We start from the raw sequence: 72,089 nt of genomic DNA, 5'->3' as shown, positions 1-72,089 counted from the left end.
AGTCTTAAAGTGACACCAACAACAGTTCATAGTACCCTCCTAGATTATCTCTGTCAATAAGAGCAAGTTCCGCAGCCATCTCACTCAACCTCCAATCATTGTAGTCAAAATTAATTAGGTCAGGAGCATCTATTTCCCTACTCACATCCAATTTCCAGTACCTTTCTAATAACATCGACATTCAGATTTCACCAGACTATAATATGTAAATAATTTTAATTATGCATTAAAAAGTTTCAAGTTGTGATTAACAAAGATTTTATTGTTTAACCTATGTACCCTAGTCTACTCTCACTTCTAGTAGTGATTTTAGCAACATAAGTACTAAGAGCATCTCCAACCAGAGTCTTTATTTTTCACTAACTAAAGTACAAAAAAAACACTTTTTATTTTACCTAATTAGTTTAGCTATTGTGTGTTCCAATCATACTCTATATTTTAACTAGTCATTCAAACTAACTTAACCAATTTTCAAAACAAAAAATGCTATATATATTACTGTATTTTTCATAGAATGCCACATACGCACCAAACGCTAATATGGTTGCCAATGTGACATTTGCGATGTGACATTTGCGATAATATTTTTAAAAATAATATTTTTTAATATTAGTTTTAAAAATATTATAAAAAATAATGGAGAAATGACTAAGATTTCCAGTTGGAAGCAAATTAATTAATAAATGGAGATCATTTAAATTTAAACACTCCTCGTTTTGTTGAAAATGATTCAATGATAATTTTAGATAAATAAATGGAGATCATGTAAATTCAATAAAAAATGATTCAATGATAGTTGCAACAAACTCTCTAATGATATATAACAAGAGCTAACATTCTGCTTCCAATGAAGAATTTTGCTACGATTAAAGCTAGAATCCCAAGTCTACAATCAACTCTGTAATGATATATAACAAGAGCTCTAATTCTGCTAACATTTTATCAAGCCTATATATTATAAAACTAAGAATTCTGGTAAAATTAAAACTAGTTTTGGATTTTCAAGTGAACATGAATAAAAGTAATTTGGTGGGGATTAACCTTTCACAGACAAGATTGCAGAGGTTAGCTGGGATATCAGGTTGTCCATAAACTAATTTTGTTGGCGTGTTCCTGTTTGGAGTTTGAAGTGAACAAGGAGGCACATAGACACCAACCTTGTCACAATTTGACATAGCTCAACCATGTCTTCAATGCCTATCTCCTATCTCCTATCCTCACGTACAAAATAATGGGTTTGCTTTGTTTTGTTCTAATAACTAAATTAATTGAAATGGGAAGGAAACTGTTATGCTTGATTGAAGTGTTTGATCCATTTTAATTAAACATTTCACCAACCAGACTCCAAACAGGAACACACCAGCAAAAACTAAGAACAACAACCAACACACAGCATCAGTAACATACAGGGACAACAGACACACACAGATCAGAAACAGATCAGCCAAGAATCAGCAACAGAGCAGACAAAAAACCACGACCAGAGCAGACAAAAACCAGTAACATAGCAGACAAAAACCAGCAACATAGCAGACAAAAACCAGCAACAGAGCACCCAAAAACTAACAACAGATCAGTAACACACACGAACAGATCAGCAACAGAGCCACATATTTCCTCTGTTTTATAAACCAGTACCCACTCAATGATTCTATCAAAGAAAGATTTACAAGAAAAAGACCCAAAGAAGGGATATTCTTCACTCTCCTATTAACACAATAGTCCTCTAGGAAACACCATCAAGTAAAGGCAACAAAGAAGTCAACTCATTAACCTTCTGATCATTAGGATTTGTGAAAAGATGAAACTTCTAAAAAATAGGAACACATCAAAAACTAACATTGATCATTGAAAGTAAAATTCACCAATCAGGATAGCCTCTTCAACTAGACAATCAGGACAACCTCTTCAACTAGACAATTGTTACATTAATTTTATTTAAGGAAATTGCTGGCCAATGATTTGCAGGTTACATGGCCAACATTAGTTTATGAAATTCAGGACATAAACATTGAAAGTTAATGACATAAACTAAAAACTAAAAACTAATAATATTATCTGACCTATTTCATAAACTAAAAACATTGAAATTGCTAACCAATTAATGGACTTGAATGTGGAAAGCCACAGAACCTTCCTGTAACGATCATCACAATAAATAAAAAAAAATATCAAACCCATGTCCATCATCACTATTCTCTTGGCTCCAAGGTTTGGATATTGCAATTTGCATTACGATTCTTCAATTTCTCTCAGTATACAAGGCAAGGATATGAGACATTTATCGAAGAAAAAAATGCTCACATCTATTAAGGTTTAACCTAATATTTCTAATTTATCAAATGAATGAGATATATAAATTCCATATTTTCTTTAAATTCCATTAATTGGAAGTGTATTTCTAACGAATATACAATATTTTATCTCAAAATATTATACAACACGTAATATATATATATATATATATATATATATATGAGTATTCTCATACTTATAAGCAACTTATTTGATGCATATTCCAATATACAAAGATTCATGATTAGGAAGATCTAACTCCCAAACAAGCATCCACACTAGATGATGTTTATGATGATGTTTATGGAGCTGATATGGGATCACCTTCAAGCCAAGCCCCCAAGCTAGACCTCTTGTCCAAAAAACATTTAGAAAAAACAATTGGGATTGTGTTCTTTCTGGATAGGTGATTCTGCTCTTCAATGTTCTTAAAGATTGAAGAGTTGCTGCCTTGAGTCAATGCTTAAGGCTCCAACCAGGTCAAAACTATGGGTACTCTGCTCTCACATATGGAGAAAGGCATATGTATGAATTAGAATATGACAGACTTCCACATTTCGTTCTATCAGACCAACTCAGTGGAGATCCTAGCCACTACGAGGAATTCCACCAGAAGTACAACATAAGATTATCTTCTTTTTTTTTCATTGAAGCAAACTTAACAATCAGTGCATTGTATTAACCTATAAGTACCCAGAGAGGATTACCTCGTTTTGAGAGTATCATCTGTTCATATTTTCAATGTTGACTTTGTTTTGAGTATCTTTTTTCATTTTCTTCTACCTCTCATATTGCATTATTAAAAAGATTTTAAAATTTTGAAATATAGATTACTTTTTTTCCCATAACAAACTAAATTACTGGAATCCAGGTTTCATTTCAATTATCAACCTGATCTAGCAAATTTCATTGAAACAAGAAGAATCAAATTACTAGGCCCTCTAGCCCAACCCAACCATGAAAACATTTTAAGTACGGATTAGATTAAATGAAATTACGTATTTCAACAGAAATTTCGAAACAGGTAGAGAAAATTCCATCTTAAGACTAAATATTATTCCACAATGTAGCAGTCACAATAAAAACTTCACCATTGACCACTAAAATCTTCCTCAAACACTTGCTATTGCAAAGGTATGAGGACCTTGGAAATACCAATGCTGGAGGCAAGATAATAAACTCTGCTGTTGAATAGAAACAGTTTTGAGTTGTATGCTCAAATTGTTTGGGTTACAAATCATTTTAAAGGGGAATAACAGCCAAAGTAGTAGGAATATTGGCCTGGGGTGCTCTCATATAGCACATATGGAAAAAGTAGAATAACTGGAAATTCAAAAGACAAAAAAAAGGGTGGTAGTAGTCTTAAAGGAAAATAATTGGGATCTTTGAGTATATCATGCATGCAAGCTTCAAAAAGCTTACAAGTGATGGTGATAAATTCATAAACTAATTTTATCTCCTGATTGCTAATCATTGAAAGTAAAATTCATAAACTAAACATCATCTATATTCAGGAAATAGGGTAACACCACATCAAAATGTCACAGAAATTTTTTCTCAAAACCCAAATAAAACACATAAACAAAACCTGAAAATCAAAGAACTAGATAAAAGGAAAACAAACCCAATTTGATCTTTCCCAAAACCCATCAAATTGCTGGCTTAGAAGTAAGAACTTGCCCTCTCTCTGAAGCATAACATGTTTACAAGGCTTCATTAATCTATCACTAACATCCATCATGTCATGCTTTAGGAGGTTCATGTTAAAAATAGTAAATGCTATGTTTCTTTGTTTCTCATGTCACAAGCTAAAAACAATTGAATGAATTTCATTTATCATTTAATTTCAAGTCAGAAATTCTCAGCAGATCTACATATGAATGTGAGAATTATCTTAAATTTCTATAAATAGTCCCTTTGATCATAAACAATATCCAACATGTGCAGAGTTCCATTATAATTCATGTATGATTTTTGTTTTTAATGCAACTTTACTGACACTTTGACTAATATGTTGTCCTAGATCCTTGCAATACCAGTTATCCCATTAACCATGTCAGCTGGTCTGTTATTTGGTTCTATTATTGGCACTATCATTGTCTCTATTAGTGGAACGGTAAGTTGGAAGTTTTGCCAATATGAAAGAACAAATTTTAAGGAAATGGGGTGTACTTGAACTTGTATCTTCTTACCCTTTCAGGTGGATGCAAGTGTTGCCTTTCAAATTGCCAGATATTTTGCCTGTGATCATATTCTTAAATTGGTGGAAGGAAACAAGAAATTTCTTGCGATTGACAAGGCAATTGGAGAAAATGGTTTTAAAGTTGTTACGCTTCTCCTTTGGAGCCCTTTGCTTCCTTTCTCTCTTGGAAATTATTTATATGGACTTACATCAGTGAAGTTTGTTCCATGTGTTGGGAAGGTTTGCTTCTTGTTTATTCAATAAATTTACATAGATAGTGTTATATTGGTTTATGCATTGCTATTATCCGTTGGATTGCCTTTTGATTGGTGTATCCTATTTAAGTGATTGATTGTTGTGTATTTTACTAGCTGGTATCCTAAAGAAACATATAAATCATGGAATGGGTACAGAACAACACATTATTCAGTTATTTATTTTTATTTTTAAATTATTCAATCATTCCATCTTCTCATTCTAGAAAATAGATCTCTTTTAATCTTTTCTCTGTTCATCCTTACATACAACTTGCCAATTAAGCTCCATTCCAGAAAACGTAATATGTAATGGGTACTGAACTATATTAGCAATTTGAAGAAAAAAAAATACATAATCTGAAAAAAAATAAAAAAATAAAGAGAAGATGCCCACAGCCAACTAAAACAAAGGCAAGAAATAATTGCAATAGCAGAGCATCAGGCATGTACAAGGATCCTCAAATAACCAGGCATGGTATCTGTCCACAGCCACGTCCATAGCTTAGGCTCAACTCCACCTAAGCACCTACTGTGTTTCAGCGCCAAAAATTAAAAAAACTACAAAAATGTTACAGCAACTCAAATGAATTCCTAAATTCTGGCCATTTCATAGAGATGGCAATGAACATGACACTAAAAATCCTATCCAGTAGAAACAAGCTCTCCATAAGATAACAGAGCCATCATTGTGAGAGAAGGTAAAGAGAGCATCAATTCATGCAAACACTATTTTCTTTTCTACAAAAAATTAAAAACCTTCCGGGAATAACAGTCAACCTCTGAACCCCATACAAGAAAGTCACTTTTTTCCAAAATCTAATAGAGCCAATCTTTTACCACAACATTAATTTTTAGTACAACGGTAAGTAAACCTTATTATTATTATTATCAAAGAACCTATGTTGGCATACTCACACATTAGGGGAAACCAAACCAGGTTTGCCACTACTTCCAGTTTCAAACACTATTAATAACTTCACATAGGACATAGTAGAAAATGATATCAAAAAGCAAGTCCACCAGGCAGCAACTAATTCCCCCCAATTCGTAGAAAACAAGCGACTACTTGCACATAGGGTGCAGATGCACACTGCCACAGTAAATTATATATATATATATATATATATATATATATATAAATAGAATTCACAATAAGGTTCACCTTCAGAATAATCAAGTGATTCACAGCGATGTAAAGTTATGATATGTTTAATCAAAAAAGAAATATTTACTTATAAAAAACATGTATTTGATAAAACCATAAGCCAATGAGCAGGCAACTAAATACTAGCCACTAGACACTTAAAGAACCTAAAATAAGAAGAAAACTTTATTGATGGAAAAGATTACAACAAAAACAAGAGAGGGTGCACAAGCATCATAGCGAACAAATGGATCCCAACTAGGTTGGCACCCAAACGCAAGCCCAATCATATGCTAGGCACAAAATTCTGCTAAAGCTATAAAGGTTAGGATCAGTTGATACCAAAAAATTAAAATAATCCTGTGTAAGGGAGATATTACTGACATGATAGAATGGTGACGAACTGTTCAGTCCCCCTCCTTTAGAACAGCAGCAGCAACAGCCTCCCATTTCTATTCAGTTATCTCCATTGTCCACTAGAAGCTATCAGCAATTTAGTCATCATGGTCCTTCTGTTTGGCATAAGAAAAGGAATTCTATTAGATGAAAAATGCTTGGCATAACACAAGGGCATTCTATAGATCAAAGGTAAAAAAATGTCATAGTTAAAGCCCAAAAGAAAACTGCTTTTAAAATTAGGACCGACTCAAAAATCATCAATAAATATCAAATAACATGTGAAAGGGCATCTGAGACAAGTATAAGATTGAATCAGCACAGATATACACACAAACAACTGAAGTACATCAGTACTAAGACACTAACTTGATGGGTGAGTGAATGCTTAATTGTGTGGTGTATACCCATTTCGATTCAGTGGATATGGGTTTTGATACACAGTTCTTGTACCAAAAGTTTGTTCTCTTTGTCGGCATTTTCTGCTTCTCTGTTTCCACCTACTTTTTTCCTCTTTTCGATTTCTTCAAGAGATAACTTATCAGGTATTTCAAAACTCTTGTCTTCAATTTTCTTTTTCTATTTTTATGGTAATTAAAAAAATCTTACTTGTTTTAAAATCTTATGTTGTTTCTGATTATTTTGTTTGTTGCAGATTCAAAAGAAATGACAGGTCATCAGAGGACAACTCAAACCAATCGGAGGTTTCTTCTGCAGAAAACAGTCTTAAAGATTCGATTCCTATTGAGCCAAAAACAGAGTTACAACCGTGGATATACAGGGGTCGAATCCAAACAAGAAGACAAATGAATTTTCAGATGGGTTTGACCAAAAACAGACACCCGAGTTCTCTTTCAAATTCAAGTTTCCAACTTTTTTAGAATTCAATCAGAACAGGAAAAAAAATGGGGGTTTTACCAGCTTTGAAGCAGCCCCAGATACGAGCATCGCTAAGTACGAGTTCATGCCTGTTGTCAAGTGTTCAACTCTATATATATAACAACAGCAACAACAACCTCTCACAGCGAAAGGAAGAGAAGAGAGATGAGATGAGTGCCTTACCGTCGAACTAGTCTCGCCGCCGAAGATATAAGTGCACCATCCGCCTCTCACAGTAATTGATTTTGATCCTCCCTCTATTTTGAGTGCATCGTTCGGCTGCGATCCTCTCTCTGTTTTGGGACACTGCAGTAAAGCTTTGAAGAACCTCGAAAGGGTATCAGGACCGCCGTGTTCGCCTTCGATCACCACAGCTATTCGATTAATTAGCAGTCAATCAGAACGGTTTGAAGAACCCCTTTCCCCTTCAAACGAATTTTGGAACCCTATTTCTTGTCCCTCTCTTTCCTCTATGTTACTTTATCATTATAACCCACTAGAACCAGAGAGGTAAGAGTCAGTGTATCTTTTTAATTAAACAACAATAAAGGAGTGGAAGAAATTAGATAAGAATTCAAATAAGCACTGAAAAGAACAAAAAATCCATATTCATGGCTTCAATAATTATTGGCAATCCCTAATGGAGGTACATAAAATGCATTTTAACATATTGACAATCCCTAATCGAGGTACGTAAAATACATTTATCTAGAATTTATATGTGCCCTTAATCTTTATTTTTTTAGTAAATCTATTACATTTAATATTTTCTGTTAATTGCATATAAAGCAAATAACATGAACGAGTTATTAACTTAACAAGTCTATATTCAAGTACTCATTTTTTCATAGCTAGTCTGAAAAAATAATATATGGGACACTATGTGTCTGAGTAGTTTTCAAAATTAGGGAAAACAATGAAATTAGTTTTGAAAATTAAGAAAAATAAAGATTGAAAAATAGAGAAATTGAGTGAGGGAGAGAGAGAGAGAGAGAGGATCTATACCTGAAAAGAGAAAAATAGAGAAATAATCGAATAAGCAACGCCGACGGCACTGATGATTGCTCGGAAGAGAACGCGGGTGACATCAGTGGCGGCACTGAAGGAGGAGAACGGGTGACGTTGGTGGCAGCGCTGAAGGAGAAGAAGGGGGGCTGAAGACAGAGAACGTATGTTTTGCAAGAGACGGATGAGAGGAAAACTGAAGCACCAAAAAAAAAAAAAAAGAGAGAGGGAACTAGTAGGATTTTTTTTTTTTTTTTCATCACCGCCAATATCACAAAGTTCTCCCTCCAAAATTGGTGATAAAATCATGTTCTCCCTAAAAATTTTAAAATGTTAAAATAATTGACGACAAAAATATATTCTTCATCAAATAGTTTCAAAATATTTAAAATCAATTTTTTCAAAAAAAAATATTTAAAATTATTGGTGACAAATATATTTCTCACTAAAAGGATTAGAGGAAAAACCTTTGGTGACGAAATTTAATTTTTCCTCACCTAAAAAGAAGTATTTATTGACGAAAATAAATTTCGTCACCTATTATTTTTACTTTTTTTATTATATATGACAAAATTTTTATAATTCGTCACGGATTATTCTTATTTAGTGACGAAATTTACTTTCTTCACTATTTTCATTACCATAGGTTACTTAAAGAACTAATTGACTTGTGTTTTGTTTTGAGAGTGAGAGAGAGAGAAAAAAGGGGAAAGGAAAATTGATAAACAATAAAAAGGGGAGGGGGGAGTTAGTAGTCTATTTTTTTTATTACCGCCCAATATGTCAAAATTTTCCTTCCAAAATTAGTGACAAAATAATTTCCTCACTAAAAAGCCTCAAAATATTAAAAATTATCAGTGATAAAAATATATTTATCATCAAATGGTCTTAAAATATTTAAAATCAAGTTTCTCAAAATATATATATATATATATATATATAATTATTGGTGACGAAAATATATTCCTCACTAATAATTTTATAATTGATGACAAATTTTTTTCTCACCAAAAGTCTCAAAATTTTGGCGCCACCAAAAAAAAATTAGTGGAAAACTTTCGATGACGAAACTTATTTTTTCCTCACCTAAAAATAAGTATTTGTTGACGAAAATAAATTTCGTCACCTATTATTTTTATTTTTCTATTATATGTGACAAAATTTTGTAATTCGTCACGAATTATTCTTATTTAGTGACGAAATTTATTTTCTTCACTACTTTTCGTCACCATAGATTACTTTTGTTGTAGTGTGCCTTTTACGTTCACATGACCGTGTCCATCGAGACCCAGCAGAATTAACCCCTACAATTCCACAACTCACATAAACAACAAATACAACTTCACCACAAACTGCCAAATTTTAGAAATTCACATAGACATACATTACCCAACCCACTCACAACAACACAATCTGAAAAAAAAAATAATGTCACTAAACAAAATTACTTATAACTCCAACAAAAAAATGTTCACACCACATTCACATAATGCTCGCGTACACCACACACATCAACAAACCCTTTGACCAACAATGTCAATTACAAAGCAACAAAATAAAAAACATTAGACATTTGCATACACATGCCGCGTCTACACAACTTCCACACACACAATAAATTATTCCATCCCCACAACCAGGTGCATGCGGTCCCCTCACACAAAGCACTTTTCCCTCGACAGTAAAAAACCCCACACCATAACTAGTCCTTTTCACAAAAAACTTCAAACACATACCCCACACTGGCACTACAAGTACAACTTTGCCTACGTTCCAAAACCAACCAAAACCTTATTCAAACAACACAACAAACACATACTTAGAAACACGTCATTACTGAACAAATTACAACGAAAATCATACATACATATAATATTTCACTGTGCGTAGTCACACATACCGCGATCGCCCCAAACAAAAAACCCTAACCACGTCAATATATAATGCTAAAAGTAAAATAATAACCCAATCCATTACCAACTTACCTGTGTCAGGCATTTGAATTAATGTTCGCAGAGCGACAACCACTTCCACGGAATGTATTAGGGTTCTTGTCCACCACGAATAAACGATTTCAAACCCTAAGGACTCTTTTATGCATAAAACGAATGCGTCAAATATTTCCAAAATCAGTGTCGTTGGTGCCGCAATCAACGAAATTTGAATTTCAAACGACACAAGGGGATGATCGTATCAGATTCTGCGTTTCACGTCGACACCCATAAACAAAATCTTACAAACCCCCAAATACATTGAACAAACAATTTAGAACGGTTTCGCGGGTCGGGTTACACAATATCAATTCACCTGAGAACTGACCCACATCACTGGCACCAACTACACAAAAGTTTTATAATATTTTCTTTTGTTACGAGACACACAATCACACCCACGTTGCAACAAACCCACGCGTGTCCCAAATACCCACCCCTAAATTTAAGGCGTCAATGGCAAATTGGTCAACATACACTCAACGGGACTAAACGGTTACAAAAAAAACAATTAGGATCATATGGTCTATAAGATGGGAATGTGGGATTTATTGGTCAATTCCCCAATAATTAATGATATTTTTTATCAAACACTATTAAAAAACGTCAGTAATTGTTAATTTTCACCAATAATTTAAAAATTTTATTATAAAAAATGTCATTAATTATAAATTTTAATGATAGTTTAAAAAATTGTTATAACAAAAAGTCACTAATTTTTAATTTTTAGTGACAATTTAAAAAATTCGTCACAAAAAAATATCACTAATTATAAATTTTAACAACAATTTATGAGTTATTCTTTGATGTGATTGTTATGGGTTATCATTCACTGTGATTGTTAGACTTGTAGATATGAATTCTATTGACAACAAAAAAATTATAGATAGTAAGGTAAATTACCAATAAGTTTTATTTTTTAGGCTTTATACATTTAAGTCTTATTAATACAAGTCTAATTAATATGATTGATTAGCAAGTGTCCTAAAATATTATGCACCTATAAAAAAAATAATATATAAACTTACTTTTTAAATTAATTTTTTAGACCAAATGACATGCAAATGAGATGATTGACTAATGATTAAAAAAATAGAAGTGAGAGCGTTACCTTATTCTAATTAGTTGTCAGGTTTAAAAAGTAGATCTAATTTTTTATTTAAATAAAAATGATATATAAATCTACTTTCTAGACTCATTTTGTAGACCCAATTATGTATAATTGATATGATTGGTTGATGATTAAGAAAAATATAAAAAGAAATGTTACCATAAATATTATAATTAATTATAACGTCATTAAATTTGAAAATTAAGTATAATTTTTTATCTTAAATAACAATACTCATCTTTGAATAACCATGTCCACTATCTAATAGGAGCACAATGTAACATTGTCATTTTAAGAGCGTGCATTTTGATTGTCACAAATCTTCAACGATATTAATATGATTTACTACTAAAATTTTGTTACAATGTTTCCAAATCATATGCGAAAGCTCATCTTCAACTAACCTTCCGACTTTGGTTCAAAAAACTAACCTTCTGACTTCTTGTTAGATTTCTCTCTCTCTCTACACTTCTCTTTCATTATTTTTGTAAGGAAATTTTTTTCATAAATCCCGTTTCTAATACTTTTATATCATAAAATTTAAATCATTTTTAATTATCTCATTAGGTTACCTTCAGTGTAGTAAGACCAAAGTATCCTCCCTCCATTTTAAAAACAAAACCATTCTTATTCCCTATATCTTCACTCCAAAAAAATACATTAACTATGCACCACTATTTGATATTGATATATATTACACACAAAAAATTAAACATGATTCTTTAAATGTCGTTTGATAACATTTACGTTTTCAGTTTTCTGTTTATATTTACAAAAATTTTAAAAACTCAAATAAAACTTGTTTGGTAAAAATTTTTATTTATAAATCAATGGTATCAGTTTATAAATTTGGCCAAAAAATAAAAATACAAAAAATGTGTTTCCGTTTTGAGTTTTCAAATTTTTTTTTTTACCACCCAACACTAGCCACCACCCGCTATCATTTTCCACCACCGTCTTCCGCCACCTGCCACCACCACTCACCATCCACCTGCCACCACCATCCATCACCCACCACTACCTCCCGCCACCACCACCCACCAGCCACTACCCACCTGCCACCCACTTGCCGCCGCCACCCACCCATCGCTGCCGCCATTACCACCCACCACCCATCTGCCATCCACCTGCCACCACCCACCACCCGCCACTATCATCCACCTGCCACCACCCACCACCTACCACGCGCCACTTACTTGCTACCACTACTCACCAACCACCTGCCACCACCATTTACCACCTGCCACCACCAGCCACCCACCCACCACCACCATCACCCACCACTCACCCGCCACCCACCTGCCACTACCACCACCCACTCGCTACCATCTACCACCCGTCACCGTCACCCACCCACCCACCACCACCCGTTACCTACCCGCCACCACCCACCACCACCACCCGCCATCCGCCATCCGCCACCCACCTGCCACCACCACCCACCCGTTACCACCCACCCGCCATCCGCCACCCACCTGCCACCACCACCCACCACCCGCCACCGCCACCGCCACCACCCACTCGCTACCACCTACCACCTGCCACCGTCACCCACTCACCCACCACCACCACCCGCCACTACCACCCACCCACCACCATTCGCCACTTGCCACCCACCTGCCACCACCACCCACCACCCGCCACCATCACCCACCCACCCACCACCACCACCACCACCAACCCACCCACCACCACCACCACCAACCACCACCAGCTACCCCCCACCCATCGTCACCACTTTCCACCACCGTCTTCCGCCGCCACTTGCCAACACTTGTCATTTCTCACTCTTTTTTATATTTTAAAATTTTTTTTAAATATTTTGTCAATTACCAAACGCGTTTGTAGTTTATGTTTTTCTAAAAATAAACAAAAACCAGTTTATAAAATTTTTATAAATATAAACTGAAAACGTAAACGTTACCAAACACACCCTTTAATTGTCATTATGTTTTGATAGTTCTCATCATCCAAATGTTAATTGTACGTGATGACGTGAATGTTCACATCATATGACATTGTAATAAAGGTGATTTTAAAGTTTGCATCAGTATTGCATCAAATTATAGAACCACAAGCCTCAACTTTTACTTAAATATAAACATGACGTGAATATTCACAATAAAACATATGAATGTGAATGTTCACATAAATTCAGGAATATAGATATTAACATTATGAACATTAACATTTGTATTCACATTCATATGCTTTAGTGTGAACATTCACGTCATCTGATATTAACATTATGAACATTAACATTTGTATTCACATTTATATATTTTAGTGTGAACATTCATGTCATCTGATGTGAACATTTATGTCATCACGTGCAGTCAACATTTTGATATACAAGAACTATCAAAACATAATGACAACCAATAAAGAATCATGTTTAATTTTTTTTGTGTAATGTATATCAACATTAAACAGTGGTGTATAGTTAATATATATCAACATTAAATATAAGGGTATAAGAGTTTAAGAAAATAGTGTAAATTAAGAAAGATGATCTTATGGAACAAAGGTATAAATACATGAGACTAAGTGAGTTATAAATTTCTTTCATAGACTTATTGGATTAGAACACACCTAAATAAGATTTATCAACAAAAATTTTTTGGAATAAAAAAAAAATATATTTTAAGGTTGTTTTTTCAGTAAATAGTAATGGGGTACACCAACTAGAATGCAGCCTTCATCTATCATAACCGTCTCCACTCAAATTGATGTTCTTTAGGGTTTCTTCCGAAAGTGAGTTGATTTTTTAGTTTTTTGATTTTTTTAATATGAGGTTGAAAGTTATCGTTTGAGATTATTTTTTTAATTTTTTTGACTTTTATGAGAAAAAGAATGTAATGATTATAGGTTGAATGTGATATTTTGTCTTATTAAGTTAAAAAACTTATTTTATTTTTTGTGGTTATTTTAACCAAAAAAATCACAAACCTAACTTCCCAAATGAGCCCGTAATAATTCAAATACAATTGCTATACATGGGCAACAAGGTAAAAAAAAAAAAAAAATCACCAAATTAATGTTATACAAATTAACAAAATATTTTTTTTATTTTTATAAATTGATGTAACTTTTGCTATTTTATTGCGTCTTATTAAAAAAATTATAATTTTATTACTACATTCCATGCGAATTTATTTATAATTTTTTTTTTTTTACTAATATATCATTTTCCTTCTAGTAATCTTTGATATATAAAGGGGCACAATAAATACAATTGACATTGTAATAAGATACGAAATTAAATTACCTTTCAACGCCCTCCAACTTATTTAAATTGAACATCACTACATTTGGTCATACTTTTTTTTTTATTTTATTTTAAATCTTTTGTTGATAATTGATGTATTAGAAGTGCATGCATGGTTGTTCATTTTTATCAGCTCTTTCAAATTATGTGCTGCAAATTTATTCTTATAAAAAGGTAATAAAATAAATTTCATGTTCGAAAGAAAAATGGTTGAGAGCACTAAAAGTGGTACTTTAATAATACCACTAATGATGTGGCAGAGGCGATGCCTTGTTTTTTTTTTTTTTTTTTTGACATTCCCAATACATTAATACTATTAGTGATATTTTTTTTAATGGTATGAATCATTGTTATGTTTGAAAACAACTATTTCATTTACGCTGTGTTGGGTTGGGAAATTTGGGGAGAGATTTGGAAAAAGAAAAGGAAAATGTGTGTGAAACTAGGTGAAATGTAAGCATGTTTTATTCACATTTCACCTACCTTTTCCATTTCCTTTTCCAAATCCCTCTCCAAATCCCTTAACCAAACACAACATTAGAGTTTGATTCCAATGAAAAAAGTATCCTATAAAGTGAAAGCACAAGAGAAAAAACAAATTAAGAAGAGGAAACAAATCGTTGAATATTTGGCTTGTGTGTATGAACCTCACTGATGTTGATGGAAAACTTATTTCTCTAAGTTTGGGAAATGACCAAGACGATGTGGAGTACTTTTGAGCTTTACGTTTGTAAAATTAAGATAAGCATCTGTTCATTAATCGGAAGGTTTTTTGAAATTAAAGTCAATTATGTTTCAAAAACACAAGACAGCACACAACTACCCTAATATTAAACCGTTAGACTCCATTCAGTTGTTAAGAATTTTGTGTGAGAAAATTGTTTTTAAAAAAAGTGTAATAAAGTAATGAAACGAAAAATTGTTTTCCTATGTGTGTTTATTTTTCAGGAAGAGGAAAGTGTATTATTGAAATTCTTGCAAAATCTCTTATATTTTTTACTAGACATGTTTTGAGAAAAAACGTTTCCTAATGGGAAAATAAAAAATATGATTGTCACAACTTTCTTCGTAAATGAACTAGGAAAAAATTATGAAAAAGTTAATTTTTTGGATTTTAGAATGTGTCTTTGCCATGATATCTAAGTTCAGGACTTATCTAAGTAATACAATTTTTCCTTCTCTTATATTCATCTCTACAATTTTCTGAAGAAAAAAACTAAAGAAAATTCTCTCTACTCCGTTTTTTTTTTATTTTTTTTATTTTTTCTGATCTTTAAAATTTTATTTTATTTTGGTCTTCCAAGGCCTTAATGCTTTAGTCTCATTGGGAGTATAGTCAAAGGAACTAGCTAGTATCTTTCCCAAAAAAATTTTAAAAATAAAAAAGAAACCATTGGATGAGACCAAACAGAAGCATAAAAATGGAGAAAAACAATTGAGGGGGCCACCCATGGTTTCTTCAAATTGCCTATTCTTTGGTGGGTTGACAACAACCCATGGTTTTGTATTTCCCCAACCCCATTCCTCATCTTATCCAAAAATACTTAGCCTTCGTTTGGGAAATGGGTTAATTTTTTGACTTTTTGACTTTTTTGACTATTTTACCCTGGGTTAAAAAATTTAATTTGGGAAGGACTTTTTGACTTTTTAACTTTTTTGACTTTTTGGCTTTTTGGTGAGGTGTCCATATGTAATATTACTAAACTGCCCCTGGTATTAAATTTTGTTTTTATTTCGACGGCTGTCCATTGTACTGTGACGTCACCAACCCAGGCTAAGTTTTTTTTTTTTCTTTTTTTTACAAATGGTTTTTTCATGTGGTTTTTATTTTTATTCTAATTTTAATTTTAATTTGTTTACATTTTCTGTAAAATGATAAAAAGTGAGGTTTTATTTTATTGTCCTGTGTATTTTAAATAATTCAATTTTAATTTTATTTTATTTTATTTTAAATATTTAAATAATATTTAATTTTATTTAAATAATCTAAAATTTTAAATCGTAAAAATTTAAATAATTTAAATATTCAAAAAATTTAAAAATTTTAAAATGTTAGTATATTAATTTAAAAACAACTCTACACTAATCGTAACTAAACACATAAAACAAAACTTAATTAAGAAATTATTTTAAAACTCATAACCAAATACATAATTCGAAATTCAATAGTACTTTCACAACTCTACACTCAAATCATAACCAAATACATAACAAAAAAAATTAAAATATTTAAAAATATTTGTGTAAAATAGAGTTTGAATTTTTTTTTATAAAACATTTTAAAATTTAAAAAATTTAAATCGTAATATTTTAAATTTAAATTGTAATATTTTAAAATTTAAATCGTAATATTTTAAATTTAAATCGTAACAATAATATCATTGCCTTATTTATTTATTTTTTTGCCATATTTATTTTTATTTATTTTTTTATACATTAATTATTTATTTTTTGCCTTATTTATTTTTATATTTATTGCCTTATTGAGGTAACTCATAACCAAACACATAAATCGAAATTTAAATAATTTAAAATGTTAATATTTTAAATTTAAAAATAACTCTACATTCAAGTCGTAACCAAACACATAAAATGAAACTCAATTAATAAATTATTGAGGTAACTCATAACCAAACACATAACTCGAAATTCCATACTACTTTCACAACTCTACACTCAAAGTATAACCAACTACATAACAAAAAAAAAAATTTATTTAAAAATATTTTTATCAAATATAGTTTAAATTTATTTTCATAAAATATTTTAACAAAAAACAAAAAAAATGTTTTTATTTTTTTTTTCCAACTTTCTTTGTCTTTCCTAGTAAAAAGCCTGATTTGATTTTTTTTTTTTACTTTGCCGCCCCTCTTTCATGTGGGGGTAGTATGGTAAATTTACTTGTCAAATTGTTGCAGCCATGCTCCTAACTTTCTTTTGTCCGTTTGTAACTAAATTAGCTACTTTTGTCATTTAGTGGCTAATTTAACCCAAACCCAACTTCCAAACGCAGCCTTAATAAATTAATAACTATTGAGACAGATTCACGAGCCCTTCTTCACCCAAAAAAAAATCTTTAAAATAAAAGAAAAAAACGTTAGATCATCACATTGCACGAGGTAGTATTCCAATTTCTCCATCATGGATCTGTTTAATAGAGCTGTAGATAAGTGATTATATATTTCATAACTGTGAATATAAGTTGATTTTTAACTTATAAATTAAGTTTTTCCTCCGCCACTCAAAGAATAAGTTAATTTTTGACTTACAAAAAATTATAAATTGTATTGTTAAATTGAACCAAATACATCAAAATAGCCTAAATTAAACTAAAAATTAAAATAAACTGAAAATAAATCCTACTAAACCGGGCCAATATTCCCTTCCGTATTACTGTATGGGCATGTATGATTGTATTCAGGGCGGAGGTATAGAGGGTTCAGGGATTTTGGAATTATTTTTTATTTTTATTTCTTTATAAATATAAACAAAATAGTTTAAATAAAAAAAATTATAAAAAAATTATTTAGAGTGAAATGCCAATAATATTTTTTGAATTATAATAATAATAATAGTTGTTTTGATTGAATATAAAGAGACTATGATAAGTTATATTATTATTTATGAAAATTTTAATATAATAGTGATATCTATTATTATTGACACCACTAGAGGGTTGGTTCAGTGAATAAGACATTCGAATTCCTCACTTGGGTTCAAGTCTCCATAGCTCCTTGTTGGAATTAAACATACTCTTTAGCGTCTAGAGTATGCAAGGGCCCTAAGCTTCAACCCCGATATAGGTGCGGTGGGGTTTTTACAGATATGCTGTAAGTGCTAAAGAGCAATACTTTCTGGCGGATATGTTGGAATAGCCTATCTGCATATCCATTTTTTTTTATCAAAAGATGTCTATTATTATTGACATGAAAACATAATTAATCTCAATAAATATATAAAATTTATTAAATTGTTAGTTACATTTTGACATGTGGGGTTCATTATCCATGTATTTCTTTATTATTGATTAGTGATATCACATGTCAATAATGACGTCGTAATAAATTTTTACTCATATTTTGTATAAAAAAATTACTTTATCATTATACAATTTAATTTAAAACTTATATCCATAACTTTTTTTTTATATTGTCTATGATACACTAGTTACAAATAATATTTTTTTTTAATTTTTCTTGACGTCAATCGTAAAAATTTATGTGAAATATTTTTGTAAAATTTTTTAATGTTGTAATTAATAAGTACACCTTTTAATTTAATTTCTTAACTCCACCACTATATATATATATATATTTTTATTTAAGGACAAATTACATATACCTCCCTCTAGGTTTGGCTAAATTACAAATACTTCCTGAGGTTTGAGAAATTACAAATTCCCCCATGAATGCTATATTTGCAAAACAAATTAGGGGGTAATTTGTTATGAAATATAAACTTCAGGAGAAATTGTTATGAAAATACAAACCTCAGGAGGCGAGATGTAATTTCTGAAATCTCAGGAGGTATTTATAATTTAGCTAAATCTCGAGAGAGGTATTTGTAATTTGTCCTTTATTTAATGGTTAGACTGTTGATTTATGTCTTCAAACAATTAAAGATTGTTATAATTAATTAATTATAAACCATTTTATATACCAATAAGTGCCGCGCATGGTATTTGTGTGCACATGACATGGCATGGCATGCACATATATATTTATAATTTTATATACTTATAATGATAATTATTTATCTTATTATATAATAATATATAACTAAGACACCATAATCCCATAGAAAGCTACCTATACTTTGCATGGAGACAAAGGAAAACCAAGAGAAAGCGATAATAATTTTTTTTTCCCCTTCTACATATTAAAATATATATATATATATATATAAATTTTAAAAAAAAATTATGAAAAAGAGAAAGATGATATTTGAAGATTGGCCTTGTAAGCACAAACACACAAAAAGGATTCATTACACTAAAATTTTCTCAATTATGAATGATTATGACATTACCCTTTTCTTATTTATAATTTCATATATTTTGACCCATCCCAATTATAAAATACATCACTTTCACTCTTGAAAATAACTTCATTTAGTTTTTATAGTTGAGAGAAATTAAAATATACAAACTCATAGAGGGGTGTGAGTAAGATAATATTTACTAATAATTAAAAAGATCTTGATGTAATATAATTAACTTTAAAAAAAAAAACAGCAAATTTCTGTCTAATAAAATACAAATTTTGATTGAATTAAAATAATAGAATTGACAATTTTAAAATACATTTTTTAAATGAGAGGTTTACAATTTTAGACCAATCAAATTGTAAATTTTGTGCAGTGTGGGGATAAATTTAAATCCATAACTATCAACAAAAGGGAGTTCTCCGTCTGTGTTGAGGAAATGATTTGAGACTGAACGGAAAGGCAAGAAAACACAGCCTTCGTGGTTAGCTTTTTGACTGTTTGGGATTAAAAAGTCTCGTTTGAAATAAGATTTTTGACTTTTATGAGAGAAAAAATATAATAATTATGATTTAGATGTGATGTGATGTGATGTTTTGTTTTATTGAGTTAAAAAACTTATTTTATCTTTTTGTATCTATTTTAACCCAAACCCTATAGGCCAAACAAAGCCAATACAGGAAATGTCTAAGAAGGAAAAAATTATGTGGTGCGCGCCCTATGGCTACAAAAGAATGTATCAATCCTAAATCTTAAATTCTAAAAAAATAAAAATAAATAGAATAAAATGTGTCTACGAACAACCTTACATCATAATTATGGTATGTTACACACAATATGATCAACAATCATAATATGTTGTAATTATACCACTTTTAACCCCATTAAGTGGTAGTTATCTAACCCTAAAAAGATACAAGTCTTGTTAATGAGTGCTTTTTTTATATATTAGTTAATAAAATTAAAAATTGTTATACATTTTTTAGTACACGCATTTTAATAAATCTAGTGTCTTTTAGAAGATACGTTAAATATATATATATATATATATATATATATATATATATATATATATATATTTAACTTAGAAATTATTGGGTTTGTTTGGTGTAAGTTGTTGTAAATTAAAAGTTAATAATAAAAAAAAAGAGTAAAAATTAAAAGCACCCATTTCTAATTTTTAAATAATCAAATTTTTTCAATTTATTTAAGATATTTTCGCCTAATAACCGTAAGTAGAAGTTGCACTAAATAATCTAACACAAACTCTTAAATCAAAATAAACTATAAACAACTTATTCTACACCAAACACCCTATTGGTTGAAAAGATAAGAACACAAAAGCAAGAGAAAATCAAAATATACACAATCATCCGGGATTGAAGATTCCTTTAGTAAGCTTCTAAATTTTGACATTGTCGTCAAATGCAACCTCGTAAAGTGTTTGATAAGAGTTAATTAAGATTCTTGTAATGTTCTAGACTCAAGTGGCAAATAAATAGGACTTGTCCTTATGTTGTCGCTTTGTTACTGATTTTTTTTTAGCTTTGCCTTGCAATGCATTTGTCTACCACACAGATATATATATATATATATATATATATATGAATTAATATCCAAAAATTAAATAAAAAAGAAAGAAAAATAAGATAAGATATGGATTACCCTTTACACATGGAAGAGAGATGGAATATGCTTAGCTCGTTGAGCAATAGAGATTGATAAGTCTACAATTTTTAATAACATGATTCATAATTCTAATGTTTGAATTTTGAATTTCTATATAAAAAAAAATTATAAAATAAAATAAAAGTTAGTTCTTTACCCTTTTTCTTTTTTAGGTGTGTCATCGGTTATTTATCATTATATTGTTGATCAGTTGAAATCATATTATGAATCGATTATTTCTTGAGAGAGAGAGAGCCGTGTATCTTGTGGAATTCCCACATTTTCTAAACCTCTTTTGTTTGACAATCTAGCGTATAAGGGCTCCTATGATCTTACCTACAGAGTGAAGTTATGTGTTAGTGGTCCCTTCCTATCCTTTTCATCCAATAAAATTATAAATAAAATAAAAAAACATAATTTGAAAAAAAAAAAAAAAACTCTTGGCTTGTCAAAACCACTAATTCCTAATCTTAAAGGCATTCCAATTAAACTTCATAATTAACCACATTGTCAAGAGAAAAAAATAGCACCACATCATCCATACCAAACACAACCCTCCCTCTCCCTTCTCCTTGGCTGGTCTTACTTCAAGCTCAAGAAGGATAGTGTTCAACTTGTTTAATTTGAGTTTTCTGAGGTTACTTTTAAAAAATTCAAATTTTTTGTTTTTTGCATTTTTTTTTATTTATATTTTCATTGATCTTTTTAATATTTTAAGTATTTTTTTTTAATTTTTAAAAACACCTAACATAATATACTTAAAAAATATAATATTTGTGAAAAAATCTTTTAAAAATTCACTAAATATCAAAAATATTTTTTTAAAAAATACAAAAATTAATTACATTTTTTATATTATTGTGCATTTATTTATTTTTTAAAATATTTTTTATAAATATTTTACTTTTTGAATGCATCTAAGTAAGGTGCATTTAAAAAAATAAAAAATTATTTAAAATTTTAAAAATATTTACTAAAAATAAAAAAATACGAAAAACAAAAAAACTCAATTTTTAAAAAATTGAATCTAGAAAATTAAAACAAAACATAGTGATTACTGTTCATAACTGTTTACCTACCCTCAACAACACTTCATTATTACTATTTGGTACAATTAAATGCATCACACGTGTCACCTATAAAAAATATGAAAAATGGTTGAGAGTGGTGCTCTAGTAACACCACTAATGATGTGACAGTGGAGGTGGGACCCACTGCCTATGCCTTGCTTTTTTTTTTTTGTTGGTATTCTCAATACATTAGTGTTATTAGTGATCTTTTTTTTAATGATATAAATCATTGTTGTAAAAAGTATGGCGTTGTCGTAGGGAAGGGGAACCACTTACAGTTTTACCTTTTTTAAAATAATTGCATCATCTCTAATAATTTTGTCATTTTAAAATGTTACATTATCCCCCCCCCTCAAAAAAAATGCTATAATCTGAAAATATTATCCAATCTTGTAATTTGTTTTTTCTAACACAATGTCAAATAAAATTGAGAAATAATCTTTATTAATTTTGACTATTGCCAATTTCTTGTACTAATTTTGTCAATCACAGATAAATTGAATGAATTTTTTTGAAACCACATTGTTAAGAAGAAGAAAAAAAAACTATTGAACAATTCTTTTACCTCACCATTCATTCCAGAGCAAGGTTCTCAATCTTCCTTTCGCCCTGTTAATGTAAATGTAAATTTACCATCACCTACCACACACTTACCATCACCTACCACACACTCACCTACTACACTCACCTACCACCACCTACTCCCTACACCTACATCTATATAAGGAATCAATAGAACAATCTTGTAACACACAATCAATACATCAATAAATAATACAATTCTCTATTTCTTTTTATACATTGTATTTTAACTTGGTATCAGAGCAAGGTTGAGAAGCTACTAATTCTGCTTCACCGGCGGGCGGCAGCCTCCCCTTAGCCGCCCGCCGGACCTCTACACATACCTTGAAATTTCTTCGAGTCCACCATCTCCAATAAACCCAACCGAGACTACTCTGGCCTCAAGAGGAGCTGTCACCAGATGCTCTCTCTCTCCTCTTCCGGCTACAGAAACACCGTGGAAGCTGAACGTCAACTCAAAAAAAAAAAAAAAAAAAAAAAAAAAAAACCGTGGCCAATCCGCTGCTTGAGACGATGGGAGCAGGAACCGCCATTGAAAGAAGCAGTGCATGTAGTCATGATGATGATGATGGCGTTGTCGGAGGAGCTGTGGCAGAGCGATACGAACACGACAGAACGCATCTACTCCCCCGATCTCGGCGGCTACGGAGACACCGATGCTTCTCCTTCCGCCACCAGCTACACCGTCCTCCACATCATCAGCGATCTCGTCTCTCTCCTCTTCTATTTGATGAGCTCAACGGCAACCTCACCATGATCCACATGGGCTTCTGCTCAACCCTAGCCTTCATCATCATCCGCATCTTCAAGCTCGTCGAACCAGTCTCCATGTCCAGAGACCTCTATCTCTTCTCCTCTCTCGGTCTCCGATCACACTACAACACACATACAGCTTTCTCTCACACACGGTTTAGAGAGAGAGGGGACACCCACTCAAGAGACCCACACTACACTGCTACACCATTCACACACACGCCATACACATGCACGACATCCAGTTTTGGAAGAATAAATCAATAACTAAATAAATAAATAAAAAAAAAACAAAAAAAAAAAAACAAAGAAGAAGATAACACCCACACATGCATGTGGTCATTGGGTCTCTCGGAAGTTTTGGGTTAGGGAACAGTGTCATTATCATCATGATCATCATGTTTCCCACTCTACTTTTTTTTTTTTTTTTAATCCATCTTTTACAAAGCAAACGAAAGTTTACATACCCATCGTCATTCTATTTTATTTATTTCCACCACCTTTTTTATTCTACTGTTTTGCCCCATGCACCACGCAGAATATAGAAATTTTTTTCTTATTATTCAAAAGTGGTCTAATCAATACCCTCATGTTTTCCACTGGCAGTGTCCACCTTTTGCGCTCCACTTTCTTTCTTTTATTTTATTTTATTTTTTTATTTTTTTATTTTTTTTTTTCATTAAAAAAAAAAAAAAAAAAACAAACCAAAAAAAAAAAAAAAAAAAAAAACACCATTGCAGATTTTCACTCTCTCGAATTTCATGCATCTTCTTTTTGATTTCACACGCAGATGAACTGCCAACCAAACTCAACCTCATTTTATTCCTGTCGGGGCTCACCCCGATCACCATACAACCAAAAAAAAAAAAAAAAAAAAAAAAAAAAAAAAAAAAAAAAAACAAACAAACAAACAAAACCCCACCAAAACAACCACATCCACAGGCGGGATTTTTCTCTATTCTGCCGCCGGTTTTTTCTTCTTGCCTCCGTCCTGGGCGGCCCTTGCCGGTGTTGCCTCCGTGTTTCCCACTCCACTGGGCACGATCACTACTCCCTGCTCCTCCACTGCAGCATATGGCGGCCCTCCAAATCGGAACATCACGGTGGCCTTCCGCTTCAGCTCCTTGTTTTCTGCCCTTAGCACGCTTATCTCTGCTCGCGCATCCTTATACATGCGTTGGAGCAGAGCCAGCTGGGAGTTTAACTGCTGCACCTCATTTGTCCTACTCTGCAGCCGGTTCGACAAGTTTGTGACCGCCGTCATGGACTCCACACATGCCTTCAAAGTATACTGATTGGCCTCCACATCCGACTGCACTGCCATTTTTTGCTCCACAGACCGCATCGGAAAGTTCAACGGAGCAAAACTGGAAGCGCTTGGTTGAGTTTCACTGGCCGCCGCACCAGCTCTCTCTCCTGTGGACTCGTTGAGGTCGGGAAAGAGAGTCAGCAGCCCACGGGAAGACGAGGCCATTTTCTGGGCAACAGAGTGTTACAGAATATCTCTCGCAACAGAGTGTTACAGACTCTCTCTCTCAGCACCGAAGTTTTTTTTTTCAGAGGTTTTTCGCAGCTTTTCTCTGCCTCAGCCTCAGCCTCCGTCTTATAGCCGAGGCAGCCACGCGCATCGCGCGCCTCTTGACGCCCGACAAACTGGCACGCCTTTTCATGGCACATCTTTTGATAAAGTGGGCACGCCTTTTTATGGCACGCCTTTTGAAAAATTGAGCGCACCTTTTGAGGGCACGACTTTTGAGGGCTCGATATCTACATCCATGTATATCTTTTGGGCAGCCTATATACACACTCATACAGTGTCTTCTACACCGGTCAGCTTTATCAATCCCTTTGTTTCAACCTCAAATAGGTTTCTATCTTCACACCTATTTGAGTTTGAGGGGGGGTTATACACAGTATCATGTTCAAGCCACCTCATGGCGCACTCCCTAAGTCGCCCCCTTGGTGCACCACCACAATCTTCTACAACGGTCCGACATGACCCCATAAACTGTCTTCTACATCGGTCCGACATGACCCCGTAAACTGTCTTCTACATCGGTCTGACACGACCACACAGTGTCTGCTACAACGGTCCGACATGACCCCGTAAACTGTCTGCTACAACGGTCCGACATGACCCCGTAAACTGTCTGCTACATCGGTCTGACACGACCATACCGTGTCTCCTATCCTGTTTTATTTTATTTATCAGTTTATTTTTCTGTTTTGTTACTCTCTCCAAACTCAAGTTGGCTAGTACCTATCCTCCTTGAGTTTGAGGGGGGCTGTTAATGTAAATGTAAATTTACCATCACCTACCACACACTTACCATCACCTACCACACACTCACCTACTACACTCACCTACCACCACCTACTCCCTACACCTACATCTATATAAGGAATCAATAGAACAATCTTGTAACACACAATCAATACATCAATAAATAATACAATTCTCTATTTCTTTTTATACATTGTATTTTAACTCACCCATTAGCTGGTCTTACTTCACCCTCATCATAGGTGAAGTGAAGGTTAGCTTTGACATTGTACCTACCAAGACACACATTATTAGGGTACCATTCTACAAGCACACTCCATCCAACAATGGGGAGGAGGCCACCTTGAATATATCATACACATGCTACCTATAAGTTTGATGTTCCAGTATGGAAGGGACCCCTCACTCACAGTCATACAAATTTTGTGGGTTTTTTAAAAAAATAAAAATAAAAATTCCCCTATAAGCATCTCTAGTAGTTTTGTCAATTTGCCATTCTGCAACATTTTAGAAAAAAGAAAAAAAAATTATAATTTGACAATCTTAATTACCTCAATAATACTAAATTTTGACAATCACTAATTATTGTGCCAAATTTGATAATGCTATAATTTGCATAAACTTGGTGCAGAGTTTAGAGTAAAGTTTTTGAGAAGTCTTGTTATAGTTTGGTTTTGACAATGGTTGTAGCATGCCACTAAAATTGCTCTAAGAAATTCATTATAGCATAGATTAATCTATGGAATATACTCTATGTTATATTTTCTTAATATTATTTTAGATTTTGGATTTGTCAAAGAACAAAAAATGAAATAAAAATGATCAAATCGCCTGTGTATATTCCTTTTTCTGTTGTTAATCAAACAAAACCAATGGATTTTTTATTTTTATTTTTTGAAAAAATGCCTTTTCATTTTCATTTTTTATTTTTTCTAATCCAACCAAACAAAGCAAAGGAATTTAGTTATTTTTTCACTTCATTTTTTTTTCTTTCTTTTTCCTTTCACTACAGAAATCTAACATTCAAATGTAGAGCAAAAAAACTTTGCATAAAACATGAGATTTGTATTTTATACTCTCTCTAGAGACCACATATGCCAAGCACCCTACAACATATTTAAGCAAACAAGTAAAGACCTTCAAGTAGGACAAGGAAAAGGGAGTTCGGAAACTCACATGGTTTGATTTTCAAACATAATTTGAATCGAACACTTACATTTTGAAATGTTGATCCCTGCAACCCATTCCAAAAAATATAAATAAAAATATTCAGTGTGTTTAATTTTAATTTTTTGAAATTTGAGGTTTTTTTTTTTTGTGTGTGCTTTTTTTAATTGTTTTTAGTGAATATTTTTAAAATTTTATGCAATTTTTTTTTAGATACACCTTACTTAGATATATCAAAATAATAAAATATTTCTGAAAAAATATGTTAAAAAATTGCTAAATATACAAAAATATGAAAAATATACTGAATTTTCGTAATTTTTTTTTATACTTTTAATATTTAGTGAATTTTTTTTAAAATTTTTTTTACAAATATTATACTTTTTAAATATATATATGTGAATTGTATCTAAATATTTAAAAAACTACTTAAAATAGTAAAAAAAATAAGTGAATAAAAAAATACGAAAAACGAAAGGTACAAATTTTTTGAAAAGTAAATTTAAAAAATAGAAACTAAACAAAGTGATTGATTTTGTTTTTGGGTTTTTCTGGTATGAGGAAATAGAAAAATCCAAACTTGCAAGGGGTCAGAGTACCGTGCAATGGGTTTGTGGGCCCCAAATTTGGATTGATTGTGAGCAAGAAAATTAGGTAGGACTTCGGCATCTCGCTAAAGGAAAATGATTGGTGGCCCTAAAAAATTTGCCCCTAATGCCCCTAATTTCCATTTTTGGAAATTGTTTTCTTTTTTTCTTTCTTTTTTCCTTTTTTTTTTTTACCAAAAGTGAAATTTCGGGGCATTCGAGCCCCGAAATTTAGGGCCCTCAAGCAGCGCTGCTCACTAAAAGTGCGAAAAATGATTGAGGGCCCGAAATGGCTTGGCTCGAATGTGGCTCGAATTTTTTTTTTTTTTTTTTTCTGCCATTTTCGACGTAGAGGAAGCGGAGGAAGAGAGAGAGGGAGAGGGAGAGAAAGAGGGAGAGGGAGAGGGAGAGGGGTCGCCGCCGTCTCCGATCCGTCGCCGATCGCCGCGCCTCCGCCTCCGTCGCCTCCGCCATGCCTCTGCTCGCCATGCCTCTGCTCGTCGCCTCAGCCATCGCCGATCGCCGCCTCTGCCATCGCCGATCGCCGCGCCCCCCGCCTCCGCCTCCAGCCCATTTTTTAGGCCCCCTCCAGTCCCCCTCCTCCCCCTCCCCCTCCCCCTCCTCCGTCTTCGTCTCCCCCTCCCCCTCTCCGTCTTCGTCTCCTTCTTCTGCTGGAAAAAAAAAAAAAAAAAAAATTAAAACCACGAAACGACGTCGTTTCGTGGTTTAGGGGCATTCGGGGCGGAGGAATTCGGGCCCTGTAGCATTGTTGCTAAAAGTGCTATCCAGGGTGGCACATACCAACTGAATATAACATGGATGAATTGAGTTGAGTAGTACTACTCATGATTCACGAGTCATGATGACCTTCGTTTCAGTCAGATATATGAGTTGCTGCTGTCCGTTGAGAATTTTTAACGAGTTTTTTGCCCACAAATCCTACGGCACTGTGTCTTGCAATAAGGACCACAAGTATTTTGTCAGTTTTTAAACTCCCTTAATGTACGATTCTCCTTGACACCAAATTAATAATTCAAGGACTATAATCAATTATTGAGGGAAAAAGATAAATAATTAATATTATTTATATTCTCAATATGCCGCAACACATGTATTTTAATTATCAAATAGGCCGTAAAGTTAGAACACATAATTTATTTTCTGCTTTGATTGCATGTTTGAAATCAAAACATTCATACACACAAGTGAAGAGCAAGCAATTTAACATGTGAACAAGAATGAGCACTCGTAAGAATGAGCACTCGTATATCAGTACCTAGGAAGCACGGATACGGATATGGGATACGGGTACGGCGGGAATATGTTCGTAAAAAATATTATTTTAACAATTTTTAGTAATGCAGTATGCATAAAAATAAAACTTAAAGCAAAAGATAACTTGATAAAGAAGAAAGATTCCTATAAAACTAAGAATCTTCAAGGTCAATAGCTTCAACTTGTTCCCCTTCATCATTGAATATCACAAGACCTTAGCTAAAGCCAAAAAACCATTCTTAAATAAAAATTTCAGCAAATATACTTTTTAAGACATCAATGATAGCCTAGGAAGCACGGATACGAATATGGTGATATGGGGATGTGGATATGGCGATATGTCAAAATTTGAAAAAGTACGATACGGGTACAGCGGAGATACATTCATAATTTTTTTTTTATATATAATTTTAATAATGTAATATGCATGAAAATAAAACTTAAAGTAAATTAATAAATAAGGAGAGAGATTCCTATTAACCTAAAAGTGCTCAAACATTCATAAAACATCCAAAACTAAAAGCAAAAGCAAAAGCAAATGCAAATGCAAATTAAACATCATCCTTACATGCCAACACCAAAAAAAGAATGAGAGCAGAGAGAAGAAACGTGAGAGAGTGAAAAAGCGAGAGAGAAGTGAAAGAGACAACAAGGATACATCAATTTGACAAATTCTATTACTTTAACTCTCACTATATTCCTCTTATCAAAGAACTAAACAAAATATTATAAGTAATATATAACTTTGAGTATCCGATACTTCAAAATTAAGTATTCGATACTTCAAAATTAATAAAAAATTAATTAAGAAGTATCTAATACTTTTAAGAAGTATCCGATACGTATCCGCGAGTATTCGAGGAGTATCGGTATCTGATAAGTATCTGATACGGATACGTCACCCTTTTTGAAGTATCTGTGCTTCATAAATCAGTACAAGACAGACCAGAGATTGCGGATCAAAGATTACAATCAACATCTCACGACTTTAGCACCATGTAACACATTCAAATCTCATTCCTTCTCACCAACATAATCCAATTACCAAAAGGCATTAGAATTACCTCCTTGGATTGAATTTAATTTATACTCCCAGTGGAACGTCAAAACCAGTCGGCAATCTGCACAACATGGTCACCATCTTCTTTTGAAAATTAGCCACCCCCCATGAAGCCAAGGTTAGATTTCTGCTGACAGTGATTACCGATCCGAATGTGTCCATATTTCAACCATTTGCATGCCTAATTCTAAAATAACCCTAGAATGTATATTTGTCCGGAGGTGCTTCTTCCGGAATCTGAAAGTAGAAAAAAAAATAAACAAGTAATGCATAATGTACGAGTTTCCAAAACATTAATAGTAATGATTCAAAATGGATCTTGAATAAAACAATGTGCAAACACTTATTATTGCCATGAAGGTCTTTTGACTTTTGATAGGATCCATGGGAAAAACTCAAAAAAAGAATTTTTCAAATAATAATAATAATAATGCTAAAGGAAAATTAAGAATGAACACTCAATATAAATGTCAAATGATATTCCATTCCTCTTTCAACCAGATGGCATCATCCACTGCACCATTCTTCCTTGTCATATTATCACTGCAGGATGGGAAAATAACCAAAGTTAATAACAAGCATATAATAAATTGTTCACAGTTTTGAAGAAAAAAATCCTACAAATTATAGATCAGATCTAGGATCGTATCCAAAGAACACAAATACAAAAAATGACAAGAATAGAGACACCAGAATAAAAAATACAGAGTCAAGGCGGTAAGAAATGAATCAATGGCGCCTGATTATGACGGGATCTGGTCCTAAATGAATCTAAATAGTGAAAAACTAACTCGAAGCTGACCAACCAGTGTAATTCGGGATCCCCAAGTTTTCCCATAGAAAGGGTTCACATCATCTTTTATCATAAAATACAAAAAGATATAACAAGCTCCTTTTCATGATCTTACACTACATGAGCAAAAGGTAGGTTTACATCAATTAAGCTTTATGATGGGATCATTTTCAGCCACATCAAAATTTTGAACCCAATTTAAGGTTGGGTCCAGGATGATAATAGTTAGTAAAACAATTTTAATATAAATGGATCTTTAAGTCAGTAAAGCCAAACCCAAATAGAGGGAACTAGGGATTGCTGGCCTTCTTCTGGTTTAGTTCTTTAAATAGAATACGGATTTTAATTGTTATTGTAAATCAAAACACAAAACATGCAGCGGAATAAAATCATCAGATCATACCTTTTGATGATAGAACCTCGTGGATAAATCACGTGCTTCCAGAATCAGATCAATCAATCCCAGCAGTGGGGTGATATTACAATGGTGAATATCACCCACACAAACCACAGTGCAACTGACTTGATCGTTGTTTCTTGGGAGAGAGTCAGTATATGGGTAGAAAACAGACTCAACGTTGTTTTCTCTCTTCGTTACCCATAACCATATATCAGATATAAAATATATTTATCTCATTTATCCATTGGTTAAATGAGATAATATCTGATATCTATATCATCTATCCATATCATGATATGATAGATATATATCCTGAGTGGCTCATCCAAATAGGTTTGAATTCAAATTCAAAACCCATTTGGATGAGGTTCAAAAGGTTCTAAGGGTCATGCCACATGGGCGCCCAATTTCTAACATCTCCCACTCGGACATGAGTTGGCATGACACTGCCACGTCTCAATCTCAATCTCCCCAAAAATAAACAATCTCATACTAGCCACTGCACCGTGCGACTGCTGAGAACACCTGCATGTGGGAGCTCTATACTAGAAACTCAAAATGAGCCAGCATAGAGACATCAACCCAAAAAGAATAGAAATAGTGTCTCATATACCCCAGACCCATCTAATTACACCGGTCCAAAAAACATCTCTAATCCCTCAAAAAGAGCATGTTTGACCCTCTTAATTCTTGCAATATATTCACACTCAATTCGCCTCTCATACAGAGCGATGTGAGTTGCCGGCAGTGAATATACAACAGTGGTGTAATACTAGATGATCTTCCCTTTGCACTCATGCCATTTAGTTTAGGATTGACCGCTTTCCAGTGATGTCCCTTAAGGCCGAATCATGCATGACCGCAGGCAACATACCAAAGTAGCAGAACATCAACCCCTTACCTTATGACATAGTCAAAAGTCACAAAAGGGTACATAAATGAAAGTCATATCAATAATGACTCGTAAGACTCACACGGTGAGGAAGCAGGGATCCATTCTCTCACCTCATTACTCGGTCGCCAAGCACATATAGTATGAATACATGCTACGGTGGAGTAACTCTTCCATAAAGAGTGACGTCATACTCGATACACCGTACAGATATTAGTCTAGTCGCTTTCTAGCGCCTAACCCGAATTCTCTATTTGCTCGCCTTCTAGGCGCCAAATGAGATCTCGAATCTGGCTAATCATAACAGGCACAACATGGAAAGTGGGTACTAACATCCATGTTTGGTCCTTAACACGACCTCATCTTGGTTATAACCAAGGCGACATACATAGTGGATGATTTAAGCCTCTCTTGGCTCCGAATAAAAATAAACCACCAGTCTCATCCTTGCTCGCTCCCAAGCGCCAAGGGCGATTGCTCGTGTGAGTGAGCCAATCTTGCCTGCTGACATCATCATTTGCTAATCATTATGACACAAACCATAATAGTGTCAACATCCCATCATCTCAAAATAAGTGATCGATTTAAAAAAAAATTGACCACAGCTTGCGCAATTATAGACTCCAAACATAAGCCTTATCAGCACCTCTTGCGATAAGTATATACAACGGAATCCACCATGTGCGCCTCATATGAAATGATTTAAGATCACTACCTCTTGCACTATAACCTCTCTAAAGATATTTTTGGTGACCAATTTGCGTTCATTCTTAATGCGCCCAACTAGCGCAGATGCGCCCAACTAGCGCAGATGCGCCCAACTAGCGCATTGAATTTTACAAGGAGCAAATTAATATGCTTCTAATAAAGCATTTTATCCACAGTCTAATGAGCAAGGTCAATGTCTATACAACTCAGTTAACCATTTATCAAAGATAAAACTTATCATGCCGAATACGCCCACATAGCGTACTTTAGGCTCCCACAACAAAGAAAAAATCAAGGAATATAGGTCATCTGTTTCTCCCAAAGACAATCTGAGGATTCACTCAATAGCTAAGGCTCTGGCTTTTACCGATAGGTAAGTCAATGGGTTTGCAATTTTGCATCTAGAATCGTTCTAGGATATTCCTTATGTAAGTCATCGAAGACAAACCGAGAATTTTCCTAAAACAATCCCTAAGGATCGTACATCCGAGCATATGAATTACATCACCCATGTCCATCATATCTAAAATGGAGGACTGCCCACCCTAGGTGGCGACAACCTTATAAATTCCTGGCTCATAATGACTAAGTAAGGAAAAACTTCTTTTGGACCATTGATCATGCCTCAGTGGTCTTCATCGATCATCGTTGCCCTATCATGGCTTTACGAAATCTAAGAACCACTGTTTGGATAACTGCTTTAGGCTGTAAAAGATTTATTGGAACCAACAACCTTTTTGCGCTCCTAACTTTTCACTATAAAAGCAGAAGGTAAATCCTTACGGATCTACTTATCCAATTCTCTAATGAGAAATCAGGTCACAATGTCCACAAATCAATGTTCCAAACTTATGTCAATTATAGCCTAAGTCAAAATAACCTCACTCCCCAGGAGGAAGTCTTCTCATGGTCTACACTTTCCTCAATGGTGCGACCATTCGGTATCTAGCGAGCCTTATGCCTCAACAATGACTATCCAAATTACGCATAACTTTATAACAGTTTTGCGTCATAATGGAAAGTCAACCAAATTATAAAAATGGTTAATCCTCAAAGACTTTGTCTTAAACTGCGCAACATTGATCCACTTTCTAAAAACAGGAGACTAGAGCCTTTGGCATTATCCTAGGCTCTTTATCATCTTGCGGAGCAATCATGAATGTTTCCCTCTCAATCACCCAGTGATGACGTGGAAAATTTTCACATTTGCTACCACGCAACTAAGAATGTAGAGTATTCTGTTCTAATGGAGTAATCCATTAGTAGACACATCGCTCCCACTGTCCCTAGGATATTGGAAATTTCTTTCCATTCTCAACTAGGCTACATAGAGCGCTATGCTTGGAATTATCCATCTTATAGAGTTCCGAAAACTCTATTCACGTCACCTTTACTAATAAAACTTTATGTGACTTAGTTACACTACCACAAAGCTGCTTACCTATATGCACATGACCCGGAGGGTTTGCATGACCGCATACAATAATGCGCCACACGACCCTTTGTGTTTACAAGACAGCATACAATAATGCGCTATAGAACCCTAGGTCTTAACTTCGCAATCTTATGAGAAGTAGAATAAAGATAAGCTGCTTAATGGTTACAGATCGCCCATAGATGGCTCTCTGCTAACCCATTACTCAAAATGGAGTGTAAAAACTGATATGGAGGGCACTTAGTTAGGGATATAGGCAACAAACTAGTGCAATTCCCAATTGGGAAACATTTTGCGCCATTATCTACCTAACATTAACAATATTTAATTCCTTATCTCTACTACACCAGTGTGTTGTTGAGTACTAGGAATAATCAATGTTCTAAACATCCATCTCTCTTCACAGAGTTTTTCTGAAAAAAATAACTCAAATAGATACTCGCCACCTTGGTCAAAACTAAAAGCACAAAAAACTCTTATCTAATTGATCTCGACCTTATATGTGCAATGTCAAAAATCATCTCAAAAATTTTTGACTTATGGGAGATCAAATAGTCTTGACTCAGATGCGTATCGTAATCTATAAATGTGTCGAGATTGAGGCTTAGCTATCATACCCTCACACATATCTAGTCACAAAATATCATAGTGGACTAAATGCGCCAAAACAAATGACCTTCTGCGGCTTTCCTACTTACTTGTGCGCACCCATTGCGAACAAAGTTACACATTCACATGAGAGCAGGATGTCATAAGCGAGTGGGCCCGAGAAGGCCTACTCAAACCATCGTGTCATCATCTCATTAATGTGATTAAGTATAATAAGCCACTGGTTCATGACCAATGTCATAAACTAATTCCAATCATCTTAATGTGTGAGTTCTCGAAGACAAGTTTTAAAGGTTTAGGCCCAACTAGGTAATGACTCACGACTAAGTCATATTCACTAGATCATAAAAAGGATGTCATGGAGATATCAACTGCGCCTAAGTCGCAAATTTAACTAGTAAGTGCTAATCCCCTGCATCTTCAAGTCAATTTTATTCTCCATACACTTTAATACATCTAGCTGAAAGATGACGATACTCCTGTTGCCATCTCTATTTCTCGCTTCATAGTTACTTGCAATTAATTCTACTATCCACAAGAAGGAGAGAATAAGCTATCAACTATGATAGCTCCTGAAGTAACTTAAGCGCGAATTAGGCTAAAGAGTCTAATTCAACACAATGCTCTTACAAGCGATGCGTTAAATTCTTAGAGTCATAACAACCTTGTCAGCCTTAACCTTTTCATTACTATGCTGCAACGTTTGCGCTTAGTGGTAAATGTTATTCAAAACGTTAGCCTAGTAAAGGAATCACACAAAGAAGCACCTCATCCATGTTTCACACTCAAGTGTGGAAACAGTAAGTGTCCACACTTAGACAAGTTGGCAATGCTAATAGATTTTGCAGCCACTAAGCGCTAATCTTTTCACTCAGTGTTAATAGATTTTGCAGCTTCTAAGCGCTAATCTTTTAACTTCACGTGATATTTCAACGCACACTATTATAGTGCATGAAATTTCGCTCAATCTACTCCCAATAATTGGGTAGAGAGCAAAACACTGCTCGTACTGGCTACTCGTCTTACACTTAATGACTAATTTATTTAAGCTCGCATTTCTTGGATGACGTGACTCTTGAATGTTACTTCATCCAATGATGTAACATTATTTACAAGTCAAATTACAAAGTCAATCCGCGCAGCTCATTAGTCAAGATCATATACAGATCTATTGAGGGCTTACTAATTTCATAACTCCAAAACTCGCCAACCAAAACTATGTAGCGTGCCGCTAACTATAGCGCACACATTAGTTTTTATTGTGCCAAACAAGGCAACAAAAACACGGCGACTTTGAGTCATGTTTCCCTACTTTGGCTCAATTAAGGTTTGACCTAAAGTCTCCAAGACTTTTGCTCATCTAAAGAATGGGATTAGTTTGTTCACATTTGAACATCTCTACGAAGTTTAGGTCAACCAAATTAACTTTCATAAGCTAAATCAATTTAGAGAGAAATTCGCATTGGGATTAATTTGATTAGCATAATATAATTTTGCCGCAAAAATCTAAATTAAATAGTGACAATATTACACAAGTCGCAAGATCGAAAATCCGCTATGCTCGTAATCATCTCTTGCGCCACAAGTGACAATTATCCAAAATTTAGTTTAATTTATGCGCAAAATATTGGTTTTCGGGAGTTAATCTACAAAGATTTCTCTCAACCGAATAACCTCCCACTGACTATGGCATATACAAAGCATGATAAATTCCATACAATAGCATTTTAATGTAAATCTACAAATAACTCATGCTATATTTATTTAATAATGGAATTCTAATAAATAAATAAATAATCATGCTCTTCTAATTACAACATATTACAAACTAAAAAAAAAATATGCTGTATACAATATTTAAATTATGCCATAACAGAAAGTACATCATCCTGAAATTTTCTGGTATTTTCTGGAATTTTAAATAACTAATTAAACACACATAAAATTAGAAATAAAAAATCCAGAAACTAGTAAACAGAAACAATATTCAGATTATGCCATAATTAAAATGTACATTGTTCTGAAATATTCTGAAATTTTTCTGAAATATTCTGGAATTTTAAATGACTAATAAATACACATAAAATTAGAAATAAAAAATCCAGAAACTGATAAAATGAGACAATATTACCAGTAGATATTAAAACATTTCAGAAGTCCACAATAAAAATTTCAACCCCAGAAAATTAATCATGCAACACCAGATGCATTTTAAAGCAAAAAAAATGCATTATTAACACAGGAAAAATATTACATATTTTCGTAAAATTTTCAAAATTTTACAGAATATAGAAAAATTAATTCTGAGTCTAAGGGTACCAACCATGCTTAAAACAAAGCTATAACGAATAAATTATGGTCAATTAACGCAATTCAGAATTAAAAAACAAACAAACAGAGCCTTAGAGCCAAGCCAGCGCGGAAAAACGGCTCGGCTCGGCTCGGCGCCGCTCAGCGCAAGTCGGCTCAAGGATCGGCTCGGCGCGCGGCTCAGCCTCGGCTCGGCGCGCGGCTCCAGCACGCGGCGCGCGTGCGGGCGCGGACGGCGCGCGTGCGTGGACAGCACCGCCGACGCGCGCGTGATGGCGCGTGCAGGCGCGTCAGCATGGCATCCGGCGCGTGTAGGCGCGTGGGCGCGCGTGGCTTCGGCGTGGTGGCGCGTGAATGCCACACGCCACCTTCCAGGGTACTGACAGTTCCGATTATTGTACTGCCGGACTCCTTTTTCCAAAATAAAATCATTTATGCTCTTAAAAATGACATTAATGATCATAAAAATAAAATATTTTGGATCTCCACATCTTTTATAAATATACACATGATAAAAGAAAGCACGAAAATATCCATCATTGGCTCTGATACCAATGTAAATCAAAACACAAAACATGCAGCGGAATAAAATCATCAGATCATACCTTTTGATGATAGAACCTCGTGGATAAATCACGTGCTTCCAGAATCAGATCAATCAATCCCAGCAGTGGGGTAATATTACAATGGTGAATATCACCCACACAAACCACAGTGCAACTGACTTGATCGTTGTTTCTTGGGAGAGAGTCAGTATATGGGTAGAAAACAGACTCAACGTTGTTTTCTCTCTTCGTTACCCATAACCATATATCAGATATAAAATATATTTATCTCATTTATCCATTGGTTAAATGAGATAATATCTGATATCTATATCATCTATCCATATCATGATATGATAGATATATATCCTGAGTGGCTCATCCAAATAGGTTTGAATTCAAATTCAAAACCCATTTGGATGAGGTTCAAAAGGTTCTAAGGGTCATGCCACATGGGCGCCCAATTTCTAACAGTTATGTACTTCCAATCCAAAACTTCGTAACTGATTTTTTTTTATTTTTTTGGTTGAGAAAAAAAAAAAATCCAAGAACTTGCATTGTGTCCACATTCACAGATAATTGTTCAACTGCAGTGGAGGCAGAGTTAGGCCCATTCGGAGGTATGGATGACTGGAAACTTGCTGAACTTGGAACTTGTGGTGACACTGCCGAAGTAAAAAATGGGTTTCGTTCAGCACTAACGGCACTGTTGCTGAAGCTTGCAGTGTTGGGGGCAATGGAACTTCCAAATGACTGGTTACGAAGTTGACCCCCAAATGAACCTACCACATGACTGAGTTATAGGCAGCGCACAAACATAAAGCATTCTAGTGTGTAACATTATAAGCTTCAAGTCTTACCTGAACTTCCAAATGGCGAGTTCTTGGTTTCAAATACACTAGTAGTCTGACTGGAAATTTGAGTGGAACCAAAAGCATTATTTGTAGGAGTAGCGGGCCTGAAGAATTAACCCAACTAAGTTAACAAAATCAAAGGGCAGACTTTGAAACAAGAGTTTGAATAACCCTTGCAACAGCATAAGAACACTAAAGCTGCCCTATAAATCAACAGATACCATCATTAGCAAGAAGATAGCTAAATATAAATTCAGATGTCGGGAGAAAATCTTGCCTCATTCCAAACCCCATATTTAGTGATGCACCGAGTTGACTGAAACTTGAAACTGAAGGAGGGTTGCTATTTTGAGCAGTCATTGAAGAGACAATTGGAGTGGCCCCAGGAAAAGCAGTTTGGGTAGCAATAGAAGGATTTTGTGGAACTGCATAAGGATTACGGGTAGGTTTTCGAATTCAAGCAACTTAGCATTGAGTAAATTCCTTTCTCTCTCAACCTGTAGCAAGACGAGATCGATGATTGAGTCAATGAAGAAAGCTATCTATCCACTAGGTTATTCATCAAAATGTACTTGTACAACATTGATACATCTGACGAGTATATAACGTTATGAAAAAATAGCTGCAGGAAATTTTAAGCAAAACTAGCACTTTTTATGATGCCCAATACTCTTTTAAAGGCTAAGCTTCCGTTTCGGAAGTGGGTTGATTTTTTGACTTTTTAAGTGTTTTGGTTATTTTAGTCTGAGTTTAAAAAGATTGATTTGGGAAGGACTTTTTGACTTTTTTGACATTTTGATTTTTTTGTGAGGTGTCTTCATGTTAAATTACCAAACTACCCTTCAATAGAAATTATTTTGTCAAGTCATTGCTGGTGGTCCTCCACGTCAGATCGTTTGGACTGATTTTTTTTTTTTTTTTTTTTTTTTTTTTTTTTTTGTATTTGGCCTATTTTGACGTTTTTTTTAAAAAAAAAAAAAATTATGTTTTTATCATTTTTCTTTTTTTTTTTTATACATTAATTAGTTCTTGTTCTTTAATTTATGTTTTTTGTCTTATTTATTTTTATTGGTATACAATAACATTTTTTTTTATTTTTCAAAAATGAGTTTTTATGTGTTTTATTTATTTGTAAATTACGTGGCGAATAGTAATTTATGTTTTTATGTTTTTTTTTTTAAATATTTTTGAACGAGGCGTATTTTTGGAGTTTTTTTTTTAATTTACGTTTTTGTCATTTTTTTTATTTGTCCACATTAATTTGTTTTTATATTTCAAAAATGGGTTTTCATGTGTTTTATTTATTTGTAAATTACGTGGCAAATACTAATTTCTGTTTTTTTGTTTGTTTTTTTTGGATGAGGCGTATTTTTGTCGGTTTTTTTTTTAATTTACGTTTTTGTAATTTTTTATTTGTATACATTAATTTGTTTTTATATTTGACAAATGAGTTTTCATGTGTTTTATTTATTTATAAATTATGTGGCAAATGCTAATTTCTATTTTTATGTTTTTTTTTTTTGGATGAGCCGTATTTTATCGTTCTTTTTTTTTAAATTTACAAAATTGTCAATTTTTCTTTTTTGTATACATTAATTTGTATTTATATTTCAAAAATGAGATTTCATGTGTTTTATTTAGTTGTAAATTACGTGGCAAATGCTAATTTCTTTTTTTATGTTTTTGTTTTTGAATAATGGGTTTTCATGTGTTTAATGTTTTTCCAAATTACGTGGCAAATGCTAGTTTCTGTTTATAAATTTCTTTTTTGTTTTTTTTGTTTATTTGAGGAGACTTATTTTCGTGGTTCTTTTATTTTTCATTTACGCTTTTGTCAATTTTATAAGAAACAAAATAAAATAATTATAATTTTTAAATTTTTTAAAATTTTATAAGAAAAGAAAAGAAATAATTTTATTTTTTTTAATTTTATTAAATTTTAAATTTTATAAGTAAAGAAATTTTAAATTTTATGAGAAAGAAATAAAATAATTATAATTTTAATATAATATTTTATTTTATTAAACTAAAAAATTTATTTTATTTTTTTATGATTATTTTAGGGGAAAAAAAAACCCCAAAATCCTTCTATGTCAAACGAAGGGTCAGTGGGTCAGTACGGCGAAAAGTCACACTGAGAAAACACGGTGGGGTTTCTTTTTCCGGGTCAAAAAAACGCCAAGAATAGCTTCTGCTCTTTTTCATGGTATTTTGGTAAATTTATCCAAAAGGGTTTGAACCCAACATGTTCATTTCTGTTTTGTCTTCGTTTGGCTAAATTAGCTTTTTTTTTCTGTCCGAACGTGACTAATTTAGCCTCAACTTGTCTTCCCAAACATTGCGTAAGTGAGTCTAATACCATTTTTAAAAGGTTAAGCCACCAAATCTTACTACTAACACTGCCACTGGCTGTTCGCATGAGCGGTATATCCAGCCATTCCTAAAGGGGGAGGTGCAAGCACACCAGATTGTGTGTCTTGGTATCTACTTTGGTGTAGATAGAAGACCAGAAGTTTAAAATTAAAGTTCCAATTTTTCGAATTTCATTTGCATATGAAACTTGTTATCTACTTTGATGTAGCAACAAGTAATGAATTTTAGAGATAGATGTTCCACTAATTTTTTCTAAAAAAATTGTGAGAAATAAAACTCTCTAATAATGTCATATTCATTTCTCACCAAAAACGGGAAGAAAAAAAAAACAAAAAAACAAAACAAAAGAGGAGATTTGGTGAGAAATTAACTAAAGGTGACAGAGTTGATTTGATTTTTTTTAGGACTCAAAGCAGTAATATAATTAATATGAAGCCTTGTATACATATTTAAAATATATATATTAAAAAAAATATGATCAAAAGATATGTCCAAAAAAATTTAACAGCCAATTGACTGTATATATATATTTTATAATACCAAAATTATTCATTAAAATATAAAATAAAAAAAAAATCTCACTTATATTTTTCTTTCACTTTTTTCTTTGTTTTTTTCAACCATCTAAATAATAAAAAGAGAAAATCATGGTAGAGTTTGATAGGGTTTTAAAAATATGATTTGATAATAGAATTGTATTTTGAATTTGTGAGTTTTGCAATTATAATTTGAGTGTAAAAAATTTATTTGGTTATGAGTTTTGAAAAGAATTTTGAGTTGAGTATTGAATTGAGTTTTGAATATTTGATGTGACATGTGAAATAAGAAAATTTATTTAGTTATGAGTTTTGAAAACTATGAATTTTAAAAAGAGTTTTCAAAACTTAATTCAAAAAATTATAACTCATAACTAAACACACAACTCAAAACTCTATTGAAAATTCTGATCAACACTCATAATCAAACTCTTTTTAAAATTCAATTCAAAAAATTAATTGTTAACAAAAAATAACACTCATAATCAAACTCTTTTTAAAATTCAAGTGAAAAAATTAATTATATTAACAAAAAATAACATAAAATTTTTAAAATTGAAAATATTACAAACAAAATAATTTGAAGTTCAGAATAAATATTCAATTACTGATTTCAAATAACTTTTGATTGTATATTTGGTTCGAATTATGTTTTTTAAAATATTTTTCAGTTAAAATATTTTTATATTTTTAATAATTGCGGTCACAAATCATTTGCTATTTATTGTATTGTTATTTTCAAATAAATTGCCACAAAATTTATCAAGTATTATATATATGGGGAGTCAAACAAAAATTAAAATATCATTTTGTTAGCATCTATGCAATTTACCACATATAATTTAATATTATTGAAATTTTTTTATTGGTTAAATTTCTTCAATTTCACGAAAAACTTAGGCATCCTTCATTTACCTTCATTATTTATATCATCTATATTCAACCAACAACTTTTATATCAATTAAAAACAACCAACAACTTCATTGATATCTTCACCATCTTCATTTACCTTCGTCATTTCCGTTTAATACAACCACCAACTTCAATAAATATACTACCATCCACCACCTACCTCAACCACCTACCCAATTAATTATCACTATCCTTCGTTTCCTTTTCTTGTCTTTTTCCTCCTAAAATACCCAAGTCGTCTACAAAGTCTTTCTTCTCCAAAAACGAAGCCTAATTCATTCATAGAGTGAAGCTTTTGCTGAAATCTCACAAAAGTAACAAAAGCAATTCCTGGTGTTTGGTTTAGGGATCTTCATATCCATTTCTTCTTTGCAGAGTTGCTCATCATCTCTGCTTGGTTGATGGTATGTATGTTTCTACAACCCATTACTATCTTTTTCTGTTTTGGATCATGATTTAAGTAATTCCTCCACAAATCTCTACTCAAATCTATGAATAATGATGTTGTTGTGTTTGTATCCCTTTTACACCGAAATAAATAAATATATATATCTATCTATACAACTAGTGTCCTCAACTTCTTATGCTGTCAAAGTGTTCACTTTTTAATTTAAAATAAAAAATTAGGTAAATGAGAAGAGTTCACTTTTTAATTTAAAATAAAAAAATTAGATAAATGAGAAGAACAAGGCTTGAGCCTCAACCATTGATCAAATAAAGAAAACACTTACGATATAATGGCACACAATAAATAGTAAAACTTTTGTTTTATTTTTACTTGAATTACACGTGATGAGTGTGTCAACCACTAGTATATATATGTTATCATCGATCACAGTTGTGTCTACGCCATTTGTATTAATTTCTTTTGCTTTAGCTTAGCTTTATTAAAAAAGAATTCGTATAATTATGTCAAATTTATAAAGTTTGTAATTTTTTCAAACTCAGTCAAAATCAATGGGATTTATAGTAATTATTATTAATTTTTCAGCTTGATTGGACCATCTAATTATAAGGTCACATGGCCTGACTTGTTGCCTTAAATATGATTACATTAGACCCTGGGAATGTTGTCTGGTTGGTTTGTGTCAAGACCCAAACCCCGCCTCGTAAGGGTCGGTGCAGTGATCGGCCAGCAATCTAAGATTACTAAAGGCCTTCTTATAAAAATAAAAAATAATCGGAACTAACGGAAGTAATATACAAAAATATTGATAGGCCAATGAGCTGTGCATCTATATGAACAAATATTTACATACATGAACGTTAATGTACCCACATAGCAATACATATCTTATAACATCTTGTACAAAACATATACACATCCATATACCGGAACATACATTTCCTATCAGTCATCACGACCTAGCCTTAACCCGGAGGCACCAAAACCCGGTAGGCTTCAAAATGGTTGCCTGGCAAAAGGGTTTTTCTAAGCTTGATCTTCGGATCGTCCACCTATATATATATAATAAACAGTGAATTAAAACCCAGTGAATAACAAATGTGTAAAGTGGTTTATGAATGATGTCCTTATAACAATTCAAAATAGTCAGATTCAGTAGTGAATAAATTCACAAAGCAGTATTTCATAACATATTAGTCATTCTAAATCGTAGCAGTCATACGTAGTACATTCAATAGCAGAACAATACAGTAGGTCTTAAAGACCGAAATAGTCACGTATGATGGCCATCAACACAATAAACAGTAGTTCTAAAGATTGGAACTGACAGAGATCTCTAAATTCCTTTCCGTAGCTTTCAAATTATGAGATTAAACTTCAATATAACTCAATTCTAGAATGCATGTGACATATAACTTCAAAACCCAACATTTTCATGTTTGTATGTAAGGAATCATCTTCTTCTTAACATGTTCTAGCAAAATACATGCAATAACCCATAAATCCAACTCTATACCATATGATCTTCAAGGTTTGAGAGGTAAATCCTTACTTAGAGTCTTCATAGACACTTGATCTTGCATAATCTTGACAAATCCAAGCCAAATTTGAGTTTATTCTTCACTTTCTTCACTTCTCTCTTAGTTTTCTCTCTCTACGTATATCTCTCAGATTTTCTCTCTAAAAGATGAGTTTGAGCTCATAAAGAAGTTTGTATCACATATATATCCACATCTAGATGGCTTCAAACAATAATGAGACCCAAACACACCTTAACGAATCAGAAAAAATCAATTTTCAATTAAACTTCTCAAATGACTCTAAAAATTCCAATTAGCATATCCATATACTCAATTTTAGTTTTTGAACCCATTAAGGCTGTCAATTTAATTTTCAAAGTCATAACCCCAACAAATATTTTTCCCAATTTGGACAGATATGCACCAATAAGCCCTATAATTATTAACTACCACATAATTTATTCCCATGATCAAGATATGTATTTTGGGGTCGTCATAGTTTGGTTTGATTTGATTTTAAAAATTAATTTTCTGAATTTTTTCCAAACAAATTAAAATAAAAATAATTTGGTGAACAATTGAAAAAAAAAAAAAAAAACAAGGCTTCAATGATAATAAAACTGTGGACCAATCATTTTTTTTTTTACTTTATAAATGACTTGACCATCTACTTTAGAGAACCCAAACTCCATCTCATTTCCCTTCTATGTGGACACAATCACACACTGAGCATAATTGGAACTAATCATGATGGTGTGTTTAGTGCAGGGATAAGTAATGGCAGAAAGAGCAGTGAGCTCTGTTATTCAATATTTGGCACCATTGTTAACTGGAGAAGTAGAGTTGTTAAAGGGTGTTCGCAAGGAAATTGTCAGTATCAAAGCTGAATTGGAGCGCATACACTCTTTCTTAGAAGATGCAGAATCAAGAGCAGAAAATGGAGATAAAGGTGTGAAAACATGGGTGAAACAAGTAAGGGAGGTTTCTTATCGTATAGAAGACGTTATCGATGAACACATTCTCTTGGTCTTGCCAAAACAACCTGGACTAGTTGGTTCCTTGCGTAAAGTTACTCGAACGATCACTAAGCTAAAGCCACGACATGAGATAGCTTCTCAAATCCAAGACATCAAGACTATAATCCGTGAGATCCAAGAAGGAGCTATTCGATATGGATTTAGTACTAGTACTTCCTCAGAACATAGTAGCACCAGTACTAACAGCATCACCAAGGACAACATGTGGCGTGACCCTCGATTGGCTTCCCTTTTCATAGGGGATAACGAAGTCGTTGGCATTGTATCTCCCAAATATGAATTGATAAGCAAATTGATTGGCCAAAATCGATCACAACGAGCAGTGATCTCGGTGGTTGGCATGGGTGGAATTGGCAAGACCACTCTTGCCAAGAAAGTTTATGACAGCCAAGAAGTGGTTGCACACTTCAATTGCAAAGCATGGATCACTGTCTCTCAATTATACAAGCCAGATGAACTCCTCAAAAAAATGATAAAGCAGCTATCAGGAAACGATGTTCTACCTGACGAGGGAATTGAGTCACTCATTGACAAGTTAAGAGGATATTTATCCGAAAAGAGGTACATCATTGTGTTTGATGATGTATGGGAAACTGATTTTTGGGGATCTATAAGACATGCTTTACCCAAAAATAGTGACGGCAATCGGGTAATCATCACCACACGCAGTGAATAGGTTACTACATTTTGTAAAGAAACTTCAGTGGATCATGTCCACGAACTTGAAGCCCTATCCGAAGAGAAGGCTTGGGAACTCTTTTGCAAAAAAGCTTTCCAATTGGACTTTGAGGGTCATTGTCCCCCTGAGTTGGAGGAAGTATCACATGCAATAGTTAGAAAGTGTCAAGGTTTGCCACTTGCAATTGCAGCTATAGGTGGTCTCTTGTCCACCAAAAACAAGGGTATATCCGAATGGCAAAAATTCTATGGTAGCATGAATTCTGAGTTGGAAAGGAATCCTGATCTTAAAAGCATTAGCAAAATTTTGTTGTTTAGTTATAATGATCTGCCTCACCACCTCAAATCTTGTTTCTTGTACTTTGGCATAATGCCAGAAGATTACTCGATCAAAGTTGGAAGACTAATTCAGCTATGGATAGCTGAGGGTTTTGTTGAAGAGCAGAACGGAAAAACATTGGAAGAAGTTGCAGAAGAATACTTGACTGAGCTAATCCATAGACGCTTAGTTCTAGTGTCAACAACAAAATTTGATGGAAGAGTTGGACGGTGTCAGGTACATGATGTAGTGCGTGAGATTATTCTCTCAATGTCCAAGGAGTTTAGTTTGTGTCAAATTTTGGAAAAAGAGAACTCAAGTTTCAATGCCACAACTCGCCGGCTATCTATGCATATGCGTTACTGCAACATGGATAAGGTTATGAAAAGCATTAGTAAATCCCCAGTTCGTTCTGTTTTTCTTTTTCAAGAGGGACAACTGCCAAAGAAGCCCTTATTAGGTACACTAGCTACAAATTTCAAGCTTTTAAAAGTACTGGATTTTCAAGATGCTCATTTGGATCAACTTCATGAAGAAGTGGGAAATCTATTTCTTTTGAGATACCTAAGCATAAGGAGCACACGAGTGGAGATAATACCAAAGTCCATAGGTAAGCTACAAAACCTACAGACTTTGGATCTAAAACATTCTCCTGTGAGAGAGCTCCCATTTGATATCAGTAGGCTCCATAAGTTGCGACATCTTATTGCCTATTCTTGTAACTTTGAATCCTTGGGTCATGTAGTAGTAGGAGTGAAGATACAGGGAGGGATTGGATGTTTAGAGGAGCTGCAAAGTTTGTGGTTCGTGGAGACAAATCATGATGATGGGCTCAGCCTAATTAAAGAGCTTGAGAAATTAAGGCAGCTAAGGAAGTTAGGAATTACGAATTTGGAAAGAGAACATGGGAGGGCTCTATGTGCAGCCATTGAGAAGATGAAATACCTTAAACGTTTAAGTGTAAGGGCCTCAAGTGATGATGAGATTCTGGATTTACAGTATATATCATCATCATCTCCACCTCAATATCTTCAATGTCTCTGCTTGACTGGACGTTTAGAGAAGTTGCCCGATTGGATCCCCAAACTTCAAAATTTAGTCGGATTATCTCTAACGGGTTCAGGTTTGACCAAGAATGATCCAACAAAAGCTCTTCATGTCTTGCCTAGTTTAGTACGTCTTGTTCTTTCGGATGCATATGATGGGGAGCAGTTGTATTTTGAGGTCTGAAGATTTCAAAAACTTAAGCAACTAACTCTCGTTGGGTTAAAGGGATTGAATTCAATGATTATAAAGGAAGGAGCATTGCCTCTTCTTGAAGATTTAATGATTGGGCCTAGCCCGCAACTAAAGGAGGTACCATCTGGCATCTACCACCTTAGAAACCTCAAAACTCTTGAGTTTGTTGGTATGCCAGAAGAATTGATAGATAGAATGGAGCCCAAACCCAATCAAGGAAAGAACTACTGGATCGTCGAGCATATCCCTCGTGTCGAGCTCTGGTCCTGAATCGGAAAACATAGTCGGAATTTTATTGCTTATAACGGTAGTCTTCAAGAATATTTCAATCGAAAAGGTGGACAACGCAAGGGTTAGGGAAGATAAAAATGAATCTCAAAGCTGAATGCCAATTCAATTAACTTTCAGGTTTGCCCCCCAACTAAATTGCTATGTTTGTTTATTTCAGAGTTAAAAAGAGTAGATTTAGGATAGGGGAGTTTTTAGGATGCATTATTTGTCATTTTAATTTTATATGTTTTAATTTTATTATTTTATTTACTTTTTATATTGATAATTTTGATAACTAAAATGATCAAATTAAAATTTAAAGACTAAAATAACAAACAATGCATATTTTATGGACTAAAAATGTCACATTTTAAAATAAATTATCATGCTACTTAGGCTCTATTTGATTAGAAAAAAATAAATGATAGAAAGTGAAAATTACAGAAAGTAAAGTGAAAGAAAAGAAAAATAAAATAAAATAAAATCTTGTATGAATTTGATTAGGATGAAAATTTTACAAAAAAATAGAAATTTTTATTATAAATAATTATTTTTATAACAAATTTAAATTTTCTTATATTTTCCCTATTACTTCCATTACTTTCATGCTAAACAAACATAGAAAAAAAAATATATGCCTCCATTTGGTTTAGTTTTTTAAATGAGTTTTGAGTTATGTTTTGAAAGATAAGGTAGCGTTTGGTTAAGTTTTCAAATCATGATTTGAATATAAAAAAATTCAAAACTCTTTTTAAATTCCAGGTTTTCCAATCATGTTATTTGAGTTGTGTTTTTTTTTTGCCAATTCAGTTCAATTAAATTCCAAGTTTGTCCCCAACTCAATTGCAATGTTTATTTATCCTTTCGTCAAAATTTGATGGGAAAAAAAAAATCATCTTCAATACTCTATTTTTAAAATTTTTATCAAATTTTAATTTGATGCAAAAAAAAAAAAAAAAACATTCTCCCTTGATTTGATGAATATTTGGATAGAAATTTTATGCACCACGTTATATATTTTTGTGATAAATATTATGTAATTTTTTAGTAGAATTACGCCAATTTGTAGTTTAGAAACTAACTTACACATTTTGTGGTATTGTTACATTTTTTTTTATCCAAACATTTTCTAAAAAAAAAATTTGTAACATTACCACAAAAATGCCTAGCATTACCACAAAATATGTAATTTTATTTCTGAAACACAAATTGTCTTAACTATACAAAAAAATTACATAACATTTATCACAAAAATGCATAACATATATGCTACAAAAATGTGTACCATAGCCCCACCCTACATTTGATAAATAGATTGGATATGATTTTTGAACACTTTTTTCATCAAATTTACATTTGACAAAAATAAAAATTAAGAGTTGGAGTTGCTCTAACATACCATTATTCTTAAGGTTGCCACCATCTCCGCCACCACTACTCCAGTCACTCTCCCATCACCTACACCACTGCTATTACAACCAACACAGCATCATTTTTAAGGTTGGTATCAAATACAAAAAAAAATATTTTTCAATATTTTTCTATTGAAACAAAAAAAGTCTAAATCACCTATACTTTTAGTACTTATATTGTTCCTTGATATATTGCACTTCCTTACATTTAGTATGCGTTTTGTAATTCTTAGGTCTTTTGCTGCAAATGCATACAGTTGAAGGAAATTCAATTGCAGAGACACCCAGAATTCAAGTACTCCAAACTTCTAATCACCTCATGATTAAGCAAATCCCCGTTGATTTTTATTTTCTTTCGGATTGTAAAAAAATAAAAATTGCCATCTTGCTAACATGAATATGTTTATTATGGTTTTTTTAATTTTATTTTATTGTTGTTTGCTAAGACAGTGTATTGGATTTCATGATAACCACAACTACGTAATTCTCATTGAGAAAAACATATGATCATACATTCTTTCTTGTTGTGTTTCTACACTAAGTTCCATTTTGTTCTTTCTTTTTTGTTCTTTAGAGCTAATGTTATGCATAAAAAATGTAGTAAGTTTAAACCTTTTATTTAGGGAGGAATTATCTCCTCAAAGATCAGATGACTTGACAGTTTGGGGGTATACTCTGGCTACCTCATATGCTACCTATTCCATATCTACATCTAAATTAATGTTGCAAAGTATGCATTTTGTATCACCTTGGTCCTCAAAATTTTCATTTTGTCAATTGTGTATCTAAATGTTTTTATAGTCTAATTTATTCAATTCCTAATTATTTTTGTATGGTTGGTTGAATACGTAGTTGAGTGGCTTTGTTGAATAATTTAGACTATTATGTATAGTTTGTTATGCTAGTTTTTATATACTTTCAACTTGGGAAAGACAGATATGCCTTTATAACTAAAGAAGAAGATGACATAACTTCATACTTTCTAAATCATAATTAAAAAAAAAAAAGTCATGACCAAACACCACATAAGGCATAACCAAAGATCTCTAATAATGTCATAACTAAATAATAAAATTGATCATAACTAAAGAAGAGAATAACATAAGTAGAAGTACATATGGTACACCCATTTCAAGGATGTATATAGTAGAATTTCCCGTTCAATTTTTATAGCTGAATAAATCTATTATATTATTTGAAGTGCAGAACTCATAATAATTTTAAAATTTTGTCAATATTTTTATTCTTTCTAAGAATGTCCAAGTTGTTAACTGTTTAGTAAATAACTATTATCAAATTTTAAATTCAACCCATCTTTCTCATTCATCAAATTCACTAACAAATTTAAATGTAAAATTGCAAAAGTATTACGTTTACACCTACCGCTTATATGAATATATATGTATACATCTAGAATTAATTATTTTAATGTTTTTTTTTTTTGATTGATCTCTTCTCTAATCCTCTTTTAGGATATATATATATATATATATATATATTTGGATGCTAGTTTTAGTATAATAATTTGGTATTATAATTGTGGTTGTTTGATTGGAGATTTCAATATAGAATCGTATTAATTTCCTTGAATCAATTTCATAACTACATTGTTCATATGTGTGCAATCAGTTTTAGTATTTCAAAGAATTGGGCCGAGCTGTGAGTTGGGCCCTGCGGCCCAAAGTGTGAAGGAATCGGTAAGAAGCCGTAATGTTACTTCGGCCCAGGAGAAGTGAAGTTATTCTGGCCCAGGAAAGGTGTGGTTACTCCGGTTCAAGAATGTGTAAAGCAACTCCGGTCCGGTGGCAGTTTGAAGTGAGTCCGGCCTTGCATTTAGTCCGGTCGGGACATATTATGGTTAGGTCGGTCAGAACTTGCTACTTGGAAGCTTGATCTAAACACACTATGGTTGAATAGGGGAAAGCCGAGATAGGGAGTTGGAGGAGAAGACCGAGCTAAGGACAGTTCGGCCTTCTCTGTGGCTCTGCGTAGCCAAGCTTATTTCGGTCGTATAGTAGTTCGGCCAAAGTGAAAACCATCCCACTTGGTTTAAGCAGTGGGGGAGGGTGTAAAAGGATAAGCATTATCCTTAGGAGTATGAATCCTAGGAGGACTCTGCATGGAGAATGCTTAAACCTAAGGATAATGCTTATCCTTTTACACCCTCCCCCACTGCTTAAACCAAGTGGGATGGTTTTCACTTTGGCCGAACTACTATACGACCGAAATAAGCTTGGCTACGCAGAGCCACAGAGAAGGCCGAACTGTCCTTAGCTCGGTCTTCTCCTCCAACTCCCTATCTCGGCTTTCCCCTGTTCAACCATAGTGTGTTTAGATCAAGCTTCCAAGTAGCAAGTTCTGACCGACCTAACCATAATATGTCCCGACCGGACTAAATGCAAGGCCGGACTCACTTCAAACTGCCACCGGACCGGAGTTGCTTTACACATTCTTGAACCGGAGTAACCACACCTTTCCTGGGCCGGAATAACTTCACTTCTCCTGGGCCGAGGTAACATTACGGCTTCTTACCGATTCCTTCACACTTTGGGCCGCAGGGCCCAACTCACAGCTCGGCCCAATTCTTTCCCAAAAATTACCCTCTCAATTGCCCCTTAATTTCATCTGCATAGCATGATTGAGATTACAAATCCTTCAACCGAGCTGAAGTTCTACAAGCCTTTCCAGCCGAGATAAAAACCCTTCAGTGTATCCAGCCGAGCTAGTTTTACTCCGAACTCTGCTTTATCCGGTCAAAACGTCTCTTCAATCACGACTGTAACGCTTCCCTTTCCCTAGCCACGTGGCGGGCTCTGATAGGCCGTGAGCTGTTATCACGCCGCCTTCGTACTTCGAACTTTTTGAACAGTCCCGCCCTTTTTTGCCGCTTTTTTCTCTCTCATCTTTCACAAAATAACCTTTCCTTCTCTTGAATCATTCACCTTCCATTCTTCATCTTCTCTTTCTGTGTTCTTGCTGTTCGTGTTCTTCCTTCATTTTTGAGAACTGATTTTGCTGCCACTTTCCCATCATCAGATCCCTCTTCTTCCACCTGGTAAGTAGACTCACTTTGCTTCCTTTATTTCATCTGCATAGTTTTGTTTTGCATGTTTTTTGCAAACATTTTCTTTCATTTTTGACGCTTCGCTTCTGTACTTTTATGAAAAAATAATAGCAGAGCTCATACGTGTATGAACCCCTGTAAAAAACTTGCTTTAGATCCAAAATTAGGTAGCAACCGAACTAGAATCCTGTTTGCATTAAATAGGTAGATCACTGTAGTCAATAACCGAACTAGAACTTGAAAGTTTCAAAGAGTTACCAGAGCCTGACTCACTTTAGCCGAAATAAGATCACCGAGTTTTGAATATATCAAACTAGGAACCTCGGTTTTCAACCGAACTAAGCTTTCGGGGCCAAGCAGGCTTTCTTAGTTCCTAAACCGAACTCAGAAAGCCGCCCGTAGAGGCTTAACCGAAGTAACTTTATTCACATTGCAACCGATTTAGGCCTTGGGGCTAAACCAGCTTTCTTAGTTTTTTAGACCGAACTCAGAAAGCTGCCCCTAGACGTTAAACCGGTCTACCGAGCAAACTGCTCAAACCGAGCTACCAAACCTTTTGATGAACCGAGATAGAACCAGTTTTTCGAGGCCGAAGTAGGGCTCTTATACCTTGCTTTTAAATTGTAGCACGGTCCAACGATCAGTGCTTTAACCCCCTCTGTTTTCTACTTTGCAGACTTAGGTTACCCAGGCACTCTTGCGTGCGCTCAACCGAGCTACTGAGCACGATTTTTGCACCGATATAAATTATAAGTAAATTATACATCAGATGGGTAAGTATAGGTATCTAGTTGAGACCCCTGGTGGTATGGCCGAATTTAGGAAGGATTACCATATTCCTGAAGACGTCCATCTGATGTTAGCCGAAAAAGATGTTATTCCCTGGGAAAAAGAAGGTTACGTCCCTTTTACCCTTCAATCCATAATAGAAACCGGACTACGGTTTCCTGTCCAACCGCTGATCTGTGAATTTCTTAGGCAGACTAGATTATGCCCCACCCAACTGTCCACCAATACATATCGCATTATAATGGGAATAGCCGCACTGAACCACCAAACCGGACTAAACCTCGGCCTGGCCGAAATTTTCCATCAATACTCCATTGGCTCAAAAGATGCTGGGTGGGTCTATTACCTTAGGATTCGCCGCCGCCGAGAGAAGATAGTTAAACACACACCGGACAAAGATCTTAACGACGATGATTTTTTCTGGGTCTTTGGGAACTTTGAGGATTTTCAAGCCCAAATTCCTGGCCGACCTATAAATTGGAAAAAGGGAGAGCCCGGTAATTTAACTTCGGTCTTCTTCCTTGTATGTTATTTTGGTCTTTTTAGTCTATTAACCGAACTAACACTTCTCTTTTTGCAGATTTCGCCCACCTCCGTTCCTTATATAGCTATCCCAACCTTGCGATTTTGCGAGCCGCACTACGGTGTAAAGAAAGGAGTTGGGCCAAGCTTCTAAACTTTGAACCGACCTACCGATATAGCGGTCGTCGAAAGGCCCGAGTGACTGATTTCCTTCTAGAGGAAGCACCTGAACCGGACCCAAACTTGCCCGAAATACGACTTGTCCCATTAACAGCTGAAGAAGAGATGGCGAAGAAAAGCAGAGTGAGGGCTCTTCTGACCGCAACAACCAGGGCCGAAGTGCAACCATCCTTAGAAACGCAGCCTGCCGTTGTGGCCCTCCCTTCTCAGCAGCCTTCTTCATCTCGTCCTTCCAAACGTGCCCGATCTACATCGACCGAACAGCAACTTGTTGATGAGGTTGAATCCATCCCCCAAAGTCCTCAACCTGCCCTCCAACCGGAGCAAACTGATCGAGCTGAATCTCCGAAGTGGGCTCCGCCGCTGACCTTCAACGACCGAGACATCAAAGCTACTGACTCGGTTGTGGCTGAAAAAGATCACCAATTGGCCTTTAACCTGGCCAAAAGTGTGTGCCTCCCCAAGGACATGGAGCACCACTTAAAGCAATTAAACACTGAAATGAAGTCGATCCGGTCCACCTCGAAGTCCATGATCTTGGTAAGTAGCTCTGTCCGTTTCTTTTGTCTAATTTTGAACTTTTACTTCGGCTTAAGGGAAGTCTTTGTTTTGTCAGGCCTTACAGAAGAACAACATTACTTACAAGAAAGTCCAGGAGCTTAGAAAAACCACAAGACAGGCAATGGCTGAAGCCGAAGCAAAAGCGGCCGAGCTAGAGGAAGCCGAAAAGAAAATGGCCGAGCTACAAGCGGAGAACGGCCGTCTTGCCGATCTGGTTAGTTCGGCCGAGGCAGAGAGGCAGAAAGCGGCTATTGCTATGAAAGACAAATATCTGCGCGAGCTGGTAAAACTTGAAAAGAGAAAAGATACCGAAATAAGCCAACTAAAAAAGAGCGTGGAGGCGGCCGAAAAGCAGGGTTACAAGCAGGGTTACAAGAAGGCGGAGGAAGCATATGTGAAACAGTGCGATGCTGCCAAGGAGTTGTTCTTCAAGTGCGGCTGGAGGGCGGCCGTTGAGAAGCTCGGTCTTGATCCACAGACCGAGGCTTTCAACCCTCCAGCCTATTTTATACCGAGCTCTCATGCGGACTACGCCAATGCCCTGCAACAAGAGTTTCTGGAAGAGTCAGAATCCGATGACTCCAGTTCTGAAGATACTCCGGTCGATAATGTGGACCAGCCAGTCCGGTCGGAGCCCATTGTGGAAGACCTAACAGTTGGTCTTCCCAGTGAAACCGTGGTTCCAGCCGAAGCGACTCTCCCAATTGTGAATGAGCTTCCTCAAGAAGCCGGTCTTCAAGTTGATGGTGATGCAGCTTTTGATGCCGAGATTGAAGATCTTTATTCTTGATTTCTTCTTCTTTTCATTGTTGCTCTTTGCTGTTGTAACCGAACTATGAACCTCCTTTGTAATAGTTTCAATGAATGAAAAATTTTGCTTCAACTCTTGTTCCGGTTCTGATATGTATGTCTGTACTTTGTAATGCCTTCAGTTACTCCAACTGTTATTTCGGTTTTGGCTGGTTAAACTACGCTTACTAGCCAACCACTCCTTAGCCGATATAATTACTTCGGCTGAGGAGTACAGAGTGTTTAATCTTAGCCAATCCAGTTTCAGCCTTGCACTTACTTCGGCTGAAGAGTCAGAAGTGTTGGTTTATTTCAGCCAACCACTCTTCAGCCTTGCACTTATTTCAGCTGAAGAGTAACAAGTGTTGGTTTATTCCAGCCAACCACTCTTCAGCCTTGCACTTACTTCGACTGAAGAGTAAGAGTTGGTTTATTCCAGCCAACCACTCTTCAGCCTTGCACTTACTTCGGTTGAAGAGTAACAAGTGTTGGTTTATTCCAGCCAACCACTCTTCAGCCATGCACTTACTTCGGTTGAAGAGTAACAAGTGTTGGTTTATTCCAGCCAACCACTCTTCAGCCTTGCACTTACTTCGGCTGAAGAGTAACAAGTGTTGGTTTATTCCAGCCAACCACTCTTCAGCCTTGCACTTACTTCGGCTGAAGAGTAACAAGTGTTGGTTTATTCCAGCCAACCACTCTTCAGCCTTGCACTTATTTCGGCTGAATAGTAACAAGTGTTGGTTTATTCCAGCCAACCACTCTTCAGCCATGCACTTATTTCGGCTGAAGAGTAACAAGTGTTGGTTTATTCCAGCCAACCACTCTTCAGCCTTGCACTTACTTCGGCTGAAGAGTAACAAGTGTTGGTTTATTCCAGCCAACCTCTAAGTTAGTTTTTTCCAGCTAACTTAGAACACAATGCTTGCAATATACCTAATGTTTACTAAGGCTAACTTTTACAAAGAACATCTTATGCTGAAAAGAATTGCTTGTTTTATTGAAGGAAGAAAAAATTACATATGTTTGAAAAAGAAAAGCTAAAAGTAGAATAACTTGAGATTGGCCGTATTCCATGGCCTAGGGATTGCCTTGCCATCCTTGTTTTCTAGGTGGTATGCCCCTTTGCCTGCTAACCCAACCACCTTATAAGGACCTTCCCAATTTGGGCCTAACTTGCCATCTCCTGGGATCAAGGTGTTTCCCATTACTTTGCGTAGTACCCAATCCCCAATCTTGAACTGTCTTGGATGCACCTTTTTGCTGTATTTTCTGATTAACTCTCGTTGGTATGAGGCGATGTGGACTAGTGCTCTTTCTCTTCTTTCTTCTGCAAGGTCGAGTTCTAAGGCTATGGCTTCTCCATTTAAGTCTGGATCAAAATTTTCGCTTCGAATTGTGGGGAGGCCAACTTCTAGTGGGATCACTGCTTCCATTCCATAGGCTAAGGAGAATGGTGTTTCTCCAGTTGATCGCTGAGGCGTGGTGCGGTAAGCCCATAAGACGTGAGGAAGTTCATCTGCCCACTTGCCTTTTGCTTTCTCTAGCCTTTTCTTGAGTCCATCCAAGACGACTTTATTTGATGCTTCAGCTTGCCCATTTGCTTGAGGATATGCCGGTGTAGAATTGTAGAACTCTATCTTATACTCTTTACAAAAGCTTCTGAAGATTCTGCCGTCGAATTGAGTACCATTGTCTGAGATCAGTGCTTTTGGTATGCCAAACCGAGTGATAATATTCTGCCAAACAAACTTCTTCACGTCTTTTTCTTTGATTGACGCCAATGCTTCTGCTTCCACCCACTTTGTGAAGTAGTCTGTTGCTGCGAGAAAGAATTTTCTGCCCCCGGGCGCTGTTGGAAGTGGTCCTACTATGTCCAAGCCCCACATTGCGAAAGGCCATGGGCTGGTTAATGGTAGGAGTTCTCTTGCTGGTTGATGTATTTGGTGCGCGAATTTTTGGCATTTCTCACACTTCTTCACATATTTCTCTGAGTCTGCTTGCATATATGGCCACCAATATCCTTGTGAAATAGCCCTGTAAGCGAGCGACCTTCCCCCTTGATGACTTCCACACACCCCTTCGTGTATTTCAAACAAGAATGCTTCTACTTTGCTGGGGTGAACGCACTTGAGGTAAGGCCCAGAGAATGACTTCTTGTATAATGCCAAAGATGGAGATAGCCAAAATCGCTGTGACTTTGCCCTTATTCTGTTGGCTTCTTTTTTCTCATCCGGTAGGATGCCGTCTTTTAGGAACAGGATGATGGGATCCATCCAAGAAGGGCCTAATTCTGTGCAACATACTTCTTCTGCTTCGGGGTCTTCTATGCTTGGTCTTGGTAAGAAGTCGATGAGTAATGGATGAGGGATTGATGTATCTGCCATTGAGGCAAGGCCTGCTAGTTCGTCCGCTCGGCTGTTTTCCTCCCTGCCAATTTGTTCTATCCTTACTACATCAAATTTCTTGATCTCTGTTCTGACTAACTCTTGGTACTTGGCCATTCTGTCGTCCTTTGCTTCGTATTCGCCAGAAATTTGGTTTACCACCAGCAGAGAGTCACTGTATACCATTAGTTCGGTGGCCTTCATGTAGTATGCCGACTTGAGTCCTGCGAGAAGCGCCTCATACTCCGCTTCATTGTTGGATGCTGGGAAGCCAAGGTTGATTGCTTGCTCTACAACCAGGCCGTCTGGAGAGATGAGGACTATGCCAAGCCCTGCACCATGTCGGTTGGATGCTCCATCGACAAAGAGCTTCCACATCTCTCCAACGAATAGCTTCCAGCAAGTGGAAGGATCAGATGATGTCGTGGGGTCAAGAATGGTGTTTTCTTCAAGGTCCATGTTGGCTGTCTGCCCTTCGTCCTCTGTTTGAACTGCTGGTGAGCCTTTGTTTGTCTCTTCCTTGTTGTCCTTAGTATGGTCTGCCCTGGTGCTTGATTGACTACCTTCTACTAGGGTTTGCGCTATTCCGGCGTCAACTTCTGTCCCTAGCTCGGTTGTGTCAGTTAAGTCGACTGGGCAGATATGATGACTTCCAGGAGTAAACTCTGCGACGAAGTCTGCCAAAGATTGGGCTTTTATTGCGGTCTTGGGTTGGAACTTGATGTCGAATTGTCCCAACTCGACTGCCCACTTCAAAATTCGCCCACTAAAGTTCGCCCTTTCAAACAGAGCTTTTAGTGGAAAGGCTGTGAGGACGACTATGGTGTGGGCGTGAAAGTAGTGCGCCAATTTTCTGGATGCCATTATTAATGCTAATGCTAGTTTCTCCAGGGCAAGTACCTTGTTTCGGCTCCCAACAATGTCTTGCTGACATAAAAGATGGGCAAGTGTTGTACTCCTTCTGCACGAACCAACACTACGCTGACTGCGTGCTGAGAGACTGCCAGGTACAAAAAGAGTTCTTCACCAGGTACTGGAGTAACAAGTAGTGGTGGGGAAGACATGTACTCCTTCAAGCTTTCCAGAGCTCGGTCGCATTCTTCATCCCACTCAAACTTGGCCTTTAAAGCTTGGAAGAATGGTCGTAGTCTGTCTGATGACCTGCTTATGAACCGGTTGAGCGCAGCTGCCATACCAGTGAGATGCTGTACTTCTTTGACTGAGTTTGGTCTCTCCAACTCCTGGATTGCTTTGATTTGAGAGGGGTCTGTTTCTATACCTCGGTTGGTCACCAGGAAGCCCAAGAATTTGCCAGATCCAACTCCGAATGCGCATTTGGACGCATTGAGGCGCAACTTGTGTTTCTTCAGGATCTGGAACATCTCACCTAGATCTTTAAGATGGTCATTCTCATCCTTGCTTTTGACCACCATGTCGTCGATGTAAGCTTCCATTGTTCTGCCTAACAATGGTTCAAACATCTTGGTGACCATCCGTTGGAATGTCGCCCCTGCGTTCTTTAGGCCAAAGGGCATGACCTTGTAGCAATATAACCCCCTTGGTGTTGTGAAGGATGTGACCTCCTGGTCTGGTTCATGCATGGCGATCTGGTGGTAGCCTCTGTATGCATCCAGAAAGCTAAGTCGGTTATGCCCTGCCGTTAGGTCCACCAGTTGATCTATCCTTGGTAGAGGAAAGCTATCTTTTGGGCACGCCTTGTTGACTGTTTTGTAGTCGACGCAGACACGCCATTTACCATTCTTTTTTGGCACTACAACTGTGTTGGAGATCCATCTTGGGTAGTGCACTTCTCTTATTGCTCCTGCCTCCAGCAGGTTGCCTACCTCTTCTGCCACTATTTCGGCGTGGTGGAGTGCTGATCTGCGTGTGCGTTGGATGACTGGTCTGGCGGATGGGTGGACATTGAGTTGGTGACTGATGAAGTTTGGGTCAATACCTGGCATGTCGTAGGGTGTCCAGGAAAACACTTCGATATTAGAGGTAAAGAATTCCAAGACCTCTAATCTCTTAGTGCTGGACAACGATGAGCCAAGCAAGAAGAACTTATCTAGGTTCTTCTCATCTATTTTTACCTCCACCAAGTCCTCCACCGCTTTCTGATCAGCCTCTTTGCCGACGTCCGCGAATTGTTCATTACTCTCTGGTTCTTCCACCGAATGAACGTATCCTTTGGCAGCTCGGCTTCCGTTCGCTGTGGCGAAGCATTGTTTTGACATGATCTGATCGCCATAGACTTCTTCAATTATGCCGGTGTCATTGGGGAACCGCATTACCTGATGGTATGATGACGCTACCGAACGCATGGCATGCAGCCATGTTCTGCCCAAGATGATGTTGTATGTGGAGGGGACCTTCAATACCCAGAACTCCACTTGTTTTGTTACACTCCCTGCTCTGACTGAAAGAATTATTTTGCCGACAGGCCACTCTGGCATGGAGTTGAATCCAATCAGGAGAGAAACTGCAGGCGCCAAGTCTTTGTGTTGCAGCTTCAGTTGTTTAAATGTGTCGTAGTACATGATCTCACATGAACTACCCTGGTCAATCAGAATCCGCTTGACGTCAAAATCTTTGACTCGGAGAGTGACAACCAGAGCATCATTGTGAGGACAGTATATTCGATCCAGGTCCTTATCCGAAAAAGACATGACGTTTGTTGCCTCTGTTTTCCCCTTCTTGATGGCAGGTTGGGCACTTAATACTTCCCTAAAGTGCTCAGCCTTCTTGATTGATCCTCTGAGCTCGCATACACGCTCAGGTTCAAAGACTCAATGTATTACATTGATGATGCCTTGTGGTGGGGCGTCGATCGGCATCCCATTGGGATGGTTATTATGATCTTGGAGGGCTGGTTGCGTCCCTCCTTCAATATATTTGTCCAAGTGGCCTGCTGCCACCAACTCTTCCAAGTGTTGTCTTAACGGTGTGCAATTCTCAGTTCGGTGCCCCTTTTCTTTGTGGAAGGTGCAACGTGATCTGTCGTCGTAATCTTTCTGAGCTTCCCCTAGCTTGGCTGGCCACTTGACGAAAGGCTCATCTTTTATTTCGCTCAGAATCCGATATATTGGCTTTTTGAACACCGTTGTTATGGCAGTGCGGATTCTCAACCATCTTTTGTCTGGGTCTTCTCCGTTATCTCGTCTGCCACGCCCGTTTCTATTCTGCCGATCTACTGTATTGACCTTTGCTGAGGTCTTCTTTTCTGGTACTGCGGTTGTACTAGATTTTGCTTTTGCACGTGCGCCATCCTCTTCTACCCTGATATGCTGATGCACTCTTTCCATCAGGGCCTCCATGGTGAGGGGTGGCGTCATGGTAATCGAATCCCTTAGTCTGTTCCCTACTGGTAGGCCTCTTTTATATTGCGCAATGGCTAGATTGGTGGGGCAGTCTCCAATCTGGTTGAATGTCTCCCAGTAGCGACTGTTGTAAGATCTGAGGGTCTCTTTTTCACCCATGTCGATGGAGAGTAACTGGTCTATCTCCACCGGTGTATTAGTATTTGTTCGAAACCTCGTTACGAACGCTTCTGCCAATTGGGCCCAGGAGGCTATGCTGCCCTCTGGGAGCTTTTCGAACCAAGTCAAGCCTAGGTCGCCAAGACTTGACGGGAAGAGTATGCACATTAAGGCCTCGTTTCGCCTGTACACAGCCATGACTTGGCGAAAGTGGCTCAGGTGTGAATACGGGTCCGTCTTCCCTTCATATGTATTGAATTTCGGCTGAAGGAAGCCTGATGGTAGGGGTGCGTTTTCGATTGCTGGAACAAACGGCGAAGTCTGTAGTCTTGCCAATGCTTTGTCCGTTGGTTCGTAGGCCGGTCGCGGTATTGGCATTCCAACCTCGACGCTTCCATGCGTCCGAGGAGCCAACCGTTGTAAGGCCGAGACTCGGTGTGGGTCCCTTGCCCTGGCATCCTCCTTGCATCGTGCTTTTTCTTCGAGCACGGTTCGTAAGTCGGATGACCTGGGCAGCTCTGTTTGTCTAGAAAAGGTTTGGTGTGAATGTGAAGGCCAATACGTGCTTCCTTCAGTGTATGATCTTTCGGATCTCATCTTCTCAGACCTGGAGTGACGAGTCCTGGAAGATAAGGAATGAGTGTCGCCTGTCCTGAGGCTTCTGCTCCTTCCTTGGGAGGGTGTAGTATTCCTACTATGATTCTCTGAGTGGCGAGGGGGCGTCTTGTGCTTGCGCCCCTCTCCTATCGCCACATCTTTAGTTTTCATCTGGCGTTTCAAAGCCTCCATGTCCGCCGCCATCTTCCGAATTAGTTCATCTTGCTCCTTCACGCGATCTTCCAGGGCTTGAGGATCAATCCTCCTCCTTTGCCTGTCAGGACTTTGAGAGTGACGAGGGCTATTATTCCGCCTTCCCCTGCCACTCCTCCTGGAGTTATGTTGTTGGGGCTTCAGATCTGCCATAGGAGGGACAGAGGGTAATCCTTCTCGCCTTGCGCCCCCGTCTGGAGTTAGCCCATCAACGGCGGACTGCGGTAGTTCTTCAATGTGTGCCATTGATTGAAAAAAAAGGAGAAGCTTAGTCAAGAGGTTTTTGTTCTTGTCTGTATGTTCCCACAGACAGCGCCAATTGTACGGGGAGGAAATAATTCTCCTCATATAATCCTGTTGACCGAGTCCACGCTCCTCCGTACGACGTCGCTTTGTCACCTGAAAACACAAACGTGAGCTAGCCGGCGGGTGTGTGCCGGAAACCTCTTCGATGCCTAAGTCAGAAATCTTGACAAATAGACAAAGCTCTAAGTTCTCAGAAAAATTGTGTTCAATTACCTCCTCCAAGGTGGTGCTTGTAAGCTTTTATAGGTTTCGAGTGGCATAATCCTAGTAGGACTTTTATTTCTCCATGCAGAGTCCTCCTAGGATTCATACTCCTAAGGATAATGCTTATCCTTTTACACCCTCCCCCACTGCTTAAACCAAGTGGGATGGTTTTCACTTTTGCCGAACTACTATACGACCGAAATAAGCTTGGCTACGCAGAGCCACAGAGAAGGCCGAACTGTCCTTAGCTCGGTCTTCTCCTCCAACTCCCTATCTCGGCTTTCCCCTGTTCAACCATAGTGTGTTTAGATCAAGCTTCCAAGTAGCAAGTTCTGACCGACCTAACCATAATATGTCCCGACCGGACTAAATGCAAGGCCGGACTCACCTCAAACTGCCACCGGACCGGAGTTGCTTTACACATTCTTGAACCGGAGTAACCACACCTTTCCTGGTCCGGAATAACTTCACTTCTCCTGGGCCGAAGTAACATTACGGCTTCTTACCGATTCCTTCACACTTTGGGCCGCAGGGCCCAACTCACAGCTCGGCCCAATTCTTTCCCAAAAATTACCCTCTCATATATATATATATATATATTTGGATGCTAGTTTTAGTATAATAATTTGGTATTATAATTGTGGTTGTTTGATTGGAGATTTCAATATAGAATCGTATTAATTTCCTTGAATCAATTTCATAACTACATTGTTCATATGTGTGCAATCAGTTTTAGTATTTCAAAGAATTCATGATTTTACTAAAACAATTAGTAGATACAAATAGGAATATCATATATATTCATAAGGCTATTTACTTGTGAAATTATATTTGTTTTTACCAATAGTATTCAAGAACGATTTATAAATAATAAAAAGAAATTAATTGCACAACCAAATTGGAGATCAATTGATTACTAATTGTTTGGCTACATGTTTTGAAAATAATTAATGTATTATTTGATAGCAATAATAGTAAGATGATTGTGTAGAATTTTATATATTTACAATTTTTTTTGGGGGGGGTAAAAAATATTAGTACAAATGTATTAAAGTTTTCATTTTTTTTATTTGAGAATTGAAATTAAAGGTTTTTCTATATAAAATCCGACTTGTATTATATTTAAGTCTTAAGGATATTCTACAAATCTAAAAAGATCATGTAGTTATGCAAAAGATAAAAAATTTATACAAAAATAAAATAAAATAGATAAATAAATAAATTGATGTAATGTAATGTAATGTATTAAAGTTTTCATTTTTTTGTTTTATTTGAGAATTGAAATTAAAGGTTTTTCTATATAAATCCAATTTGTACTATATTTAAGACTTAAAGATATTCTACAAATCGAAAAAGATCATGTAATTATGCTAAAGATAAAAAAACTCATGTTAAAAAACAATTTGTAATGTAATACTAATAAAGGAAACAAAACTTATATTTAATGAGAAAATCTCGATAATTAGAGTACTTAATTCATTTGGATCAAATTTTGGATTTTTTTGAGTATGTTTGATAAGTTATTATTTTTTTTTTGTTTATTATGAAAAGATATGTGTAAAGAAATAGAGAGATATTGTGATCCAAGTAAAATAATAAACTAATATACAGTTGTTAGCACCACATTTTATTTTTTTGTCGATTGTGACCTATTAATTATGGCCAAATTGAATTATGGTATGTCGATTGAAATTATAGATTATTTTTAAAGAATAACATTAACCACATTTGTTTTTATTATTTCTATCAATAGGTATGCTGACATGACGTGACAAGTATACTAATATCGTGGCACGTAAGAGATGATAATATGACTTGAAAATATTAAATAAAGCCAATAAAGATATTTGTTGAAATCAATTAGAAACCATATGGTAAAATCGGGGAGATCAATATTAAGTCAAAGCACAAAATCTGCAAGTAGTTCCTATGAAGATATGAGATATGGTTAAGTGAAGTAAAGATCAAGGAAGATCATGGATTGATAGCTATAACATGAGGTGGCTAAGTAAGTATAAAAGGAGGACTTCAAAAATGAAAAAAGGACAACTCAACAATCATCAACAATACTCGTAAAAAGTTTATCTAGGAGTAGATTAACTTAGCATTTTTAAGAGTAGAATGGTAATAGTTTTCTCCAACCCCCCACTTTTCTTCTTTCTTTCTATCCATTGGTGTATTTTTCACTTTTTTTGGGCTTGTTATAGTTCTTGTAATTAAAAGAAATGACAATTTGATTAAATAAATACATTTCAGTACATATATTTTAATAAATCTAATGTTTTTTAGAAGATAAGTATCTATAATTTGAAATACTAAGGTGTTATTTGTCTCTCTCTCTCTAGAGTGGAGGTTTTGTCCTCTCTCTCTCTGTAGGGGAGGTTCTTCTTGCTGTGTGCAAGTTTTTTCTTCTGATAGAAGGTGGCGGAGGTGGTACTGACACGATGGCGGATTCCCTTGTCGACCTTACTCGTACGCTATCTCTCACTTCGGAGGAGGACGCAGTTGTAAGGATTGGAGGGGATTCTACAAGCTTGATGATGGGCAAATCGGATATGTGTCTTGTTGGCAAGTTACTCACTCGTAGGCCGTTTAATGTCGAAGCCATGAAGAATACCCTGCTCTCGGTGTGGCAACCCACTAAAGGAATGCAAGTTCGGGTCATTGGGGACAACCTGTTTGTGTTCGTGTTTGGTCATGTTGTGGATAAACGGAGAGTCTTATCGAACGGCCCTTGGACATTCGACAAGCATCTTCTAATGTTGGGCGAGATGGATCCCAACGTTCAACCATCTGACATTCAATTAACAGGGGTGCAATTCTGGGTGCATGTTTGCAATCTTCCGCTAGTTCTGATGAATAAACAGGTTGGACAAATAGTTGGCAACGCTGTTGGCCAATTTATTGATATGGATTATGAAGATGGTGGCATTGCATGGGGCCGAACAATGCGAATTCGGGTGGCCATTGATGTTCGAAAGCCCCTACGACGGGGGATGAAATTGGCTTTGTCCTCTGCCGACCCAATCTGGGTGGACTTCAAATATGAGCGTCTCCCGATCTTTTGCTATTTTTGCGGAAGGCTCGGCCACAGCGACCGGGAGTGTGATGATAAACTATCCTTTGCCGATGGCACTCGGGTTGATAGTTTGCAATATGGGGCATGGTTGAGGATGGATAATATCAAAAGTAAGGGGTCTCGTCGCGCTGGTTCGATTGACAAAGGAGTAGGGGGGACGCATCCTGGTGGGCAGGGGATACCGATGCGGACGAATCATGCACAGATGAATCAGGAGGAGGGGGCACCTCTGCGTGCTTCGCCAACCCGTGCTCCGGTGGAAGCCGACAGGCGTCGGGATAGGAAAGAAATCAGTGGACAATCTCTGACCCCCGTGATTGAGGGCGCTGGTCAAGGAACCGCGGTATATGAGGCTACAATCTCGGGAAGTAACATATCCCCACCCACATCTAGTGGATTTGAATATTTGCATGGGCGGGAAGTTATTGAAAATGCAGGGCTGGGGCATCAATCTCAGACATCCAGATTGGGCCTAGATGGGGCCAAGCCCACGGTAATTGTGTCCGGTGTGGGGGCCCAGCTGCCTTCCATGGATCCTATTCTTCAGATGGAGGTGGAGGATAGCTCACTAAGTGACTCGGTGATGCACAAAAAGAAATGGAAACGGGTGGCACGTCAGCATATGGATTCCATTAAGGCCCACCCCCCTGTTACGGGGTCTAAGAGAGTGATTGAGGAGGTAGGAGTTCAGGATGGGAATCTGAATGATGAAACCTTGGTTGTGAAGAATGGGAAACGCTTGTGTGTGCATGGGGGTGTTGACAGCAACCCACATAACAATATTCCAACGGTGGAGGCTGATATTCAGCCCCGCCGATCCCAATGAATGTGGTATGTTGGAACTGCCGCGGGCTTGGGAACCCACGGTCAGTTCGATCTCTTCAGTTTCTACTGAAGAGGGAAGTTCCTGGGCTGGTTTTTCTCATGGAAACCAAGCTCGATTCGAAGCACATGGATGGGATTCGGCAAAAACTGGGTTTTTGTGGTGGTTTTTATGTTAACCGAGTTGGACTTGCAGGCGGACTTGCTTTGATTTGGAAAGAAGGTATCCAAGTTAGTGTGAAGAGTTATTCGGTTGGTCATATTGATGTTTTTGTAGACGCTGGTTTGGGGGAACAATCTTGGCGATTTACGGGATTTTACGGACACCCGGAAACGGCTCAACGAAAAACATCTTGGGAATTATTGCGTAAACTATCAACATGCTTCCAAATGCCTTGGCTTTGTGCGGGGGATTTCAATGAAATTCTGTTTAGCCGTGAGAAGTGTGGTGCCATGGGGCGTAGTCCATCCCAAATGGAACATTTTCGGAATGTGATCGCAGATGCACACTTGGCTGATCTGGGATTTGTGGGGCCAATTTTCACTTGGTCTAATAACCGCGGTGGCCAAGCGTTGGTTCGGGAGCGATTGGACCGTGGGTTTGCTAATGATGCTTGGCAACTCTTGTTTCCACATGCAAAGGTTTATCCTATAGCGTGTACATCCTCGGATCACCTACCGATTTGTGTTGACATTTGTGGGGCTAAAGATCAACGTCAATCTCCTGCTAGTGGCCATCGCATGTATCGGTTCGAAGCTATGTGGTTACGACATGCAAGTTGTGAGCAAATAGTTGCTGATAATTGGATGAATTCTTCTAATGCGGATGTTCGACATTTGGTATCTAATATTACAAGAGTAAGTTCTTCGCTGCGACTATGGGATCGCAATGTTTTTGGGTGTGTAAAGCGACAGTTAAAGGAGAAAACCGATCAATTACAGCGGCTACTTACGCAACAGTTCATTTTTCCGAACGCCGCTGCAGAAATGGGTAGGCTACGTTGTGATATTGATGAGATTTTGGATCGGGAATCTATTTTTTGGGGACAACGTGCTCGAGCTAATTGGCTTAAGGATGGGGACCGTAATACTTCGTTTTTTCATTCCAAGGCCACTCAACGTCATAAGAAGAAGAAAATTGCTGGCATTGTGGATCATAATGGCTTTTGGCAGGAGGATCAACGAGTGGTGGAGGACAGTTTTGTGAAATATTTTCAGGAATTATTTTCGGCAGGTGAGGAACTGAACATGGGGCCAGTTCTGCAGTTGATTCAGGCTAGAGTTCCCGCTCACAGTGCATCTCATTTGAGTAGACCATTTTGTGAAGTTGAGCTCCACCATGCGCTATTCCAAATGCATCCAACAAAGGCTCCCGGGCCCGATGGTAAGCCTGCTTTATTTTTTCAAAAATTTTGGCCAGTGGTGGGTCCTAGTGTGACTTCTGCGGTGCTTGGGGTATTGAATGGGGTTGATGAGATTTCACATATTAATCATACTTTCATTGTGTTGATTCCTAAAATTAAGCACCCAAAGCTCATGACAGAATTTCGGCCAATTAGTTTGTGTAATGTTGTTTATAAAATAATTGCAAAAATGTTGGCCAATCGCCTTAAAGAGGTGTTGCCTTCTGTAATTTCCGACACTCAAAGTGCGTTTATTCCTGGCCGCCTCATTACTGATAACGCGTTGGTGGCATTTGAAGTGTTCCATTTTCTTAAGCATAAGAGGGCCGGAAAGGATGGCTGTCTGGCCTTAAAACTTGATATGAGCAAAGCCTATGACCGAGTGGAATGGCCATTTATTAATCAGATGATGCTCCTCTTAGGTTTTCCGCAAAGGTTTGTGCAACTTCTTATGAATTGTGTGTCCACTGTTTCTTTTTCAGTGCTTATTAATGGAAAGCCTTCTAGCATGTTTTACCCAACAAGGGGCCTCCGCCAAGGGGACCCGCTTTCCCCTTATCTGTTTACTATTTGTGCGGAAGGATTGTCGGCACTTCTCGGCCATGCTATGGCAGCTAACAGGTTGTCCGGAATTTCAATTTGCCGTGGTAGTCCGCGCTTGTCACATTTATTTTTTGCCGATGACAGTCTTCTATTTGCGGCTGCTAAGGAAGGTGAGGCGGGTGTCCTGAGAGATATTCTCAAAACGTATGAACAAGCATCGGGGCAAAAAATTAATCTTCAAAAATCGGCTGTTTGCTTTAGTAAAAATACGGACTTGGTTACTCAGCGAGTGGTGACATCTATTCTAGGGGTGGGGGCATTGGAGCCGTATGAGAAGTATTTGGGATTACCATATTGTGTGGGGCATTCTAAGCGCGCCGTTTTGGGGTTTGTTAAGGAGCGAGTATGGTCTCGGTTAAATGGTTGGAAGGAAAAATCGTTATCGGTGGCGGGTAGAGAGGTCCTCATTAAGTCTGTTGCTCAAGCCATACCCACTTATCTTATGTCCTGCTTCCGCCTCCCAGATGGAGTGTGCCATGAAATTGAGTCTATGGTGAGTAACTTTTGGTGGGGACAAAGAGAGGAAACCCGTAAAATTCATTGGACTAGCTGGAAACAATTGTGTAAATCTAAATTATGTGGTGGTATGGGATTTCGGTGCCTTCAACATTTCAATTCAGCTTTGCTGGCCAAACAGTGTTGGCGACTACTGCAACGGCCTCAATCTTTGGTTGCGCGGGTCCTTAAGGCTAGGTATTTCCCACAAACTTCATTTCTCGATGCTTTGGTCGGGAGTAACCCATCATTCACCTGGAGGAGTATTGTCGGATCTCGAACATTATTAAATGCTGGGCTTCGATGGCGAGTTGGAAATGGTGAAAGCATCTCGGTTAGGTACGATAAATGGGTTCCAAGGCCTCACTCCTTTAAAATAATTTTGCCACCTTCGAATCTTCCGGATGATGCGCGGGTTAGTGATTTAATTGATCCTGAGAAGGGAGCATGGTATGATGAGATGCTTACGCAAAATTTCTTGGGCATGGATGTGGAGGCTATCCGATGTATTCCTCTTTGTCCCACGTTACCCTCGGATCAATTGGTCTGGCATTTTTCCCGAAATGGTGAATTTTCAGTACGATCGGCATACCACTTGTCTATGGATCTGGCCTCTGTGGATGGCCACGGTGATACCTCCACTAATGGGCAGTCGCATAAGCAGTTCTGGCGAGGTTTTTGGCAGCTTAATTTACCGACCAAACTAAAGATATTTGGATGGAAAATGTGCCTTGGGTTGTTAGCGGTAAGGGCCAATCTGAGGCAACGTCATATCGTCAATATGGACTTATGTCCTTGGTGTGGAGTGGAGACTGAAACGGTAGGCCATTGTTTTCACAATTGTGACTTTGCCATGAAAGTGTGGCGATCGAGCTCACTTAATTTGCTTATCAAATCCAATCCTGTTCACAATTGCTTTGAGTGGGTATATCAACTCATGGCCACAATTGGTCCAGAATCCATGCAATTATTTGTGGCTATGTGTTGGTGCCTTTGGAATAATAGAAACTCCATTCTGTTTGGCAAAAATTCAAGGACGGTGGAGGAAGTTGTTTCTTTCGCGGTAAATTATGTTTCCGAATATGCTCAAGCTCAAGACCGTGGCCATCTTCCTCCGGCCCAGGTTCAGATGCGAAGGTGGGTTGCGCCACGCGAGGGTGTCTTCAAATTGAATTTTGATGGCTCTGTTCGGAAGGCCCATGCCAGTGCTGGGGTTGGCATTATTATTCGGGACTGTCATGGGGAAGTCATTGCGTCTATGGTTGAGCGGCTACAGTATATGGAGGACGTTGATTGTGTGGAAGCTATGGGAGCGATAAAAGCCCTTCAATTGGCTTGTGATTTGGGATTGGGCCATATTCATCTGGAAGGTGACTCTCAAAATGTGGTGGCTGCAATTCAAGGTAAGGCGGATAACCTCTCTTGCTATGGTCATTTTGTGGGGGTGGCTCAAGCGCTCCTCTTGCGGTTTCCTTCTTCATCGGTTTCGCATGTTTGTCGGGATGGCAATTCGGTGGCTCATTGTTTAAGTAGGTTAGCCTTTGATTTTGAGACGCCACGTATTTGGATGGAGGAGGTTCCTCCTTCTTTAATGGCGTTGGTGATGTCTGAGGCGTCTCCCTCTGTGTAATTGCTTATCCTCTCTAAAAAAAAAAAAAATGTTTTTTAGAAGATACGTTTAATAAAAATATATATTTATTTATTTAACCTAGAAATTATTGGGTCTGTTTGGTGTAAGTTATTACAAATTAAAAGTTGATAATAAAAAAAAAAGGTAAAAATCAAAGCACCCCTCACTACAAAAAATTTGACTTTTTGCGACGGCAAAATGTCGTCTCAAAAGTTTTTTTGTGACAGCAGACAACTTTTAGCGACGACAAGTGGAGGGTCGCAATAAAGGGGGTTGCAAAAAGATTTTAGCGATGGTACGTTGCCGTCTCCTTTTTTTTGCGACGGCACAGTTGCCTTTTTATGACGGAATTTTGCCGTCGCCATTAATATGAAAAAATCTAAGGTTTTTTGAGACAGCACTATATTGTCGTCGCTAAAGGTGTTATTTACGACGGCAAAAATACCGTCGCTAAAGAATTTTTATTGCGACAGGATACCTGCCGTCGCTAAAACAATATTTGAGACAGCACAATATGCCGCCGCTAAAAGATTATTTGTGATGGCAAAGAGTACCGTCGCAAAAGACTTTTGTCTCAACTCTGCCAATATCATTTGCGAAGACAATGTAGTGCCGTCTCAAAAAAAAAAAAAAAAAACTACAATAAAATTATTAAAAATATGAAAATTACTTGTATTAAATGAAAAATAATTGAAAAAGAAACCAATAATTACATTATAATATAAAAATTCCAGTATAAAAATAACAATTCATCCATAATAAAAATATTCTTGCATTCATTCATTCATTACAATACATTAGCAAAATTATCCCACTACATAATATTGTTCACAATTCAAAATAACGTAAATCAAAAACAAAAGTTTCCCTCATGATTCTTCTGTGGGTAACAAAAACAAAAGTAAATCGCAATCTTCACACGCCTGTATTCCACAAGAAGCAAACTGCTACTCGGGAAATATCTGAAAACAAAAAATAAAAATAATTAATGATAATATAATTATGTGTTAATATTTTAATTACAAAAAAATATTAAAAATTAACTACTATATAATTACAAAGATAATTAAGTAAATAATTTTGGCTAGATAGAAATCCGGCTCTAACTCCCAAACCGGGAACCCGATTGGAGTCCCGTCTTCTCCCACAAGTCTCTCGTTCCTAGGCGGTCGTGTGTGCCAAGTTTCGTGCCAAGCCGACACCGTTTGGTGATTTTGGAGCGTCAACACCTCGAATTCAAGTTTCTTATGAAACTAGTTTGCCTATAGTGAAATCCGGCTCTAACTCCCAAACCGGAAACCCGATTGGAGTCCTGTCTTCTCCCACAAGTTTTTATCTATGATGTGTGTTTAAACTTTACATTGCGGGGCTAAATCTTGAGTGAATCTCAACCATTAATTTTAAATTTTGAGTAATATTCTAAATTTTATTTTTTCTAAGTTTTTAGTGGTTCTCATTAAAGTTTACTATACAAAATGTATGCTATCACTGGATCATCAAAGACAGTTGGATTCTCTACAATAATCTTGCAATACTAGTTTAAGTGAGTGGTTTAAGCCCAAAACACTATCAATTGTGATTTAAATAAATGGTTTAAGTTCAAAACATAATCATTCTTGCAATAATTTTACAAAATAATTTTGACCTTTTGTAAAACTATTGCAAAAAGAATATTATAGAAAATCTTATTCCATAAAAGTCTACCTATAAATAGTGATTCATAAAGCCAACAACTATTAATGGCACCAGACCCACAAACC

The 72,089-nt window shown here is 36.1% G+C and overlaps 4 protein-coding genes across 12 annotated transcripts in view; 2 read left to right on the top strand and 2 right to left on the bottom strand.

Moving 5' to 3' along the window:
• Positions 1 to 28,978: 28,978 nt before the first annotated feature.
• LOC114306477 (zinc finger CCCH domain-containing protein 46) lies at positions 28,979 to 39,156 on the bottom strand. Its single transcript, XM_082875091.1, has 4 exons — positions 38,781 to 39,156; positions 38,510 to 38,607; positions 38,206 to 38,431; positions 28,979 to 30,500 (listed from the first exon to the last, which is right to left on the bottom strand). Exons 1-4 carry the CDS (start codon positions 38,861 to 38,863, stop codon positions 30,428 to 30,430), a joined length of 480 nt encoding a protein of 159 aa, XP_082731217.1. The 5' UTR covers positions 38,864 to 39,156; the 3' UTR covers positions 28,979 to 30,427.
• Positions 39,157 to 42,488: 3,332 nt separating this feature from the next.
• LOC114319969 (disease resistance protein RPM1-like) lies at positions 42,489 to 49,739 on the top strand. Of its 7 annotated transcripts, none has more exons than XM_082875085.1 (4): positions 42,493 to 42,729; positions 45,015 to 47,932; positions 49,207 to 49,294; positions 49,440 to 49,739. In XM_082875085.1, exon 2 carries the CDS (start codon positions 46,223 to 46,225, stop codon positions 47,513 to 47,515), a length of 1,293 nt encoding a protein of 430 aa, XP_082731211.1. In that variant the 5' UTR covers positions 42,493 to 42,729; positions 45,015 to 46,222; the 3' UTR covers positions 47,516 to 47,932; positions 49,207 to 49,294; positions 49,440 to 49,739. The 7 variants fall into 7 exon arrangements, with proteins under 7 accessions (XP_082731215.1, XP_082731211.1, XP_082731214.1 ...); XM_082875088.1 differs by having other exon boundaries at positions 42,510 to 42,733; XM_082875086.1 differs by having other exon boundaries at positions 42,526 to 42,729; positions 45,020 to 47,932.
• LOC145793688 (disease resistance protein RPM1-like) lies at positions 45,029 to 45,964 on the top strand. The gene has a single exon (XM_082876551.1). The coding sequence runs from the start codon at positions 45,029 to 45,031 to the stop codon at positions 45,962 to 45,964; it is 936 nt and encodes a 311-aa protein (XP_082732677.1).
• Positions 49,740 to 71,048: 21,309 nt separating the features above from the next.
• Positions 71,049 to 72,089, bottom strand: part of LOC114319968 (protein REDUCED CHLOROPLAST COVERAGE 2) — a 14,324-nt gene continuing 13,283 nt past the window's right edge. For 2 of the 3 annotated variants that reach the window (XM_082875065.1, XM_082875066.1), the window contains exon 9: positions 71,049 to 71,291. In XM_082875065.1, coding sequence (XP_082731191.1) covers positions 71,180 to 71,291 — 112 coding nt within the window. In that variant the 3' untranslated portion in view covers positions 71,049 to 71,179. The remainder of the gene's footprint in view (positions 71,292 to 72,089) is intronic. The other variant, XM_082875067.1, reaches the window with a different exon arrangement.

Source organism: Camellia sinensis, chromosome 6 (assembly GCF_055761805.1).
Source record: "Camellia sinensis isolate YWXY chromosome 6, ASM5576180v1, whole genome shotgun sequence".
NCBI lineage: Eukaryota > Viridiplantae > Streptophyta > Magnoliopsida > Ericales > Theaceae > Camellia > Camellia sinensis.
Note: the sequence above shows the minus strand (reverse complement) of the source record. Positions and strands in the feature narration are given on the sequence as shown.

What these genes read in the sequence shown, in the direction of transcription:
- LOC114319969 (XM_082875089.1), top strand. Translation starts at nt 46,223, where the DNA reads ATGAATTCTGAGTTGGAAAGGAATCCTGATCTTAAAAGCATTAGCAAA.
- LOC114306477 (XM_082875091.1), bottom strand. Translation starts at nt 38,863, where the DNA reads ATGACTGCTCAAAATAGCAACCCTCCTTCAGTTTCAAGTTTCAGTCAA. An exon ending in AATATGGGGTTTGGAATGAG is followed by an intron (nt 38,608 to 38,780) that starts GCAAGATTTTCT and finishes TTAATTCTTCAG; the next exon opens with GCCCGCTACTCCTACAAATA. An exon ending in CTCGCCATTTGGAAGTTCAG is followed by an intron (nt 38,432 to 38,509) that starts GTAAGACTTGAA and finishes GTCATGTGGTAG; the next exon opens with GTTCATTTGGGGGTCAACTT.
- LOC145793688 (XM_082876551.1), top strand. Translation starts at nt 45,029, where the DNA reads ATGGCAGAAAGAGCAGTGAGCTCTGTTATTCAATATTTGGCACCATTG.